Genomic DNA, 60,948 nt, shown 5'->3' with positions numbered 1-60,948 from the left:
TTAAAATCTGTGGATGCTGGGAATCCAAGCAACACATACACAAAATGCTGGCGGAACCTAGGAGGCCAGGCAGCATATATCGGAAATAGTAAACAGTCGACGTTCCGGGCCGAGACCCTTCATCAGAACTGGGAACCAAAATATGAAACCTCAGAGGAAGAAGTGTGTGGGTGAAAGGGGTGGAAGAAGTGTAGGTGATAGGTGAAACTGGGAGAGGAAGAGTAGTGAAGGAAAAAAAATCTTAGGATATAATTACCTAAACAATTCTTGAAAGACCATTGCTAATGCCTCCACATCTCTTCAGCTGCTTCTTTCAGAGCTCAGGGGTGTACACCATCTGGTCCAGGTGAAGCATTTACCTTCAGACCATCTCTGCTTCCCAAGAACCTTCTCCCAAATAACGTTACTTTACACATTCTGACCACTGACTACTTTTGAGACCAACACCATCCTGATTTTCCAAATCACCTGCATGACAACCACCCATGACTATTGTAACATTGCCTTTTGGCACGCATTTTCTATCTCCCATTGTAATTTGTGGACCACATACTTACTACTGTTTGGGTGTCTCTATACAATTCCCATCAGGGATTTTTTTTTCCATTTGCTGTTCCTTAATTCTACCCACAGATTCTACATCTTCCAACCCTATGCCACCTCTTTCTAATGATTTTATTTAATATTTTACCAACGAAGCCACACAATCCCACAAGCAGCTTGTTCTTTCAATAAGCATAGAAGTATCTGGGGAACAAGAGGACCCGCAGATGCTAGAAATCTAGAGAAATACACAAAAACTGCTGGAAGAGCTCTGCATATCAGCCAGCATCCTCGGAGATCTGAGGGGCGAAGAAGATCTCAGACAGAACTACAGTCAGCTCGACTTCTTCAGTCTGCAGGGAATTCAAGGGAAACCTCTTCGCCCACACAGTGGTGACTGTTTGGAACCCATCCCCACAGGGAGAGTGACAGGGGAACAACAGGTGAGGATTTGAAAGATCTGTTGTGGAACGGAATCACTGGCAGGGTCCAGCCGGCCTGAGTTGACTCTCTACTGTACACTCGGTCTGTTATAAATTCACCAAGTACCCGAGACTGTGCTTAAGATAGAATTGATTCATTTGTCCAGATCTGGTCCCAGTAAAGGTGAATATGCAGCAGAAGAAACTCCTCCCATGCCTGGTGAGCAGCAGCAATAATTGCAGAGTTCAGCACCTACAATCACTCTCGAAATTGCATTCAGCAACGGTGATGGACAAATATCCAGCATGCAGCTTATTGAAACTTTCTCCCCTGTGTGAACCCGGTAGTGTGTCGTAAGTGTAACACGCTGTAAGGATTCACTGCTGATGTAACGGCCTCTCTGTAGCAGCAATGTTTAGGTTACGACTAGAGATAACAGGGTGTTGGAGTGCGGGGTTATCCGGTGACAAAAATATTCGTTCTTGTGAGTCTGGAAGAGAGATTTTTGTGGTCTTTTTCTGGGAAGAGATGAGAAGAAGAGAGTGGGCCCTTTTTCTTTTTTTTTGTTTTGTTTACTTCAACAACCATACAGTCAAAATAAAAATTATAAAGCTCAATCGTTTAATCACATATTGTGTAGTGTTTGTTATTTTGGGGTGCTGATTTTAACAGGGGACACATCACACAGCATCCCAAACGAGATATCTTAAGTTTGGACAGGCTGGGGGACAATCACCCCTTTATTAAGCTGCCTGCCGAAGCAAGAGTTGCATAAGGTTAGACGACTGAGTGAATCGCTTCCCACATTCACAGCATGTGAACGGTCTCTCTACAATGTGAACTCAATGGTGCACATTAGGTTGATTTCGCTGAATCTCTTCCCAAAGTCTGAGCAGGAGTTCGGCCTCTACCCCGTGTGAGCTCGCTGGTGCCTCTGTAGTTGAGATGACCGAGTGAATCCCTTCCCACACACTGAAGTCTGAATTATGCTTCTTCGTCGATGCTATGCTGCAGGCTCCGTGTAGCCGCGTACCCGACATGGCACCTTAGGTTGTACTGGCGCCCATTCCTAAAAATGTAACTAAGCGTCGCAGCGACGCAGAACGCAAGAACTGTGATTGGCCCGCTTGGTAGCAGACAATTCCCATTTCTTTTTCAATGTTTTTATTAAGTTTCAAAATTAATAAGCATAGCAATAATAGTAATGATACAAAAAGATCGGGATTACATTAATAATGGTTAACATGTAAAAGCAGATTCCAAATGACAAATATAGTGTAACCTCCCAATCTCATAGTAACTAACCATGAAAAAGATATTTTATAAGGGGAAAACACCCTAAACAAGAAAACAAACTAAACTAAATAAAAACAAATAGAAAACGATTGGGCTATCATATCACAACGGCTGAAATTATTTGCCATTAACTCCGCTTCTCTTTACATGAACAAAAACTTATTACACAAGATTCAGAAAGGGTCAACTTACATCATATGCAAATATTGCATAAATGGCCTCCGAGTCTCTTCAAATTTAACCGAAGGATCCACAGTACCACTCGTATTTTTTTTTCCAAGTTTAGACATGCTAAGGCTTCGGAAAACTTTTACAATGTAGTAGGGGGATTGGAATCTTTCAAGTAAAATGGGTCTTCTGGCTATTAATGTAACAAATGCAATTAGACGACAAGCTGATGAGGATAGTTGACTAGAGTCTATCACTGGTAGTCCAAATATTGCAGTAACTGGTTGTGGTTGTAAATCAATACGCAGAACTGCTGAGATAATATCAAAAATATCTTTCCAATACTGTTTTTAAAAGAGGACAAGACCAGAACATATGTGTCAAAGAAGCTACTTCGGAATTACATCTATCATAAACAGGATTTATATGGCAGTAAAAACGAGCTAACTTACCCTTGGACAAATGAGCCTTATGAACCACTTTAAATTGTGTGAAGGCATGTCTGACACACACTGAAGAGGTATTTTCTAGTTGAAAAATTTTCTCCCATTTCTGTATAGGTAAGGGTATCCGATGTTCTCTTTCCCACCCATTCTTAATTTTATCAGAAATACCTAAGCGTATTTTCATAATTAAATCATGAATAAATTATACTAAAGTCTTCTGATAGGGATTTAAACTTATTTTTTCCCGTAACTTCAATTCGACGTGATATTGGAAAGGAAGGTAAAATAACATTCAAAAAGTTTCTAATCTGTAAATATCTGAAAAAGTGTGATCCAGGCAAATTATATTTAGTAGAAAACTGTTCAAAAGACATAAAACAATCATCCATAAATAAGTCACGAAAACATAATTTTCCCTTTCTTTTCCATAAAATAAAAGCTTGATCAATTCTAAATGGTTGAAATTAAAAAAAATAGATGTAATAGAACTTGGAAGGATATATTTATTCAGTCTAAAAAGTTTACAAAATTGAAACCATATTCCAATTGTATGTTTAATTATTGGATTTACCATTTGTTTATTCAATTTAGTAAGTGCAAAGGGGAGCCCAGCCCCTTAAATAGAAGCCAGTGAAAACTCCAGTACAGACCCACGCTCGAGGTTCATCCATCCTGGACATTGCATTTCATCAAACTCTTGTGTCCAAAACGTTAAATATCGAATATTAATTGCCCAAAAATAAAATCTAAGATCCGGCAAAGCCAAGCCGCCTTCCTTTTTTGATTTCTCTAAACCTTTCTTAGTTAACCTGCGATTTCTATTCTGCCATGTATATGAAATTTTAGAATTAATAATATGAAAAAAAAGATTTAGGGATAAAAATTGATACTGCCTGAAAGAGATACAGAAATTTAGGTAAAATAATCATTTTAATATCATTAATGCAACCAATCATGGATAAGGACAATGGGGACCATTTAGTAAACAATTGTTTAACATGATCAATTAAGGGTAAAAAAATTAACTTTAAAAAAATCGTTGTGCTTCTTAATAATTTTAACACCCAAATAAATAAAATAATCAGCAGCCAATCTACATGGTGATTGTCTTTAAATTGAGACTTGCATATTTAATGGAAAAGCACACTTTTATTAAGATTCAGTTTATAAGCAGAAAAACTAAAAAATGAGCAAATTGTGTTATTACTACAGGAATGGATTTCTCTGGATTAGAAATATATAGCAACAGGTCACCTGCATATAGTGATACTTTATGTGTCCCATTCCCATAAGTAACAGTGAATATGATGGGTAAATCACGAATATCGTTTGCCAAGGGCTCCAGGCCAAAATCAGATACTAAGGGGCTCAAAGGACAGTCTTGTATAGTACCTTAGAAAAGCCTAAAGAAAGCGGACCTATGTTGATTAGTGAAACAGAAGCCAAAGGTATATGATATATCAATTGGATCCAATATATAAATTTTGGGCTAAAATTGAATTTCTGAAGTCCATTCAAATGTATCAAACACCTTTTCGGGATCGAGCGAGATAACACATTCTGGAGTCTTAGATAAGATAGTGCATACAATGTTCATTAACCTCCAAACATTAAAATGTAAATAACGATTTTTAAAAAATCTTATCTGATCCTCGGAGACATTGTGGCAATGTCTTCTCCAATCTAATTGCTAATATTTTATATAGGATTTTAGATTCCACATTCAATGAAGATCTAGGTCTGTATGATGTACATTCAGTGAGATCTTTATCATTTTTAGGAATTAAAGAAATAGATGCTTCATAAAAGGATTGTGGTAATTTACTACAAATAAAGCATTTTTTTAAAAATTACCTAATCAGCGAGAAAGTAAATCAGAAAAAAGATTTTTAAAATTCAGCTGTATACATCCGGACCAGCTGCTTTATCAGAATTAATTGAATAAATTTATTCAATTTTTATTTCCCCTTCAGTAATGGGTGTGTCTAATACTAAATGTTCATCAACAGATAATTTCAGAATATTTAATTTCCTTAAAAATTCATGCATTATGGTAGAATCATCAGGAAATTCTGAGTACCATCTCGTTTATGAACCCTATTAATCTGAAGTTTCGCCAAAGCAGCTTATAATTGGTTAGCCAATAATTTACCCGAATTATCACCATATATATATATATATATATATATATATATAAATGACACTTAGTTTTAAGTAACTGATTCTCAATCGGGGATGTTAATAACAAGCGATGTTTCATCTGAAGTTCAACTCTCTCTTTATAAAGCTCCAAATTGGGAGCAATAGAATATTTTCTATCAGTTTCTTTAATCTTATCAACCAATGTACGTATTTCATTATTAATTTGTTTTCTCAATCTAGTAGAGTATGAAATAATTTGCCCTGGGATATATGTTTTGAAGGTATCGCAAAATATCCCACGGAAAATTGTTTTGCTTTATCCACAGATTTAAACCATTTGAATGATTTATCAGGCAGAGCAACCATTAGGCAAGCGGGATATAACAAAGCTGGACAAAGATTCCTCTGATATAATTCTGACATCACCATTTTAAAACACAATCTTTCTTGTATAACCACAGGACAACAAAGATTCTGATGCTCAGTAACTCCTTTCTAACGAGCAATCCGAATGAATTCCTCCTTAGTATTCACATTGTGACATCGAAGAATTACATGACACGGTTTTAACCCTTTTGATGGTTTTGTTTGCAGCGCCTGATGTGCGCGGTCGAGTGCAGGAAGAGAAGAAAAAACCTCCGAGCCAGAGACCTCCATTAAGAATTGAGAAAAAAAACTGAGTAAGATCCCGGCTCTCAATGCCCTCACTGAGTTTATTATTCGCAAATTCAGTCTGTGGCTTCGACTCTCCAAATCAATAATCTTGACTTTATTCTGCTCCAATGTATGAGTGGTCAAAGATCATTTCTTTTACAAAGAATTCAACTTGTGATCTCTCTGTTTTTCAGCTTTAATAAGCTCTGAAATTTGCCGCTGCTGTTTTTTGTTCTTCTTTTCAAGTGTTGCCAATCTACCTTTGCTCTCCTTTAACCATACCTCCAAGGCAGTAAATATTTTATCAAGTTTTTCATCCAAAAGATTTGAGATAACCTGTAAAGTAAGTTGAAACATTTTAGGCTGTTCAAAGACATCTTCTTTCTTTCCATTTCCATAACTGGTTTCCTTGCCTTCAGCTAATGCCTTTCTTCCTCTGTAAGCCATTTTAGTCGATTAAAATTCAAATTCAAACATATAAAAGTGTTATAAACACTTTGATAAAGATATTAAAGGGTGGTAAGTAACTTTAAAATGAACGGAGCAAAGCCCGAAAGCTACCTACTCCATGTAGCGCCTCCAAGAGAGTCTTTTGCCTAATGTAGCCTAACGCGCCCATTCCCAAAAATCTAGCTATGCGTCGTGGCGACACAGACTGCAAGAACTGTGATTGGTCCACATGGCAGCAGCCAGTTTCCTCCTCTGCATTTCCTGTTGCTTCAAATTTGGAAAGTGGACCACGTCGAGGAGAGATTAAGTGAGGAAGTCAGAAAATAAGTACATTTGCACGACTCTTCACCGGCACACAATAAAGACTTGAAAATGGCATCAAATTTGTGGAAGGAAATTTCCACAAACATTGGTTCGAAATAGAAAAACTTCTCTCTTTTCTGCGCTGCAGTAATTTCAATAAGAGTAACTCTTGTTCAACATCTATTAGCTCCAACTCCAACAAGATGAACTCAGCAGTCACCATCGTTCCCAACTCCACATGAGTCAATTCAACACAGTGGCCTAGAACATCAATGCCAACTAGTGTTCTGGCAGAGTGACACAGACACATAAACACAAAAGTAGAAATACTCACAACTGTGTAGACGACATGCATGGGCTACTGTGTATGCTATGCCGTAGCGCCTACTGAGAGGTATAATTCAGGCTTGAGCAGATGAATGGCTACTTCCCAGAGTGAACTGACCGGTGTGCTTGTAGGTGGGATGACTGAGTGAATCCCTTCCGAGAGGAGTAGTAAACGGCCTCTCCCCAGTGTGAACTCGCTGGTGTCTCAGTAGGTGAGATGACAGACTGAATCCCTTCCCACATTCTGAGCAGCTGAACGACCTCTCTCCAGTGTGAACTCGCTGGTGTAGCTTCAGTTTGGATGAGCAAGTGAATCCCTTCCCACAGTCTGAGCAGGTGAATGGCCACTCCCCAGTGTGAACTGACTGGTGAGCCTTAAGTTTAGTTGAGCAAGTGAATCCTTTCCCACAGTCCAAGCAGGTGAATGGCCTCTCTCCAGTGTGAACTCGTTGATGTACCTTCAGATGAGATGACTGAGTGAATCCCTTCCCACAGTCTGAGCAGGTGAACGGCTTCTCTCGAGTGTGAACTCGCTGATGTTGCTTCAGTTCAGATGAACGAGTGAATCCCTTCCCACAGTCTGAGCAGGTGAATGGCCTCTCTCCAGTGTGAACTCGCTGATGTACCTTAAATTCAGATGAGCAAATGAATCCCTTCCCACAGTCTGAGCAGGTGAACGGCCACTCCCCAGTGTGAACTGACTGGTGTCTCAGTAGCTGAGATGACAAAGTGAATCCCTCCCCACAGTATGAGCAGATAAATGGCCTCTCCCCAGTGTGAACTAACCTGTGTGCTTGTAGGTTGGATGACCGAGTGAATCGTTTCCCACAGTCCAAGCAGGTGTACGGCCGCTCCCCAGTGTGAACCCGCTGGTGAGCCATTAGGGTGGATGACTGAGTGAATCCCTTCCCACACACTGAGCAGGTGTATGGCCTCTCCACAGTGTGAGCTGACTGGTGTCTCAGCAGCTGAGTTGACAAAATGAATCCCTTTCCACAGTATGAACAGGTAAACAGCCTCTCCCCAGTGTGAACTGACCTGTGTGCTTGTAGGTGGGCTGACTGAGTGAATTGCTTCCCACAGTCTGAGCAGGTGAATGGCCTCTCCCCAGTGTGAACTCGCTGATGTACCTTCAGTTTAGATGACTGAGTGAATCTCTTCCCACAGTCTGAGCAGGTGAACGGCCGCTCCCCAGTGTGAACTCTCTGATGTACCTTCAGTTTTGATGAGAAACTGAATCCCTTCCCACAGTGCGAGCAGGTGAACGGCCGCTCCCCGGTGTGAACTCGTTGGTGAGCCATTAGGGTGGATGACTTAGTGAATCCCTTCACACAGTCTGAGCAGGTGAACGGCCGCTCCCCAGTGTGAACTGACTGGTTTGTCCACAGGTGGGAAGACCTACTGAGTCCCTTCTCACACACAGAACAGGTGAATGACCTTGTCCCAGTGTGAAATTGCTGATGTCCCTTTAGTTGAAATATCCGTCTGAATTCATTCACACCGTCTGAGCAGATGAATGGGAATCGCCTGTTTAAAATGACAGGCATGCCAGTCAGTCAGATGACCGAGTGAATCCCTTGCTCCACTTCTTAAATATCTGGACAGAGACAGCAAAACCGGCGTGGTGTGTTTTAGATTCCCGTAGAGAAATTTCTTGTCATTTGTAACCTGTAAAAAGATTTAAAAAAATGCATCAGTGGGTGTAGGACAACATTTCAGATGAGATCACTTGAGTTGTCATGGTGTGATCTGACATCACACTGTTACAGTAAGGTTCAACACAAGCTGGAGAGAGAAATGATCTTCCAACTGGGCACAGTGCTGTATCTGGAATGAGCATTGAACGCTCTGATGTTCTTCCTGTCTCTATAAGAATGGGGCATTTCTGCCATCTTCAATCTGTGACCTTGCTCAGTTTGACTCTCTCCATTGCTATTATTCCCTATTCCCACTGAGCTGCATGGATGCCTGGCCCCACAGTAACTGAAACAGTAACTGTAAAAAACTTACACTGATATACCCTCGGTATCTATTTCCAAGCACCTTAAAACTCTGCTCCCTCGTGTTAGACATTTCAGCCCTGGGAAAACAAACTCTGGCTATGCACATGAACAATGCCCCTCATCATCTTATACACCTAAAAAAGGCTTTCAACATAAACAAGGAAATTACACAAGGGCCGAAAGGTTATCGGGGACCAAATTCTCCACAACCACAAACTGTTCCTGCTGCTACCATCCAGGAAATGGTACCACAGCAAAAGGATCAACAGGCTCCAGGACATCATCTTCTACCAGGCCATCAGACTGGTTAATTAATTTCTATGCTTTCTTGACTGTCCTATGTACAAACTAATTATTATAAATTACACCTTGCACCTTTAGATGGACACATAACATAAAGATTTCTACTCATCTATATGAAGGATATAGATAATAAAGCCAATTCAATTCAATTCACCCTCTCCACTATCTATTGTCATTCTGGCTCCAATCCTCCCTGCAACTTATTTTACGTGCATCACCCACCCCGCCCACATTACCTCTAGCAAGCCTTACCACTAGGATATTAGTCACCTCTTGTTCTGTCCCCTGAACTAACGAATCCTCTCTCATCTCTTTGACTTTTCTCTGTCAGGTAATTCCCCCCAACAGCTTCTAAATTGATTTACCTGTTGTTGTGTGAGATGGCCACAGGAGTACTCTGCGATGGCTATTTAACCTCATTCCCCTTCCTGACTCTCACCCAGTTTCCTGTGTCCTGCACCTTGGGTGTAACTCACCTCTCTTCATGTCATATCCATCACTCCCCTCCAACTGCTGGATGATCTGGAATTCACCCATTTTAAGATCCAACATCTTAAAGTGCAGGGTTACAAGCTGCAGTTGGTTGCATATCTTCTAGGTGAGGACATCAGGGACACTGGAGGTCTCTCCTCCCTCCCTCCAATACCCCCTCTCACTTGTAATAACCAGTGTGCACATAAATGTTGTACTGTGCATTTTTTACCCAGTGACAACACGTGCACAGTGAATTTTACATAGAGAGATATTAATTTTAACAGCTAGCAAATCACTGTCGATAAGAACTTCGATCTCCTCTGGGTTTGATCGAGTTCATCTGCCCTCTCACTCAACCTATGCAGCAGGCCTGTAACGGGTAATGAAGGATTTTCTCACCAAAGCTTTTGCATATTGTCCATATGTGGTTTGCTTGCTAAATTACACTTTAAAAAGTCAGATTTCCAAATATCACTCCACTTCTTCCCTCTTGCAAATTCTCCAGGAACTTTTGCATCACCACAATACACACAAGTATCACCAGTTTCTGTATTCTACATAAATATTCCCCCTGAACCCTCCCCCAATGACTGAAGGTAGTGAACTCAATGATGGCAATGCCAATGAATATGAAGGGAAGGGCAGTAATCTGTCTCATTGGAGTCGGACACATTGGTGATGTGAAAGCTACTTGCTGCCCAGGGCAAAGGTGTTTGGTATCATCATGGACCCAGAGAGAATGGGTCAGAACATGTTCTCACCGGTAGCAAAGTCCAGAACGAGACGAGGTAGCTCAAGCAACACACACAAAATGCTGGAGGAACTCAGCAGGCCAGGCAGCATCTATGGAAAAGAGTACTAATGCTGAGTTCCTCCGGCATTTTGTGTGTGTTGCTTGGATTCCCAGCATCTGCAGATTTTCTCTTGTTAGTGATTGGAGATAGAACAAAGGTGATTTTCTCAACTGGTGATGTTAAAGACCCGATGTTGTTCCCTTTCTCCGAGTTCCCAATCCTTGCATTTAGATAGCTGGAGCTCATTCTGTCTGAGAGATCCATCGGTTCCAATGCCCTCATCAACCGGAAGCTCCCCGGGGCCCGTGTAAGGATCGTGGGGCTGAGAGAGAAGGACGAGAGCAGGACTGTCCGGGATTGCTGGTTACGGTGTTCGGAGTTCACAGGAATTGTCCTGAAATCGGTGTTTAAGATTAAAAAAAATGGATAATTGCTCTTACCTGCACCCGACATTTTCAAAGCCTTCTGTGTACTTCGCGCATGCGTGATACTCTGAGACGTCACAGCCCTGACGCCTGCGCATTTCATCGGTGCTTCAACGCCGGTCAAAAGTTTTTAACGCAGGGCATTATGGGTAATGAGGGTGCCATGAAACATTTCTTCAAGCAGCGGTTCAATGTCCTTACCTCATTTTTTTTCGTGTGTGTATAGAAAAATCTGCAGCTGTTTTAACGCAGAAAGCGGCTCACAGAAACAATATACTCAATATCAACGTGTATCTAATGCCAAAGTAAAATGCAGATATTTAACACAGGAGATTCTGCAGTTGCTGGAAATACAAAGACGCACACACACAAAACGCTGGAGGAACTCTGCAATTCAGAGAGCAACTAAACAGCGGAGTACACAGGCTAAGCATGCTGAAGGGGCTCTGCCTAAACGTTTTCTATTTATTCCTCTCCAAAATTTCTGCCTGATCTGTTGATTTCCAGCAGTATTTTGCAGAAATGAACCATCTTTTTTTCTCGGTCAATCAGTTTCCAAATGTTTCTGATCTTTCGTTTGTAGCCATATCCTGCTGGTTTGATTTCTCTTCCTCCTTGTAAACTCTAGACCCCATCTCTCTCTGGAGCCCCAAAGCCCTGACTCAGGCTGGCAACTCTTCGGTTTCTGACTCTGCACCATCGAAGATTCACTCGCTAGTCTGCTGTCAGACTTTAGAGGTGCATTGTGTTACGAGACCGCAGGTTCGTTTCCTGTGAGTGTCGCTTTAAGTGCCTGAGTGAGGCGGGGCTGTGACGTCAAACACAAGCTGCGGCAGCCTGAGGGAGCGGGAGCAGGAGAGGGAGAGGGAGACAAGCTGTTGGAACTTCAGCGTGTGACTGCTATAGGCTGCAACTCTTCCATGCCCAAAAGGTTGGGTTGATCTGATCATCGGCACGCAGTGCACAACGGATGTGTGACTGTCACTTCGTATCATCCATATGTGTGGATTTGCTGGAGTATCCTGTGGTATAACTTTTGTTGGCCCTTACCTGGAATCGGGGTGTTCTGTGGTAACCACTTGAAGACAATATTCCTGTCACTGTCACCTGGTGATATTTCTAAGTGGATTTCGGAACTAATCGACGGATAAGATCTTCGGCGAATGTTATTACGTTTCCCCAGCGTGGAATTCTTCGTAATTGCCTTCTCTCTACATGTTCGTGTGGATTTACAAATCTCTCCTCTCACTCACTTATTCCGTGGATTACTGAACTTTTCCACTTTACCATCTGAAGACTTTAAGCATTGTTTCCCGAGCTTGATCGTTTGGGAGCTATATATACGCATTACACTGTTAACTTCTGTTTATTTCTTTTAATCCTTTATATTTGGAGTAGATACTAATGAAGAGAGTGGTTTTCACATCCAAACCAGACTCCATTAGTGATCTATTGCTGCTGGTCCGTAACAATTGCAACAACCCAGCTGGCTGAGGCACAATCCTTTAAAATTGGTGAAAATGACCCAAAACGTTGAAAAGAGCAGGGAAGAAGGAGTTTAACCATCTTCGTCCAGAGCGCTGAAGAACGTCACAACCACAGTGAGCTCATCGTCTTAATCAGCCCGGAGAAAATCATGCAGGGAATTCATGCAGGTGTATAAGATGATGAGAGGCATTGGTCGTGTGGATAGCCAGAGGTTTTTTTCCCAGGGCTGAAATGGCTAACACGAGGGGGAATAGGTTTAAGCTGCTTGGAAGTAGGTACAGAGGAGATATCAGAGCTAAGATTTTTAAAGCAAAGAGTGGTGTTTGTGTGGAATGCACTGCCAGCGATGGTGGTAGATGCGGATACAACAGGGTCTTTTAAGAGACTCTTAGATAGGTACACGGACCTTAGGAAAATAGGGGGCTATGCGGTAGGGTAATTCTAGATAGTTTCTAGAGTAGGTTACATGGTCGGCACAACCATGTGGGCCAAAGAATCTGTAATGTGCTATAGATTTCTATGATTCTATGATAGATTTTGATATTCTGATATGGAACAGAAACATGGGCAGGGACCTGAGACACGGAATTTGATACAGAAGTGATTTATCTGTCACAGATCTACAATATTAAACACCGGTCTAGTTTAAGAACAGCAGAACAGCAGAACAGACTCCTCCAATGCTCAGTGACCAGGGTTCAGTCCTGGGTGCGATGAGCAGCCGCAAGAACTGCAGAATCTGACAGTAACAGTCCCTCATGAACCTGCAGCTGCCTTCAGTCACCGTGATGGTTAAACATTTAACACAGAGCTGGTTTGAACTTCCTCCCTGATGTGAAGTTGCTGGTGTTGCAGCAGCTGGGATGATTGAGTAAAACTCTTCGCTCACTCCGGACAGAAATGTGGCCTCTATTTATTGTGAACTCACCGGAGCATCACAAGGTGGGTTAACTAAATGAGTCTCTTCACACACATGGAGCAGGTGAACGGCCGCTTCCCAGTGCGAAGCTGTCGGTGTATCTGCGATGGCCGACTGAATCCCTTCCAAAATGAGAGCTAGTGAATGACGTCACAGTGCTATCAACGTCATCGCGATGTATCCAGACAGATCGCGGACAGGGACACGTGTTCGGGCTCTCCTTGTAGCGAGTGAGGCGCTGTCTTCTCCAGCATCTCCGCCTCCACATTCAAGGATCGGCGGCATTCAAGCGCTGGTGAACTGACAGATACAGCGGAACTAACGTGCTGTTGTGTTGTGATTCCCAAACACAAATCCTTTGAATTTTCTACACTGTTAAATGTAGAAACTACGTCAGTGGGTGAAGGACAACATTTCAACTCAGATAATTTTAGTCTCCTTGGTGCCTTCTGAGAAAAACTATGTTACAGCTCAAAACAAGTGGGAGGAATAAGACTTCATCTTCTAACTGGCTAAAGTTCCCGCATCAGGCACAATATCAAACTCTCTGCTTCCCTCTCTGTATCAAAATGGATCATTCCTCCCCTTCATCAGTCTGACTTGGCTCAGTTTGTCTGTCTCCTTCGCTTTCTGAGCATGCGCCACACACCGACTGAGGTCAAATTTTATTTACACGGCTGTGACGAGAGACTTTCCGATTAGTATGTCCCTCCCGGCATTTGACGGTGGTAAACTCAGAGTCAGCAATGGTATTGAACATCGGGAGTAGGTGATTAGGCTTTTCCGTTGGAGATCGATAAACTGCCGGTAGTGTGTGTCTGGATGAGTGGGTCGTTTTCAGACTGGAAGGAGGTAGCGTTTGGAGTACCCCAGAGATCAGTCCCTGACCACAGTTGTTCACAGTTTAATGTCCTGGCGGAGGCAGCGAGATGTGAGATGTCCCAGTCTGCTGGTGACGCAGAAAGAGTGGAGTTGGGGGAGGGGAGGCCATTCACATGCATTTTCGTAGCTTTGCAATCAGTACATAGTGCACTGTGGGGCTGCACTGACGGGTTCCAATCTGCTAATTAAATTTGCTGACAACACTACTTTGATCGGCCGAATCCCAAACAATAACGAGGCAGCATATAGAGAAGTCATCACACCGACACAGTTGTGTCAAGAAAACAACCTCTCTCTCATTTTGACGAAAACAAAGGAGCTGGTTGTGGATTATAGGAGGAATGGAGACAGGGAGCACATTCAACATTTCCAAGTCTGTTATTGACACAAAATGCACATTTTAATATTGATCTCGACACGATGTATTTTATATATTGTTAATGACACAAAACATTTTATAGATTGTTACTGACAGAGAATCGTATAATTTGTGTTCCGTGTGTTATCTGAATGTACTTGCCTGTGATGCTGCCACAAGTCAGTGTTTCTCTGCACCTGTACCTTCCCGTACTTGTGCACTTGGCAATAAATTCAACAGGACCTGAGAAATCTCAGTGAGATTTGATTAGTGATGATCATCTTGGCAGCTCGGTAGGTCGAATGTATGAGACAGTACACTGTTAAATGCAAAACCCTGAACCGTGTTGATGATCAGAGGGATCTTAGACTCCAAGTGCATCGCTCCCTGAAAGAGACTGCACAGATTGATCGGGTGGCTAAGAGGGCAAATGGCATGGTTTTCTTTATTAGTTGAAGCACTGAGTTCAAAAGTCGGGAAGTTGTGTTGCGGCTGTTACGAGCCTGCGGTCGTACTGTGACTGTTTCTTTAGGAGCGCCGGCGTGAGGAGGCGGGACTATGACGTCAGTCACAGGCTGACAGCGCTGACAGTGGACAGAACCATAAGAGAGAGAGAGCGATCTGCAGACTGGCAGTCGGTCAGTCTAAAGAGAGAGAGAGAGAGAGAGAGAGAGACTGGAAAAGCTGATAGCTTCAGTTAGTCGCAGCTGAGAACTCTCCTATGCCCACAAGAGTGGGTTGATCATCGGTACACGGAACCACAACGAATGTGAGAGGTTGTCACTTCGTATATTCCATAGGAGTGGGTTTTGGAATATCTTGTGTTAACCCTTACCTGGGTATGTTGTGTGGTAACCCCTGGAAGACGGTATTCCTGTGACAGGTCACTTCGCTGATAATTCGTCTGTGGACGGATTCAACGGATAAGAATTTCGTCGACGGTTATTTTGATGTAACGGCCTTTTCTCTACGTTTCATCCTGGATTACAAATATCTCTCTCCCGTCAGGTATTCCGTGGGTTACTGAACTCTCCTACTTTACCATCTCAAGTCTTTGAGCTTTGTTCCCTCAGTCTCGATAGTCTGGGAGTTATATTTACACATATATACACTTAACTCTGTTACTTTCCTTTATTTCGTTAAGTTACTATATTATAAGTAGGTACTAATAAAGAGAGTGGTTTTAATATCAAAACCAGACTGCAGTGTGAACTCCATTGCTGCTGGTTCGTTTCTAAAACGTTACAGTTTGTGACACAGTTTTATAAATCTAGTTAGGCCACATCTGTAGTGTTTAATACAGTTCTGGTCGCCCCCATTCTCGGAAGGATGTCGGGGCTTTGGACAGGGCGCAGAAGAGGTTTACCAGGACACTGCCTGGATTAGAGGGCATGAGCTATAACGAGAGGCTGGACAAACTTGTGTTGTTTTCTCCAGAGCGGCGCAGGCTGGGGTGAGACTGGATGGACGTTTATAAGATTACGAGAGGAATAGTTAGAGTGGACAGACGATATATTTTTCCTGGGGGTTGAAATGTCTAATACATTTAAGGTGAGAGGAGATGTGAGCGGCAAGTTTGCTTCTTTCCACAGTGTAGTGGGTAGCTGGTTCTCTGTCTGGGGATGGGAGTGGGAGATAAAACCGGTCCGCTAATCCCGTTTCCTTTTCAAGTTGTTCTGCAGATCTGCAGCATCTGCGGGTCACTGCTCTACCTGTCCGTGTAGCTTCATCTTTCGCCCGTTCAGACAAAGCAGTGAGATCCGGATCGGTCACGTCGTCTCGTTGAGGTGGACAATATGTTTTTTTTCCGGCACTATTTGAGTACATGGACTGCTTTTCCGAGGGAGGGAAAGTCCATGGAGGGGAGGCTTGTTTCTCTGATGTTCTCTGCTCTCCAAAGTTCTCTGCAGTTCCATGCAGTCATGGGAAGAGCAGTAGCCACACAAAGGCGTGAAGTATCGACAAGGAGCTCAGAGACCTCGGCCTTCACCCTGCCTTGTGTAGCTGGATCCTGGACTTCCTGTCAGATCGCCTGCAGGTGGTAACAGTGGGCTCCATCTCCTCTGTCTCTCTGACCCTCAGCACACATAACCCACAGGGTTGTCTCTCTAGCCCCCTCTTTACTCTCTGTGCACCCATGACTTGTGTTGCCACCCACAGCTCCAATCTGCTAATTAAATTTGCTGACAGCACTACATTGACTGGCCTAATCTCAAATAATAACTTTCAATCAAATGACTCCTGACAAGGCTCGGTCCAAACAAACTTTTCACCCTTCTTCAGGGGATTAGTTAGAGGAAGAGCGATAGCAGCAAAGTGCTTACAGAACTTACGATAATATACATCCATTCCCAGAAACCTTCGAAGAGCCTTCTTAGCAGTCAGAATAGGAACTGGAGAAATTGCCTGGACTTTTGCCCGAGCAGGAGCCAACTTGCTTTGACCTACAACATAGCCAAGACAGGTCACAGTGGCATGGCCAAATTCACTCTTAGCCAAGTTAACTGTAAGGCTGGCCTGGGAAAACCTGTCAAACAGCTTTTCTACTGCAGAGATATGCTCTTCCCAAGTGTCACTCCCTGTGACTAAGTCATCAATATCGGCATCTGTGTGTCCTAACCCTCGAATTACAGAATCAATCATTCTCTGGAATGTTCCTGGAGCATTTTTCCTTCCAAAAGTCAAAACACCGTATTCACACAAACCAGATAGTGTCGCAAATGCAGAAATTTCTCTACCTCTGTCCATCAATGGAACACACCAATACCCTTTCAACAGATCTATCTTTGTAAGAAAATATCTATTCCAACCTTAACGATGCAATCATCTACCCTAGGGATATGATAGGTATCTGTTATTGTTACTGCATTTACCTTCCTATAATGAGTGCAAAATCTAACACTACCATCAGGTTTGTGCACAATAACGCAGGGTGAGCTCCAATCTGATGCTGAAGGACTAATAATACTATTTTTCAGCATATATTCAATTCCTTGCTCAGCCGATTTACATCTTTCTACGTTCATGCGATATGGGTGTTGTTTAATCGGTTTGGCTTGACCGATATCTACATCATGTACTGCGACCGTGGTTTGCCTGGGAACATCGGGAAATAAATCTTTAAACTTCAGAATTAACTCCTTCAGCTGTTGTTGTTGCTTTGCCTGCAGGTGAGCCAACCTGTTATCAATGTTTTCGGGAACAACTGAGTTCATTAGCCTAACTGGGACCACGTTTGGCTTGTGAAAATTCTCAGACGAGTCGATTGTTTCATTCTCAGGGTCACCAGATTCATATGTTTTGACAACAACACTCACAGATGGTGCCTGCTTGTCAAAATAAGGCTTTATCATATTTATGTGTACCACCTGTGTTACTTTACGTCGGTCGGGTGTTTAAATAACATAATTCAGATCATTAATTTGAGACTATTTCATACGGTCTATTGAATTTCACCGGAATGCAGGTATAAACCACAGTGGGGCCACTGGGGTGACCTGATTAGGTTTAGAAACAACTTGACAAATGTGACAGGTTCTGCAAAATGTCACAACACCAGTAGAATTATTTCCTAATCCTGTTTACAGTTTTATTCACTCCAAAATGTTGACCTAAGGGCATACTGTGGGCCACATTAAAATTTCAGCCCTATAAACTATAGGAACTACAACTTGGTGAACAATTTCCATTCCTCACTCGCTGGTATAACAGGAGGCCCTCACTTCCTCATTAACACTCCATCCTTGAGATAATACCCAACTGGCACTTTCTTAATGACATCATCTGAGAGAGCTGTTTCTTTTAAAGCTTCAATCTCAAGTTCTCAGTTCCGTTCTGCTATAAACACCTTCCTAGGCAGGCATAAATCTTCCTCATCAGACTTACTACCTGAATCCTGTTGAAACAATGAAGGCAGAAAAGTCCCTGACAAGTCATTATAACCTGAATCCCGATTTTGGCTATCACGGGTATCAGAATCATGCTGCACAGTACCGTCTGTGTCGGCAGACTTTTTAGCAATACTTCGAGTTACTGCGCAGGAAGGATAAATGTTAAAATCCATCTGTGGGTCGTCAGTGGTTGGCTTAGTTGTCAACTGCACTGCAGGAACAACTTTACCATCTGCCAGGTCATTCCCTAAAAGCAATGTAACATCTTCCACCAGTAAACTGGAGCATAATCCGATCTCAACAGGTCCCGAAACCAACCCTGACTGTAAAGTTACCTTTTACAACGGCACAGAAACCATGCCGCCCCCAATGCCTTTAATAAGATTTACCTCACTAGTATCAGTCTGATCACCAAACTTTAGAACGCTGTCTAATATAAGTGACTGAGAAGCCCCGGTAACTCGAAGAATTTTCACTGGTACCGCGGTTGACCGTTCATTTACTAATACAAACCCATCTGACATAAAATGATCGAACACCTTCTTAACTCGGTCAGACCTCTCAGTCCTTAACTGAGCCTCAACAGAATGTTCAGAACCCTATGGGTTTATAGGTGCTTCAACATATTGAATGCAGGCATTCGGGACTGCCTCCTTTTCCTTTTTCTTCCCCAGGAGGCAACAATTAGCCATCACATGACCAGCTTTCTTACAATAGTAACAAGGAAGACCAGAATATTTCTCCTTCAAATGTTTCCCTTCATCCTTACTCTTGACACTAGTCCCAGCTTTAATTTCTGGTTTACCCTGGTGATCCCTGCTACTCTTTTGGAAGCTCTTACTCTGGGTAAACTTAACCTTGTGGGTTAAAGCAAACATCAGCTAATCTAGCAGACTCCTGCAAAGTGGCAGCATCTTTTTCTTTTGAATACATCTTTATGTCATCAGGGACGCACCTTTTGAATTCTTCAATTAAAACCAACTCTTTCAATCGGTTAAAATCGTCATTTATATTTTTGCATGTGCACCAGCGGGTAATACACAGAAACTTCTCATAAGCAAATTCCATATAAGTCCGGTTCACAGATTTCCTCAAATTTCTAAACTTTTGCCTGTATGATTCTGGGACCAACTCGTAAGCTTTGAGTACAGCCTGTTTCACTATGTCATAATCAGCTGCTTCATCAACTGTCAAAGCAGAATAGGATTGCTGAGCCTTCCCTTTAATCACACTTTGTAAGAGATCAGGCAAATTTTGTTTTTTTGATTTGTTAAGAGGAGTTGTGGTTTTTTAAATTATATTTATAACAGCGTAATATTATACTTCAAGTCAAGTCACTTTTATTGTCATTTCGACCATAACTGCTGGTACAGTACATAGTGAAAATGAGACGTTTTTCAGGACCAAAAAAAACTTTTAAAAAACTTATCTGATTTTCACAATATATACTTTTTTTTTGCTGTTTATACATCTTTTGTGTTATCTGTTTGCTAACACCTCCTCTGATTTGTATTTTTTAATTGGAAAATCAATAAAAAGATTGTAAAATGAATGAAATGAGAATAGGCCAACCCTCTTTTGGCCACTTTAAACTCTGAGCAACCTTCTCAAAACTCTGAAAGTATTTAACAACATCTGTCTCGTCAAACGCAGGTACCAATTTAACTTCCCGACTGGCCTCAAACTTATCACCAGAGTACCTTTCCTGCAATCTTTCTATCCTTTCCAGCTCGAGCAGCTTCTGTCTTTCTGCTTCCTCGCTGTTTTTCTGCCTCTCTACCCTCAAATTGCCTCTGTCTTACTCTAGCTCCATCTTTAATTTTTCTAACTTATACGGGAGCTCAAGCTCATGAGGTTTACTTTCAGGAAACACCTCCAACTCCTCTACTTTAAACACACCCTCAGATACATAATGTTCAGCTGTTATCCTCTGCATCTGTGCCCTCCTCATTGTCGATTTCACCTCAGCAAGTATTAACGTTTTAGCAATACTCAACAACTCAATCCGTCTGGCGTCCTCTAATGCCTCAGAGGTTGGCGCTTCCACAAACCTATCAGCATCTGCTGCTGATTTTCCATACACAAATAAATCAAAAGGGATTTCCCCAATGAAATCGATAATTAATCAATCAAAACGCCCCAAATGTGTTCATATTTCGGATGCAGGCCCCGATTTCATTACAAACCATACACTTTAGAAACAAACCAGCAGCAAGAGAGTTCACACTGGAGTCTGGCTTTTATGTAAAAACCACTCTCTTTATTAGTATCTACTTATTATATAGAAACTTGAGCAAGATAAACAAAAGTTATCAGAGTAATGTGTATATATGTGTGTAAATGTAACTCCCAAATTATCGAGTTGAGGGGAATCAAGCCTTGGAGTCTTGAGATGGTAAAGTATGAAAGTTCAGTTCATTCACGGAATAGGTGCTGTGAGAGAGATATTTGTAATCCAGGTTAAATGTCGAGAGAAGGCAATTATGTCGAATTCCATAGGTTCCACGGTGGTAAAACGAGAGAGCAGTCGCTGTAGATTTTATCCGTTGTTCCAAATCCACATACAAATGATCACCGAAATTGACTTGTCACAAGGGGTATTGCCTTCAAGTTAATTACCACACCACACCCAGGCAAGGGTTAACACATCAGTGGCCTTCACAGGATACCCCAAATCAGATCCACTCCTATGGATCAAACGAGGTGACCACCACACATTCGATGTACATTATGCTGAATCGATAATTAACACACCCTTGTGGGCATAGGAAAGTCACAAATAGTGACCCTTGGCCACTAGTTCCCTTGTGTCGACTGTTCAATTTCTCCTCCTTCGTTTCTGTCTGACACTGAGTGTCTGTGTACTCGGTTAAAACTAAACAAGCTGCGAGTCAGACAGACTCTCTCTCTCTCTCTCTCTCTCTCTCTCTCTCTCTCTCTCTCTCTCTCTCTCTCTCTCTCTCTCTCTCTCTCTCTCTCTCTCTCTCTCTCTCCCCCTCTCCCTCTCTCTCTCTCTCTCGCTCACATAAAATAACAGTCCACAGCAAACGAAGCCTAGGGATTCATAACAACGACCACTCCCTAGTGTGAACTGACTGTTGTGGCAGTAGTTGGGACGACTGAATGAATCCTTTCCCACATTCTTAGCAGCTGAACGACCTCTCCCCAGTGTGAACTCGCTGATGACTCTGTAGGTGGGATGACTGAGTGAATCCCTTCCCACAGTCTGAGCAGGTAAATGGCTTCTCACCAGTGTGAGCTCGATGATGTACCAGTAAGTTGGATGACAGAGTGAATCTCTTCCCACAGACGGTGCAGATGAACGGCTTCTCCCCAGTGTGAACTCGCTGATGACTCAGTCGGGTGGATGAGTGAGTGAATCCCTTCCCACACGGAGCAGATGAACGGCTTCTCCCCAGTGTGAACTCGCTGATGACTCTGTAGGTTGGATGACCGAGTGAATCCCTTCCCACAAACTGAGCAAGTGAATGGCCTCTCCCCAGTGTGAACTCGCTGGTGTGTCTGTAGGTTGCATGACATAGTGAATCTCTTCCCACATTCTGAGCAGGTGAACGGCTTCTCACCAGTGTGAGCTCGATGATGTACCAGTAAGTTGGATGACTTAGTGAATCCCTTCCCACAGACGGAGCAGGTGAACGGCTTATCCCCAGTGTGAACTCGCTGGTGACTTTGTAGGTTGGATGACTGAGTAAATCTCTTCCCACATTCTGAGCAGGTGAATGGCCTCTCCCCAGTGTGAACTCGCTGATGACTCAGTAGGTAGGATGAACGAGTGAATCTCTTCCCACATTCTGAGCAAGTGAACGGCCTCTCCCCACTGTGAACTCGCTGATGACTCAGTAGGTCGGATGAACGAGTGAACCTCTTCCCACATTCTGAGCAGGTGAACGGCTTCTCCCCAGTGTGAACTCGCTGATGACTCTGTAGGTTGGATGACTGAGTGAATCTCCTCCCGCAGTCCGAGCAGGTGAATGGCCTCTCCCCAGTGTGAACTCGCTGATGACTCAGTAGGTCGGATGAACGAGTGAATCTCTTCCCACATTCTGAGCAGGTGAACGGCCTCTCCCCAGTGTGAACTCGCTGATGACTCTGTAGGTTAGATGACTGAGTGAATCTCTTCCCACATTCTGAGCAGGTGAACGGCCTCTCCCTAGTGTGAACTCGCTGGTGTGTTTGTAGGTTGCATGACAGAGTGAATCTCTTCCCACATTCTGTGCAGGCGAATGGCCTCTCCCCAGTGTGAACTCGCAGATGACTCTGAAGACTGGATGACTGTGTGAATCCCTTCCCACAGTCCGAGCAGGTGAATGGCCTCTCCCCAGTGTGAACTCGCAGGTGTCTCTGTAGATGGGATGAGTGAATGAATCCCTTCCCACATTCTGAGCAGGTGAACGGCTTCTCCCCAGTGTGAACTCGCTGATGACTCTGTCGGTGGGATGACTGAGTGAATCTCTTCCCACAGTCCGAGCAGGTGAACGGCTGCTCCCCGGTGTGAACTCGCTGGAGAGCCATTAGGTGAGATGACCGAGTAAATCCTTCCCCACAAATTCAGCAGATGACCGGCCTCTGCCCAGTGGAAACTGACTGGTATGTCCACAGGTGGGATGACCGACTGAATATCCTCTCACACAGACAACAGGTGAATGGCCTTGCCCAGCGTGAGTTTGCTGATGTACCTTCAATTGAGGTGACCTATTGGATCCCACCCCACAGTCTGAGCAGGAAGGACGGTCGACTCCACTTTATAAATATCGAGATAGAGACAGCAAAATTGGCGTGCCGTGTTTGAGATTCCTGGAGACAAATGCTTTCTCGTTTTTAACCTGTAAAAAGATTTCCAAAATCCATCAATGGGTGTAGGAAAACATTTCAGATGAGATCACTTTAGTTGCCAAGGTGTGATCTGACATCACAATGTTACAGTGAGGATCAACCCAAGTTGGACGGAGAAATCATCTCCTGACTGGGCAGAGTGCTGGTATCTGGAATGACCATCAAACCGTCTGATGTGCTTCCTGTCTCTATAAGAATGGGGCATTTCTGCCGTATCCAATTCGTGACGTGGCTCAGTTTCACTCTCTCAATTGGTATTATCCCCATTTCCTACTGAGCTGCATGGGTTCCTGGCGCCACAGTAACTGAAACACTCTTCCGTAATTAGACTTTGACATGCAACTGAGATTTTCTTTTACCTACTGTCAATTAAAGTTCTAACAGTTTTAAAGCCATCTGAAGATTTCCTGCCCGGATGAATGGTTGGTCCGCACAGCTGATAAAATGAATTAAATGAATAATAGTATTATTTCATGTTCTTGTCACAGAGTCATAGAAAAGTACAACACAGAAACAGGCCCTTTGTTCCATCTAGTTAGTGTTGATCTATTTAAGATGTCTATTCCCATACCCCTACCATCCAGGTACCTGTACAATCCTCTTACATGTTGAAGTTGAGCACGCATGCACCAGTTAGGTTGTCTGCTCATTCCACACCTTGATGATCGTCTGTTTGAAGAAGTTTCCCCTCATGTTCCCCTTAATGTTTCACTTTTCACCCTTAATCCATGGCCTCTGGTTGTCGTTCCTCCCAATCTCAGTGGGAAAAGCCATTTTTGAAAAAAGAAACAGCATCCATTTACCCCATGTATAACCCTCATAATATTGGTACATCTCCATCAAATCTTCCCTCAATTTTTCTACATTCCAAGGAATAATGTCCAGCCCTGTTCAATATTTCCTAAGAACCCAAGTCCTTCAGACCTGGCAACATCCTTGTGAATTTTCTCTGAACGCTTTCAACCTCTTTTACATCTTTCATGTACGTAGGTGACCAGAACTGCACACAATACTCCAAATTAGGCCTCACCAATATCTTCTACAAGTCAACATAACATCCAGCTATTGTTGTCAGTACTTTGGTTCATGAAGGCTAATGGGCTGAATGTTTTTTCCATCACTATCTATCTGTGATACCACTTTCAGTGAATTAAGGGCTTGCATCCCAGGTCCCTTTCTTCTACAACACTCCTCTATGCCCGACCAGTCACTGTGAAAGACTTCCCTTGGTAGGTCAGACCAAAGTGCAACACCTCACACTTGTCGGCATTAAATTCAATTTTCCATTTCTCAAACCATTTTCCCAGCGGGTCCAAATCGCACTGCAAGCCATGATAATCTTCCTCGCTGTCCAATACAACACCAGTCTTGGTGTCATCTACAAATTTGCTGATCCAGTTAATCACACTATCATCCAGATTACTGATATAGATGACAAACAACAATAGATCCAGCGCTGATCCCTGTGGCAACCACTAGTCACAGGTTCCAGTCAGAGAGGCAACCATCTGCTACCACACTCTGGCTTCTCCCAAAGACAGTGTTTCATTCGAATTACTATCTCATCTTGAATGCTGAATGACTGAACCTTCTTGACCAACCTCCCATATGAGACTTTGTAAAGTGCCTTGCTAAAGTCCATGTAGACAACATCAGCTGCCTTGCCTTCATCTACTTTCCTGATAACTTCCTCGAGAGACTCTATAAGATTGGATAGACATGACCTACCATGCACAAAGACATGCTGTCTATCTTTAATCAGTCCACATCTATCCAGATACTTATATATCCTGTTCCTGAATATACATTCCGAGGACTTTCCCACTAGTGATGTCAAGCTCACCAATCTACAACTTCTTAGTTTATTTTTAGAGCTTTTCTTGAACAGCAAAACAACATTTTCTGTCCTCCACTCCTCCAGTACCTCACCTGTCACTAAGGATGATTTAAATATCTGTGCTTCGGTCACGACAATTTCTGCACTTGTCTTCCGCAGGGCCCCAGGGAACAACCTGTCAGGCCCTGGGGATTGATCCACACTAATTTGCCTTAAGACAGCAAAACCCTCCACCTCTGTAATCTGTACAGGGTCCATGAAGTTGATGCTGCTTTGCCTCACTTCCAGAGACACTTTGTCCATCTCCTGTGTAAATACGGATGCGGAAAAACTCTCCCACATCTCTTTTGTCTCCTCATATGGATTACCATTCTGATCTTCCAGAGGACTAATTCTTCCCTTGCAATCTTTTTGCTCTGAACATATCTGCAGAATCCCTGAGGATTCTCCTTCACCTTGTCTGCTGGGGCAACCTCGTGCCTTCTTTTCTTTCTTTCATAAGTGTTCACTTGAATTTCCTGTATTTCATAAGTACAACATTTGTTCCTATCTGCCTGTACCTGGTATGCACCTCCTTTTATTGATTTGGGAGAGGAAAGCCAATGGGGTGACAGATCTGCATGCTGGGAGGTAGGGGTAAGTGGGGGTAAACTAAAGTTGCAGGGGAATGGGAGTCTGAATAACAGAACAGATAGTGGAGAATTTGTGGAGACAGTTGTTGTTCAGTCCTCAGACAATGTCAGGAATGAAAACGTTGAGCATGGTGCAGTGAATATGCTGAGCCCTGTATATTTCAATACAAGGAGCAGCGTAGGAAAGGTGGTTGTGTTCAGGACCTGGAACAACACCTGGAATCAACACTAGGATCTGGCAACTGTGGACTGGGACAGTCTGCTTTATGGCAAAGGTGTGCTTGATAAATGGGAGACCTTCAAAGTAAAATCTTGAAAGTACAAAGCGGGTATGTTATTGTCAGAATAAAAGGTAAAGATAGAGACTGTAGGGCAACTTGGATTTCAAGAGATATTGAGACCCTGGTGACGCACAAAATGAATAGAGTTGCATAACAGGTATAGGCAGGCAGTTTCGTATGGAGCATAGGAAATGCAAGAGAACCCATAAGAAGTAAATCAGGATGTCTAAAATGTGTGGGAGTGCCACACATTGATTGGGACTCCCATACTGTTAAAGGTCTAGATGGGTTAGAGTTGGTGAAATGTGTTCAGCAAAGTTTTCTAAATCAATATATAGATATACCAACTAGGGAGGATGTAATATTAGATCTCCTATTAGGAGATGAGTTAGGGCAGGCGACGGACGTGTGTGTTGGGGAACACTTTGGTTCCATTGATGATAACGTCATTAGTTTCAACTTGATCGTGGATAAAGATAGATCTGGTCCTCGGGGTAAAGCTGTAAAATGGAAAAAAAAGCCAAATTTGAAGAAATGAGAAAGGATCTAAAACGCGTAGATTGGGACGTTGTTCTCTGGCAAGGATGTGATTGGTAAGTGGGAGGCCTTCAAAGGAGAAATTTTGAGAGGGCAGAGTCTGTATCTTCCTGTTAGGGTTAAAGGCAAAAAGAATAACAATAAGGAACCTTGGTTCTCGAGGGATATTAGAACTCTGATAAAGAAGAAGAGAGAGATGTATAACATGTATAGGCAACAGGGAGGAAATAAGATGCTTGAGGAGTATAAAAACAGTAAGAAAATACTTAAGAAAGAAATCAGGAGGGTAAAAGAAGAGATGAGGTTGCTTTGGCAGTCAGGGTGAAGGATAATCCTAAGAGCTTCCAGAGGTATGTTAAGAGCAAAGGAATAGTAAGGGATAAAATTGGTCTCTTGAAGATCAGAGTCGTCGGCTATGTATGGAGCGATAAGAAATGGGAGAGATATTAAATGTTTCTTTTTGCATCTGTATTTACTACGGAAACTGGAATGGAGTCTATGGAAACAAGGCAAACAAGTAGGGAGGTCATAGAACATAAAGATTGAAGAGGAGGAGGTGCTTGCTATCTTGAGGCAAATCAGAGTAGATAAACCCCCAGGACCTGACAGAGTATTCCCTCAGACCCTGAAGGAGACTGGTGTTGAAATTGCAGGGGCCCTGGCAGAAATGTTTTAAATGTCGATATCCATGAGTCAGATGCCGAAGGGGTGGTGGATAGCTCATGTAGTTCCATTGTTTAATAGTGGCTCAAAAAGTAAACCGGGAAATTATAGGCTGCTAAGTTTGACATCAGTAGTAGGCACATTATTGGAAGAAATATTAAGAGATAGGGTCATCAAGTATTTGGATAGACAGGGACTTATTAGGAAAAGTCAATATGGCTAGGTGCGTGGTAGTTCATGTTTAACCAAACTATTTGAGTTTTTCGAGGAAGTTACCAGGAAAGTGGATGAAGGGAAGACAGTGGATGTTGTATACATGGTCTTCAGTAAGGCCTTTGACAAGGTCCCGCGTGGGAGGTTAGTTAGGAAGATTCAGTCGCTAGGTGGAGAGGTAATAAATTGGATTAGACATTGGCTCAATGGAAGAAGCCAGACAGTGGTAGTGGAGGATTGCTACTCTGAATGGAGGCCTGTGACTAGTGGTGTGCCACAGGGTTCAGTGCTGGGTCCATTGTTATTTGTCATCTATATCAATGATCTGGATGATAATGTGGCAAATTGGATCAGTAAATTTGCTGATGATACAAAGATTGGAGGTGTTGTGGACAGTGATGAAGGTTTTCAAAGCTTGCAGAGGGTTGGAGGATTGGGCTGCAAAAATGGCAGATGGAGTTTAATGACGACAAGTGTGAGGTATTGTACTTCGGAAGGTCAAACCAAGGTAGAACATACAAGGTAAGTGGTAGGACACTGAGGAGTGCAGTAGAACAGAGGGATCTGGAAGTACAGATTCATAATTCCCTAAAAGTTGCGTCACAAGTAGATAGGGTTGTAAAGAGAGCTTTTGGTACATTGGCCTTTATGAATCAAAGTATTGAGTATAAGAGTTGGCATGTAATGGTGAAGTTGTATAAGACATTGGTGAGAGTGATTTTGGAGTATTGTGTGCAGTTTTGGTCACCTAATTACAGGAAGGATATTAATAAGTTTGAAAGAGTGCAGAGAAGGTTTACAAGGATGTTGCCGGGACTTGAGAAACTGAGTTACAGCGAAAGGTTGAATAGGTTAGCACTTTGTTCCCTGGAGGGTAGAAGCATGAGGGGTGATTTGATAGAGGTATATAAAATTATGATGGGGATAGATAGGATGAATGCAAACAGGCTTTTTCCACTGAGGCCAGGGGAGAAAAATAAAAACAGCTGTCATGGCTAAAGGGTGAAGGGGGAAAAGTTTAAAAGGAACATGGGGGGTGGGCTTCTTCACACAGAGAGTGTTGGGAGTGTGGAATAAGCTGCCAGATGAAGTGGTGAATGCGGGTTAACTTTTAACATTTAAGAAATACTTGGACAGGTACATGGATGAGAGGGGTATGTAGGGATATGGTCCAGTTGCAGGTCAGTGGTACTAGGCAGAAAAATGATTCGGCACAGCCAAGAAAAGCCAAAAGGCCTGTTTCTGTGTTGTAGTGTTCTTTGGTTCTACGGATCTAGCCATCCAGGAGTATCTTAAAAAGACCCTATCGTTTCCACCTCCATCAGCGCCAACGACAGCCCATTCCACGCACACCACTCTGCGAAAAAAAAAACAACTTACCCTTGACATCTCCTCTGTACTTGTATACATCTATCAGGTCACCTCTCCTACTCGGTCGCTCCAAGGAGAAAACGCCGAGTTCACTCAACCAATTCTCATAAGGCCTGCTCTCCAATCCAGGCAACATCCTTGTAAATCTCCTCTGCACCGTTTCTATGGTTGCCACATCCTTCCTATAGTGAGACGACCAGAATTGAAAACAGTACTCCAAGTTGGGTCGGACCAGGGTCCTATATAGCTGCAACAGTACCTCTTGGCTCTCAAACTGAATCCCATGATTGATGAAGGCTGTATGACTTTTTAACCACCGAGTCAACCTGCGTAACAACATTGAGTGCCTTATGGACTCGGACTCCAGGATCCTGCTGATCCTCATATACAAAGACCATAACCGAGGATCTGGAACCCAGAAAGATCCCAGTTACAAACGGCACTTGGCATTTCAGTACTGTTGATGTATGTACAGTATGGGATGAGGTGGAGAGCGCGGGGTGTGACGGGAGAGAGGGAGGGAGGGAGAGGAGGGAGAGGGCTCGGTTGAGAAAGAGTGAGAGAGTGCGAAGAGGGGGAACCCTTAGGATGAGCGGTGCATTTAGAGGGTGAGAGAGAGAGGAAGACAGTGTAGGATACGAGTGCCAGCAAGGAGATTGTTTGGGAGAACGAGGGGGAGAGGGTGGGGCATTGGGAGAGAGATAGACAGGGAGAGGGTTAGAAACGGAGGAGGTTACAGAGAGGCAGGGGTGAGTGAGTGAGAGAGACGAGTTTGAGTGAGGTGAGAGGGTGCGTCAGAGACGAGGAGGTGGAGAGGGGAAGGCAGAGGGTGACTGAGATTGAGAGTGAGGTGGCGGGTGATAGGGGTAGGGACAGGGATTGTGGGATGGGCGAGAGAATGGAAGAGTAAGAGAAACAGATGGATAGAGGGGAGAGGGTGTGAGAGAAATGAAGAGAGGCATGAGAGAGTGAAGAGATGAAGGGAGACAAGAGAGAGGAGTACGATTTGATAAGAGGAGTAGAGACAGTGGTGAGAGGAGAAAGCGAGGAAAGGGGTGATAGAGAGTGGGAGACTGGTCGAATAGGGGTGTAACAGAGGGGTAGAGGAGAGGGAGAAAGGCGATGAGGAAGCAAGGATGATTGAGAGAGGCGATGATAAGGAAGGGGTGAGGGAGAGAGGGAGAAAGAAGGAAGGGCTGGACTAGAGGGCCGGATGATGAAGAGGGACTGTAAGGAGGGAGTGGTGAGGGAGATGTGGTAAGTAGCCAGGGGTGAGGGAGAAAGGCGAGGAGATGGTGTGCCTGATTAGAATTGTTGGACTATTATTTATTCAGTCCCCAGATGCAGGGTCGTTAATTACGTATGTTCACAAGTCACCGGACAAATCCACCGTGGGAATACGGTTGCACGCCTGGAGTTTTACCGCGTTCGGTTCGGGTCTCCATTACCGACAGCGGGGAGTTTGACCACGTACGGTTCCGGTCTCCATTACCGACAGCGGGGAGTTTGACCACGTACGGTTCCGGTCTCCATTTCCGACAGCGGGGAGTTTGACCACGTACGGTTCCGGTCTCCATTACCGACAGCGGGGAGTTTGACCACGTACGGTTCCGGTCTCCATTTCCGACAGCGGGGAGTTTGACCGCATAAGGGGACCTACTGCAAGTCGCAGCAGAATGTCAACCGCAGCTATTGCCGGGGTGTTTTCTGTTCAGGGGGCGGTGCGGAAGGTGTTAATCTCGGGTTTGTGTAAATCGAGGACCGGTTGCAGTGGGAAAGGGCCGGGACCGAGCCGGACAGCTGGAGGCTCCGGGCTCTCCAGTCTTGCATCCCTAGTTTTAGTTTTGCACTGAGTCAGGATCACGGGATCAGTTTGTTGTGGTTCCCCAAGCTGGGAGGGTGGATGTGGGTGAAGGGGGCCTGTCCATGTGTCGGTGTGGGGTGAATGGTCAGAAGGGTGTGGGGCCACTGGCGGGATGGAGGGTGGTTGGGGTACTGTGGGTGATCAGAAGTAACATGACCTGGGTGGGTGGGAAAGGGGTAAATTACGTTGTGAATGAGGGTGGATCTGGTCCACTGGATCAGACAGCTCAGCTCTCGTGTCCTTTCAGCAGGCCACAATTCCCTCTTCATCTTAATTACTGACTAATCTTCCTTTTCACAATGAGTTTGTTACAGAGACTCAGGGTCTGCAAACAGATGATTGGTAGGAAGCAGAGGGTGAGAGGCTTTTTCTTGAACTCGAGTCCCGAACTTAGTGACGTTCCCTGGGGTTACGCCCATTGCTACTCCTCAACTATGTCAATAATCTGGTTGAGAAAGTATAGGGTATGGGTAGAGAGTTTGCAGCAAGTTCAAACAATTACTCTTTTTGAAAGTCAGTCAGTATAAACACTCCCCTCTCTTTCCCTCTCCCCACTCAGAACTGACCAAAAGTTACTTCAGGAGATGCAAGATCTTGAACTGAGTAACCACTGTGAGGGAATGGGAGTGATTTCAAAGGGCTGGGCTGCTGGAAGCACATTACCAGACCTGGAGTGATTGTAACTGGTCTGACAGAGGCATAACTGTTACTTCTGGGAACATTCAGTCTCACTCCCAACTATTTCCTACCTTCCTTTGTACAGGTATGTAATGTCTAAAGGACCAGTGTTTGAGTAAATGAGACTCACCAAACTTTCTCCTGACTGAATCACTGGAATCTCCGAGTCAGATGAGTCCTCTCCAGTTGATGCTCTCAGTCCTCGGGCTGGTTCACTTGTTGCTGTTCCCTTGTCTTTAGTCGTGGTTTTAGTCCAGTTGGGGTTTTTCTTCAAAGAAATCTCTCACCGCAGGTCTAACTTTAACATGAAAGATAATGAAGCACATTATCAATAAAAAGGAGGACCAAACTTTTCTACTAAATGTTACTAAGAACAAAACTGACTGATATTTAAACTTTGAAGGCAGATATAATTATCTCAGTGAACAGCCTTTTATTGACCCTCACACATCACAAAATGATATGGGATAAGAAGGAGCCATCATTCAGTCATGGTAAGACATAAGACGCAGGAACAGAAGTAGGTGATTTCATCCATCTGGTCTGCCCCACCACTCAAACATGGCTGATATTTATTCCAACACCATATTCCTGTCTTCTTTCTGTAAACCTGAAGTGACTTAGCAATCATGAATATATTAATCTATTTCATAAATACTCTCAATGACGGCCTCAACCTACCTCTGCGGCAACAAATTCTACAGATCAGACATCTTTTGGCCATTTTGTTTCTCATCTCAGTTTTAATGGGAAGCATTTTTATTCTGAGATTGTACTGTAAGATTACAGATGCTCCATCTAATAGAAACATCCTCTCCATGTCCACTGCATCCAGGCTTTTCAGCATTCGGTCGGTTTACTTAACCACACTTCCCCCCGCCCCCCACTACCCCCATCGTCCCTCTGAACTCCATTGAGCACACGTCCAGAACCATCAAATGCTCCTCATACATAAAGCCGATTATTCCTGAGATTATTCTTGTAAACCTTCTTAGCAATAACTGTACTGAACACATTTCCTGGAATAACAGACAAATTGGTACCAGGTTAATTCACAGGGAAAAGTTGTGCTTTCTTCACTGTTGTACCAGCACAGATAAGTCATTTCCATTTCCAGGTTAAATCAGGTCCATTTCAGGAAATATAAACCAGTCCAGGGTGAATGTAATAAAAAGAAATTACATTCTGGAATTACCAGAAACTCTCAGCAGGTAAGGAACAGCTGTGGGGAGAGGAACAAACTTTACAATTCAGGTTAATAATGTTTCGTCAGAGTGACTTCAAACGTTTACAGTTTTTAGTGCAGATCTCCAGCAAGTTGAAATTCTGCTTGATTTCCACCGAGTGACAGACAGGTGACAGTAAGGTGGGGGGTGGGGGGTGGGGGTATTTCCAAACACAGATTGAACACCAAAACTCACGAGTCTATTTCTACTGTTGTAAACACGGATCAGCACATTTACTCATAGCCTCTCCCTGTGAGGATGGACTGGTAACCCATCTTCTCCTCAGTAGCAGTCTTTGCTTCTAAAGGAACTCCAGAAAAAATCAAACATCTGATCCCAGACCAGGAATACTCTCTCAACACCTCATAAGTCCAGGCAGCTCGATCACCGGGTCCTTTTTACCTGGATCAGAAACTGTGATATCCAGATCCCAAACTCACAGGGTCAAACAGCTGAACCTGTCATTTAACAACCCTGACAGTCTCACACATCGTCCCCCCCTCCCATCTCACAATCCCGGATTTCCCCACAACCAATGTCCAGCTGCTCGAAATTTCTGCTTCATTGCAGAAGGACGACCATCCAGCCCCAGCTGTAGAAGCAGTAACCAAAGTCAAAGCCAAAACACCAACAGTTCCATATGCCGGGAATGCCGATCAGAGGATTATAGCCCAAGCACCAACTCTCCCAGTACTCTTTGCTGCCAGTAAAATGCTGCAGTGTGTCAGCCCGTCACTGTTCATAAACTAGCACCTCCACACCAATACACAACAGAACTGGGACCTGATGTTACTCTGGCATTCCAGCTAACAAAGAATGATTCTAGAAGTGACTCAGCGAGGCCAAAGGTTCAAAAGAACACTTCACAATGAAGACAAGGGTTGGAGGAAAAATTGCTGATGTATAATATTGAGGTGTGGGATAAAGGGTGGACAGAAGTTGACCCAGATGGTTGATGTATATCACTGAGGCGGTCGGGGGGTTAGGGATAGGAGACTGGGCAGAGGTTGAACAAGATGGGCAGGGATGAGCAGATGGAACCAAGTGGGAGAAGGGATCAAGGACAATCACTGATGGTCCTCCAGCAACACACAGATACTGAATTAATAGTACATACTACTGTATAAAAGATTCTAAAATGACAAAGTTAGAGCAAACAATAAGAACGTTGCCATATATACTTTGACGCTCACCAATTTTTATATCAACACACCATAGAAAATTCCCCATCCAGATACTTCACGCGTTGCATGGTAACTCCTCTGCCCGTGACTGTGAGGAACTGCAGAGACCTTTGGATCCAGATCAGCACATCACAGAAACCATTCTTCCCCCTAGACTTCCCAGTCCCTCGGTAAAGCAGGCAGTGAAATCAAAGATCCCCACAACGTGGGACGTTCTCCTTTCTCACCCACCCCAGTTCGGGAGAAGACACAACAGCCATAAAGCTCCAGGACAAATGTGAGGAGCCTCAGGAAACGAGGCGAGTTGGGGAAAGTTAACGCGACTCAGGGGCCAAGATCAGATTTCTCCAGCACAACATGGTGGAAACATCACCACCCATCCAGGAACTTTCAACACACCACGTGATCTTGCGTCGCAAAGCCGAGGGCGGGTCAGATCTGCGGCTCACAGCCTCACGTGACCTGTTGGCGGGAGTACCACTTCAATTCTGCGGAAATAGACTGCCTGGGCTCCTGGTTTGTATCATTCAATGCAGATTAAGTGAAGTCGACACATTTTTGACGAGGCCATATAACTGGGTACTAAAGGAGTAATTGGCCCTCAGTTCGGGGCTCACGACCAACATCGGATCTCCCCGCTCGGGATCGGTCTCAATACTCACCGATGGGAAAGTGATATTTGCCGGCCCGCAGAGAGTGATCCCGACCCCGGCTCCTCCCAGTGGCCACATATGTTAATTCCATGTCCCATTCCCATTCTGATATGTCTGTCAATGGCCTCCTCTACTGTAAAGATGAATCCACACTCAGGTTGGAGGAACAACACCTTATATACCGGCTGGGTAGCCTCCAACCTGATGGCATGAACATTGATTTCTCTAACTTCCGTTAATGCCCCTCCTCCCCTTCTTACCCCATCCCCGACATACTTAGATGTTTGTTCTTTTTTTCTCCCTCTGCCCATCACCCTGCCTGTTCCCCATCTCCTTCTGGTGCTCCCCTCCCCCTTTCTTTCTCCTGAGCCCTCCCGTCCCATGATCCTTTCCCTTCTCCAGCTCTGTATCACTTTCGCCAATCACCTTTTCAGCTCTTGGCTTCATCCCATCCCCTCCGGCCTTCTATCATTTCGCATTCCCCCCTCCCCTCACTACTTTCAAATCTCTTAGTATCTCTTCTTTCAATTAGTCCTGAAGAAGGGTCTCGGCCGGAATCGTCGACAGTGCTTCTCCTTATAGATGTTGCCTGGCCTGCTGTGTTCTACCAGCATTTTGTGTGTATTGTTTGAATTTCCAACATCTGCAGATTACGTCGTGTTTGCTCTTGGAAATGTTGAATTTTGTTCCTCAGTCAAATAGTTGACTCACTTTGGGGACAAGTGGGCTCCAAGCACCGGTCCCTACAACACCCACTGGGACATCCCTCAGTGAGCAAATCTGTAACTGTCCCTCACACGTAATGAAACCTGATATGGTAAGAGTCATCGTCCAGTCATGGAAATACACAAGACAAAGGAACAGAATTAAGAAATTCGGTTCATCGAGTCTGCTCCACCACTCAACCATGGCTGATATTTATTTCAACACCATATTCCCACCTTTTCAATTTTGTAACGTTTAAGCTAAGATTGTAATGGCTGCCTTTACAATTCCTTGTGCTGCATTCAACAAATTCTCTGGTATTTCCTGGTAACAAAAAAAGATTTCAGAAATAACTCAGTAAGGCAAAATACTTCACAATGAAGACAACGGTAGGAGAAAGATTGTTGATGAATAATCATTGGTGGGATACAGGCCGGACAGAGGTTGAACAAGATGGTTGATATATATCATTGAGATGGTGGTATACAGGCCGGACAGAGGTTGAACAAGATGGTTGATATTTCACATTGAGATGGTGAGATAAAGGCTGGACAGAGGTTGACCAAGATGGTTGATATATATCATTGAGGTGGTGGGATACAGGCTGGACAGAGGTTGAACAAGATGGTTGATATTTCTCACTGATGTGGTGGGATACAGGCTGGACAGAGATTGAACAAGATGGTTGATATTTCTCATTGAGGTGGTGGGATACAGGCCGGGCAGAGGTTGAACCAGATCGGCAGGGAATGAGCAAATGGAGCCAGATGGGAGAATGGGATGAAGGGCGATCTCTGATGTTCCTCCCGCAATACACAGACCCTGAAATAATAGTACGCACGAGTAGATATCAGATTCCAATATAACAAAGCCCGAACAAACAATAAGTACTTTGGTATATGTCCTTTTCTACTCTACACACTTTATCAATGCACCGCAGAAAATATCCCATCCCGATTCTTCACATATTCGTATGGCTACTGCTCTTTCTTTGACTGAATGAAATAGCGGAGAACTGTGGACACAGCTGAGCACATCATAGAAACCAACCTCCCCTCCATGGAGTCTGTCTACACTTCTCACTACCACAGTAAAGCAAGCAACATAATGAAAGATCCTCACAACCTTGGACATTCTCATTTCTAATGCCCCATAGGGGCGAAGAGAAAATAAAACAGAAACATTCCACCAGGCTCAAGGACGGTGTCCATTCTGCTGTTAGAAGCGAACAGCGTGTTGAGTGGACTCCTGAACTCGCAGTCTAAATCGATGTGACCTTGCACCACATATCTACCTGCACTGCACTTTCTCTGTAACCAGAATGCTTTATTTTACCTCAATGTACTGCTGCAATGTATTGATCTGTGTGGACAATAACGGAGACACGAATTTCACTCAACCTCTGTACATGGAAAACAAAACAAAGATTCCCCATTTCAATCGTGTGGAAATATTAGACAGCCTGGGTTGCTTCTTTGGAAATTCCGGAGGGAGTGTGCACAATTCAGAGAAACTCAGACAAATGAAAAAAATACTTAATTCTCGCATTAATAGGGCCAGATATCGGGAAACACTGTCAGCATGTCGGCAAGTCGTAGTCATGGAAAGAAGATGGATGTAAACTTCCCAGCACCCCGGGAGGACGTGAGAGATCTGGATCTCACTGTCCTGTCTGAACGGGGGAAAGATGAACTTCTCATACACGTGGAGCAGTGTCCCGAGGGGCGATTACTCTGTTTAACCCTCGGGTCTGCAAGAACACAACAGGCCGAACGGCCGCTTCCAGCGAGCTGGAAATATGTAAAGCAATTATCGACCCCAGGCGTCGATCCAGGTGAAGTTTGGATCCGATACCAGGCCGGGTGATGGAGGTAAAGTTCACCAGGTACATCTTAATGGATGGGTTCAGTCTCCGCATCACCACCTCATCCCACTCCTGGGACCAGAACACCAGGGGCTGAGCGGCGGCTCATCCCAGGCGGTTCGGTGTGAAGGTCCCATAACCCGGACCGACCACGACAGGTTGTGTCCAGGAAGCGGGACGAGGCCGCCAGTTCAAGGAAGTTGACGGGACTCTCTGCCCAACATCAGGTTTCCCTCCCCCGGGATCGGCTTCAGTACTCACCGATGTGAAATTGTCAGTTGCGTTCAACCCCTAGTGACCGGCCTCAATACTCACCAATGAGAACTTGATCAATTTGTCCCGGAGACAAATCGGTCCACCCGCTCCCAGCAGACGATCCGCTTCAACAGAGAACGGAAAGAAAACCCCGCCCATCCGGAGTCTGTGAGAGCGGGGGCGGGGCCTCGGAAGCGAAAACCTCAGATACTGCAGATCTGCGTTTGGAATGGGAGCTAGAACCTGGGTCACGTGACGAGTGGAGGGTCTCCCACCTGAACCGGTGATTCAGCTCCTCGCCCCTCATACGCTGCCCGAACTACCTGCCGCATCTTACACCAGCTACATTTTTGATTTTTCCTGCTGTATCTTCCCGTCCTCATCTCCCCATCTCAGAGTTACGGGTTCGATTCATATCCCGGTCCGATCCACAATTCCCAGCCGATTTGTGTAGGTTTCATTGAAGTCGCTTCTATATTTATAAACACTAATTTCTACTCACATTCCTCCGGAGCCTCACTGGACAGGAACACGGAAACATCAAGTGAGAAACGGCAGCACCAAAACCGTCAGCAAGATGGCGGCTGCTCTCCCATCTCAGCCACGTATTTCTATCCAATTCTTACTTCCTCGATCCCGTTCGGTCTCCACGCATCTGCTGTCCTCCGTCAATATTTCCACCTTCCCACTTCCCAGTCACCTGGATTCACTGACACCCCAGTTCCTGCCCCGTCCCCACCCCTCACCTCTTTTCTCTGACTATTTCCCGTCCATTCTGAGTCCAGAGGGAGGGTCTCGGCCCGAAATGTTGACGGTCCATTTCCCTCCACAGATGCCGCCCGACCCACTTAGTTCCTCTGGCGGTTTGTTTTTTGGTCTATATAATCCGTGTTAGTATGGGGAGAGGGATTTTACTCCATGATGAAGCCAAAAATCAGGCTGGAGGAGCAAAACCTCATATACCGACTGGGTAGTCTCCAGCCCCTTGGCATGAACGTTGAATCCAAAGCAACACACACAAAATGCTGGAGGATCTCAGCACAACAGGCAGTGTGTATGGAAAAGAGTAAACTTTCGACATTTTTGACAACTAGCCTTTTTCATTCCCGAGGACGAGGGGAAGTGATCTGAATGAAAAGGTCGGGATGGAGAAAGAGGGGGAGGTGCAAGGTGATTGGTGAAGTCAAGTGATGGACAGGTTAAGGGCTGGAGAATAAAGAATCGGAGAGTTGTCAATAGGAGAAAGGCAAGGAGTGGACCCGGTGGGAACTAATAGGGTGGTCAGCAGAAATGGAAGTTCAGAGTGGGGAATAGAGAAATGGGTGGGGGTCGGAATTTGTTTACTGGAAGGAGAATTCAATATTCATACAGTCAGGTTGGAGGGTACCCAGATGGAATACAAAGTGTTGCTCCTCCACCCTGAGGGCGGTCTCATCTTGGCACAAGAGGAGGCCATTGATCGAGACGTCGGAATGGGAATCAGAATTAAAATGTTTGGCCGCTGCAAAGTACCCCTTGTGGCAGATGATAGAGAGATTCTCGACATAACGGTCTCCCAATTGATGGCGGGTCTCACCAATGTGAAGGAGGCTGCATCAGGAGCACCGGACACAATAGATGACCCCAGCAGATTCGCAGGTGAAGTGTTGCCTCACCTGGAAGGACTGCTTTGTGTCTGAATGGAGGTGAGGGAGGAGGTGTACGGGTAGGTGTAGCCCTTAGGCCGTATGCAGGGATAAGTATCTGGAGGAAGATTAATGAGGAGGGATGAATGAACAAGGGGATTGTGGAGGGAGTGATCCCTGTTGACCCCTGTTTGTGACATCCTAAACAGATTTGCATGAATGCAATCCCTACATTCATTAGTTATCTTTTTATTGCAACATAAACATCATATATTCCATGCAGTGAATGCTCATAGCATCCGGGCCTCCACACCAGCTCCTGAGGCCACTGAGGGGCGGTGACCAGAGAGTGATAACAATGTTCAACACTCTGCAGCTCTGCTGGGCTGTTACCCTGGTGATGGAGGAAGTGGCTGAGCAGAACTAACTAAAAATAGGAAATAAGGAACAACCTCACACGCTTTGAGTTTCATTGTGACAAAGATGAATACTGAGCTCTCAGCCATTTTGTAATGTGGAAGCTCAAATTCTAATGGCAGTTTTAACCCTGTCATGAGATGCCTCCAGTAAATCTGTTGGTAGTTTCATCTCTACAGAACTTCCAGCAGTGCAGAAGGTATTCCAAAATCAAAACACATTGTTGGATGCGGCCTGCCTGTTCCAAATGTCAACTATAGGATATTTACAAAGGACATCACACAATGCATTGTGGTGTTTATCGTTAAGTGTCCTTCTTTGTTCAATTAAGTGGTTAAAAATTACATTATATTCCTGTGTCTGCGAATAAACTATAACTACGATCAATCCCCGGCATTGATATAGGTGATATTCAGAACCTGCTCCCGGACAGAAGGATGGAAGAGAAGGTTCCCAGATACAACTGAATATATTGCGATTGTGATCTCAGATCCTGTACTCCGATCCTGTTGAAAAGATCGTGTCCATATCACTCTATCCACTCCTCTGGATTTCATTGACATTTCTAGTTCCAGAGTCACAACCCCTCTATTGAGAACAGCCTCAGAGACACCAACCTTCCCTCATACTTAAAACTTTTCATTCCAGAATCTCTCTTGTGAGATTTGTAAACAACTGTAATGAGCACATTTCTACGCATAACAGACAAGTTGGTGGCAGAATAATTTACTGCGGGAAGCTGTGTTTTCTGTGCACAAATACTGTGCAACTTAATGTGAAAAAGACTGAGGAGCTGAGGAGGGCTAAGGCACCGGTGACCCCTGTTTCCATCCAAAGGGTCAGTGTGGACATGGTGGAGGATTACCAATACCTGAGGATACGAATTGGCAATACACTGGACTGGTCAAAGAACACTGAGGCTGTCTACAAGAAGGGTCAGAGCTGTCTCTATTTCCTGAGGAGACTGAGGTCCTTTAACATCTGCCGGACGATGCTGAGGATGTTCGACGAGTCTGTGGTGGCCAGTGTTATCATGTTTGCTGTTGTGTGCTGGGGCAGCAGGCTGAGGGTAGCAGACACCAACGGAATCAACAAACTCATTCGTAAGGCCAGTGTTGTTGTTGGGGGTGGAACTGGACTCTCTGACAGTGGTGTCTGAAAAGAGGATGCTGTCCAAGTTGCATGCCATCTTGGACAATGTCTCCCATCCACTCTATAATGTACTGGTTAGGCACAGGAGTACATTCAGCCAGAGACTCATTCCACCGAGATGTAACACGGAGCGTCATAGGAAGTCATTCCTACCTGTGGCCATCAAACTTTACAACTCCTCCCTCGGAGTGTCAGAAACCCTTAGCCAATAGGCTGGTCCTGGACTAATTTCCACTTGACATTATTAACATTATTATTTAATTATTTATGGCTTTATATTGCTATATTTCTAGACTACTCTTGGTTGGTGCGACTGCAACGAAACCCATTTTCCCTCGGGATCAATAAAGTATATCTGTCTGTCTGTCTGTCTGTCTGTTTCCTTACTGCCTTTTTAACAGTCACAAAATATCTCCCAATGTTCAATGTGCCTATCTATGCATGGAGTCGAAAGAGATGGGAGAGATTTGCAACAAATTCTCTGTGCCTGTGTTTCCTTGGGAGACAGGAAGAGGCAGTAGAAATGACGAAAGCCAGTCAAGCCGTGGATTGTGCAAGGATTACACAACAGGTGCTTGCTGTCTTGAGGTGAATTAGGATGGATAAATCCCCACGAATAAGGTAGAGGCTGCAGGAGCCCTGTCGGACACGGATGTTGCTGGTATTTAAGGAGTAGAGTCACAGGGTAGGATGAACAGGTTCGAAATTGTTTCCCTGAAGCAGAGGAGAATGTGGGGAGATGCTAGCAGGGGTTCCCAGTCTTTTATTTGTCATAGACACCTACCAGTGACGGGAGGGTCTGTGGACCCCCGGTTTGGAAAACCTGCTAGAGGTATACAAAACTAAGATGGTAGAAATAGGATGAATGCCGGTAGGCTTTTGTCCGCTATGTCCGGTGTGGTGATGGGTTTGGGGCAAAAAGTGAAATATTTAAGGGGAATCGGAGTAGGAATTATTTCACTCAGAGGGTGGCATGAATGCGGATGCAGGTTTCAAATGCAGTATATAGGAGAAGTTTGTATGGATGAGGGAGGTATTGGGGGATATGGTCTGGGTGCATGTGGATGGGTCCAGGCAGAGAATGGCACAGACTAGATGGGCCGAAATGCCTGTTTCTGTGCTGTAAGAGAATGGATTACATTGTGCGTTCTACGCAAGTCTATTTCCCAGGAGCCTTAAAGCATTTCAAAGCAATGTTCGAAAACGCAGCAAACACAAGAAACACTCTGGAGATAAAGGATATCTGTGGAGAGGAACAAAGTTAATGCTTCAGCTCCAGCCCCCTGTGTCGGAATGGCTTCAAGCAATTTCTGACCTGATTTCAGGTCTCTGATAACTCGAGTGTTCCTTTAATTTCCAGCTGCTCACAAACAGGCGACAGGTGAGAATACTGAACCCGAGGTAGATAACCAACGATGCAATCAGTACACAGCTCGTTCCAGGTGCTCACTAGCTCTGTGTATTGAGATTTCCTCTCTGGTCTCTCTGATCTCTCTGCTCCATTGAATCTGTGCCCTTTGGGGTTGGACTCACCAACCCTGGGGAACAATCCTTGGTATATTTGACTGGCATCAACGGCATTGCAGACTACGTTAGGGAAAATAGCTCTGACTGTAGCAGTGAAGCCCTCACAGCGCCTCCCCCCCGTGCTCTAAACAATGCTTCGAGGCAAACAACACAAACCAGCCACGAAAGCTACACCTTCCTACGTTTGAACGGATTTCAACCGGTACATTTAATGTCAGGGAATTGTATACGATATTTATCCTGAAACTATTTTCTTCCCGGAAAAATCCATCAAAACAGAGGAGTGCCCTAAGGAATGAATGACAGTTAGATGTTAGCACCCCAAAGCCGCCCCCCAAGCTCCCCCTCCCATGCATGAGCAGCAGCAAAGCAGCAACGTCACCCCCCCAACAGCAAAAAAAGCATCGGCAACCCCCACCGAACACTCAAGCGTGCAGCAAAGCATCAATAAAAACACAGATTTGCAGTACCCCAAAGACAAATTTTACCTGGTAATTCGACATACCACAGGCTTCCCCCGCTCACTTCTCTCTCTCCCCTCTCTCTCTCTCTCCTCTCTCTCTCTCTCTCTCTCTCCTCTCTCTCTCTCTCTCTCTCTCTCTCTCTCTCTCTCTCTCTCTCTCCTCTCTCTCTCTCTCTCTCTCTCTCTCTCTCCCCCTCTCCGCCTCCCTTCCTCCCTCTCTCCCGTTCTGTCTCTCTGTCTCACTCTCTCTCCCCCACCTAATTAGGGAGAAAGAGGTGAGAGCCACTCTCTGTAACAACAATGAAAGGACCCTGCAGAGATCCAACCCCTGTGAGGCTGCCGGGCCGGTAAACATCCCAGGACGAGTGCTCCGGCCGTGTGCACACCAGCTCACTGATGGCTTCACGGCCATTGTTAACACTTCATTTATGCAGGCTTCAAATCAGCCAGCGTCATCTCTGCACCAGGAACTCTACACCTTCAGAATGAAACAACTACCACCCGGTGGAACTGCCGCCAATCATCACAAAGATCGTGAAGCGGCCGGTAATGGCACATAGCAAAAACTCCAATCCTGCCACACTGGTTACTCACCCAGTGTGAGTCTTACTGACAGAACCGCCCTGTAACAAACTCCAACTCTACCATCTAAATACAGCCCTGTGCAACTGGGTGTTGGACTACGGACTCAACCGGCTTCAGAAAGTCAGAATATACAGCTGCTCCTCATTTTTGTACCTGCATGAGATCCACAGCAACAATTATTTCGTTCCCTTTTACAACAGTTCACTGGATTGACATTAAACAATCCTGAATCTTGAACCTTGGGGGAAATACTACGACCAACCACATTATCTATACACCCTCCTGATTTTATAAACTCCTGCAATGTTACCCCCATTGGCCTGTGGAATAAAGATCCAGATCGGCCAACCACTCCCTATAACTCGGCACTCTAGTCCAGGCATCATCGTAACCAAACTCGTCTGCGCCCTGATAATGGCTTTCCTACGATAGTATGAAAAGAAAACACGTATTTTTCGATGGCAACACGAGTGAATCTGCAGATGCTGGAAATAAATAAAAACACAAAATGTTGGCAGAACTCAATAGGCAATACAGCATCTATGGGAGGAGGTAGTGACGACGTTTCGGGCCGAAACCCTTCATCAACCCTACTGAAGATGAAGAGAACTCCTGATCAAGGGTTTCGGCCCGAAACGCCGTCACTACCTCCTCCCATAGATGCTGTCTGGCCTGCTGAGTTCTGCCAACATTTTGTGTTTTTACGTAATTTTCGATGTAGTCTTACCAACAATTTATATAACTATAATATAATGTCGATAATCGAGAACTCAATGCCCCAACTGATGAAGGCCGGCATGATTAAAGCCTTCTTCTTCACCCCCGGTACTGCACATCCACTTTCAGTGAACCGTACACTTGTACTCCCAGATCGCTCTGTTCCACAACACTCCATGACCTCCCATTCACTATACCAGTCCCACCCTGGTTTGAATGCCAAAAATCACCATCTCTCACTTGTCCAAGTCGAAAGCATTTGCCATTTCTCAGCCCATCTCTATAACTGACTCAAGGGCCCCTTGAAATTATTTGTAACCTGTTGCAATATGAAAAAAGACTCGCAAATTTAGTATCAAACTTGCTAAAGGTGCCAGGTACATTCATGCCAAATCAACGGCATGAATAATGAATTACAGAGGTCCCAATACTGACACGCATATCCCACTCTTCACAGGCCTCCATTCGCTAAATCCAATTTCAGTCATCTCCCTCTGATTCCTGTCATTGAACCCGGTGTGAATCCACCTCGCAAGCTCCCCGTGAATCTCACGTGACCGAACCGTCCAGATGAGCTGCCACGCAGAATCTTGTTAGAGGCTTCACCAAAGTTCGCTTAGACAAAATCTCTGCCCTACGTCATCTATCTCCATCGTTACCATTTCGGACATCTCCAGAATATTTGAGAGGCATGATGCCCCACTGGGAATTGCAGTCGGTATTTACCCCATAACCACTGTCTAACCACCCGAGACCTCAGCTTCACTGCAGACTGATGAAATTCCAATCCGTGCTGTAGAATTACCATCCCGGATTGAAGTCCATATACTGTGAGTTGCATATTCATAGAGACTTCATCCCTACATTATAACCCAGTCACAGATGCTTTGTTGCCGGCGATTTGCCGTTGTGCTCCTGCCAGTTTCGATTCACAATCTAAGGTGAGAGAGGATCCTAAGGACCTTCTGCCTGTGTTGTTGTTCAGGCTGGTTTACCGGGCTGTAGATTGTGAGAGGATACAGATACACTTCAGCTTGTCTCAGCGGCTAAACTATCTTTGATCACTGTCTTCTTGCACTGTGGGATCTTACCCAGCACAGTTGGCTGCGATGTTTCCCTCAGGGTAGCAGAAACACAATTTAAAATTATAAAATAGAAAATGCTGGGAACTCAGAGCCTTGCTTCAGAGTTTAGTAAATTGGTCGGGAAGATCCTGAGAGACAGGATTCATGGACATTTAGATAGTAATAATATGATAAGGAATAGTCCGCTTGGGTTAGTCAAAGGCAGGTCGTGCCTTACGAACCTGATTAAATTTTTTGAGGATGTGACTAAACACATTGATGAAGGAAGAGCAGTAGATGTAGTGTACATGCATTTGAGCAAGGCATTTGATAAGGTACCCCATGCAAGGCTTATTAAGCAAGTAAGGAGGCATGGGATCTAATGGGAGATTGCTTTGTGGATCCAGAACTGGTTTGCCAATAGAAAGCAAAGAGTGGTTATAGACGGGTCACATTCTGCATGGAGAACGGTGACCAGTGCTGCGCTTCCAGGATCTGTTCTGGCACCACTTCTCTTCGTAATTGTTGTAAATGACCTGGATGAGGAAGTGAAGGGATGGGTTAGTAAATTTGCTGATAACACAAAGTTTGGTGTGTTGTGGATAGTGTGGAAGGCTGTCGGAGGTTACAGCGGGACATTGATAGGATTCAAAACTGGGCTGAGTAGTGACAGATGGAGTTCAACCAAGATAATTGTGAGGTGGTTCACATTGTTAGGTCAAATATAATGGAAGAATATAGTATTAATGGCAAGAGTCTTGGCAGTGTGGTGGATCAGAGGGATCTTGGGATCCGAGTCCATAGGACACTCAAAGCTGCTGCGCAGGTTGACTCTGTGGTTCAGAAGGCGTACGGTGTATTGACCTTCTTCAATCGTGGGATTGAGTTTAAAACCCAAGAGGTAATGTTACAACTATAAAGGATCCTACTGTACTGTGCTCACTTCTGGTCGCCTCACTGCAGGAAAGATGTGGAAAACATAGAAAGGGTGCAAAAGAGATTTACAAGGATTTTTCTGGATTGAGAGCAACCCTTATGGGAATAGGTTGGGTGAACTTGGTCTTTTCTTCTTGAAATGGAAGATGAGAGGTGACCTGAGAGAGATGTATTAGATGATGAGAGGGATTGATCGTGTGGATTGTCAGAAGCTTTTTCTCAGGGCAGACTTTTAAAATACTTCGAAGTAGGTACAGAGGCGATGTCAGGGCTCAGTTTCTATTACGCAGACAGTGGTGAGTGCGAGGAATGGGCTGCCGGCGGCGGTGGTGGAGGCGGATACAGTACGGTCTTTTAAGAGACTTCTGGATAGTAATGTGAAGCTTAGAAGAATAGAGGGCTGATGGGTAACCCTAGGAAATCTCTAAAGTAAGTTCATGTTTGGGACAGCACTGTTGGCCGAAAGGCCTGTGCACTATGCTCTAGGTTCCCTATGTTTCTATGCTTCTGTGTTCTCAGTTCATTCCATACAGTCAGTGCTCACAGCATCCATTCCTCCCACTATCACTCTGTTGCATTTACTCCCGAGGCCACTCTCCCTGCCCTGAGCGGCGGTGACCACAAAGCGATAAAAATGTGGAACTCTTCTTGCAGCTCTGGTGGGCTGTTACCCTGGAAATGGAGGAAGTGGCTCACCAAAAATAACCGAAAAGGGAATTAACATCGTATGCTGTGAGTTTAGTTATGACAAAATTTAACACTGCAGCCATTTTGAAATGAAGAATCTAAAAATTGTGAAGTCTGCCTTTAACGTGCTACATTCAATTAATCGTCTAGTAGCTCTGGCTAACAAAAATGATCAATACTTAGCGATCAATAATATATTAACCACTGCCGTGAATACACCTAGTGACAGCCTCAATCACCATCTGTTGCAACAAACTCCACAGATCGACAAATAAAGGGGAACATAAATCATTGTTGCTGTGGATCTCATGCAGGAACAAAAATCACAAAGAGATAAATATCAGCAGTATATAAAAACATCTCATAGCTTAAAACATTGGTGATATGTCCATAAACTGACGTTAGGGACAGGAGTATCTGTACATATGGTGAGTGCCAGGAAATGTTAAACTCGTGGTAATGAGGGTGTGGTGGGGTGAGTTTGTGGGTTGAGGTGTACCCGGCCTTGAGCCCTTCTCTCTCTATGTCATCTCATTGATATGTGATGGACCCCACACTGTCATGTCGTTGGCGAACTTGACAATGTGATTCCCCGGGTGTTTGGCCGTGCGGTCATGTGTGAACAGAGTGTACAGCAATGGGCTCAGCACACAGCCTGTGTTGAGGATGACTGGGAGTGAGGAGCAGTTCTACATCCTGACTTTCTGAAGCCGGTTGTTTCAGTAGACCAACACCCATTTGAACAGGGCTGTATTCACATGGTACTGCAAATCTGTAATTTTATTGATGCATTGCTGCACGCCAAAGTGTTCGGTGGGGGTTCCAGATGTTTTTTGTTTGGTGGGGGGGTTGTTGCTTTGGTTATTCGGAGACACAAGAATTTAACGGAATTTTTAACCATTTAATTGAACAAAGAAGGGCACTTAACGATAATCACCACAATGTATTGTGTGATGTCCTTTGTAAATATCCTATAGTTGACATTTGAAACAGACAGGCCGCATCCAACAATGTGTTTTGATTTTGGACCAGCTTCTGCACTGCTGGAAGTTCTGCCGAGATGAAACTACCAACAGATTTACTGGAGGCATCTCATGACAGGGTTAAAACAGCCATTAGAATTTCAGCTCCACATTAGAAAATGGCTGAGAGCTCAGTATTCATCTTTGTCATAACGAAACTCAGAGTATGCGAGGATGTTCCTTATTTCCTATTTTTAGTTAGTTCTGCTCAGCCACTTCCTCCATCACCAGGGTAACAGCCCAGAAGAGCTACCGAGTGTTGAACAGTTTTATCGCTCTCTGGTCACTGCCCCTCAGTGGCCTCAGGAGCTGGTGTGGAGGCCCGGATGCCGTGAGCATCCACTGTATGGAATATATGATGTTTATGTTGCAATAAAAAGATAACTAATAAATGTAGGGAATGTAGGGAACTGTTCGCTGCTATCCCAATAATAAGCCCTGGATCACTAGTCACATCAAAGGCCTCCTAAACCAGAAGAAGAGGGCCTTTAAAGATGGTGATCGGTTGGAGCTTAAAAGAGTTCAGAAGGAACTCAGAGTACAGATAAGGGGGGCAAAGGAGCAGTATAGGAGAAAGTTAGAACAAAAGCTGCAGGAAAAAAGCATGAAGGAGGTGTGGGATGGGATGAAGATCATCACCGGATGTGGTGCAAAGCGGGGGGCAAACATAAGTGGAGATGTGGAGAAAGCGAACCAGCTGAACAACTTCTTCAATAGGTTCGACAGCACAATCTCACCCTCACTGCAGAACTCCACACCAGGCTTACTTCCCTCACAGGATAATATCCACTCACAGGAGACCTGGCCCACGTCCAGGTTTACGGCTGCACAGGTGGAAGGTCAACTGAGGAAGATCTGTACCAGCAAGGCGGCTGGACCGGATGGAGTTTCCCCACGATTACTAAGGGCCTGTGCGACTGAACTGGGAGAACCACTACAGCGCATCTTCAACATGAGTCTAGATCAGAGAAGAGTACCCAGACAGTGGAAAACATCTTGTATTGTCCCGGTACCGAAGAAACCACAACCAAAGGAGTTGAATGACTTCAGACCTGTTGCCTTGACGTCGCACGTGATGAAGACCATGGAGCGGCTGATAATACAGAATCTGAGGCCACAAACCAGGCACGCCCGGGATCCGCTTCAGTTTGCGTATAAGGAGAAGGTGGGAGTGGAGGATGCTATCACGTATTTGCTGCACAAATCACTCTCTCACCTAGATGGGGTCAGTTGTGCTGTGAGGATTACATTCCTTGACTTCTCTAGTGCCTTTAACACCATCCAGCCCAAGATCTTAAAGCACAAACTAACGGAGATGGGAGTAGACTCTTACATGGTGGATTGGATAGTGGACTACTTGACAGATAGACCTCAGTATGTGCGGTTGGGAGACTGTAGGTCTGACACAGTGGTCAGCAGCACAGGAGCGCCACAGGGAACCGTACTCTCTCCGGTCCTGTTCACCCTGTACACATCTGACTTCCAATATAACTCGGAGTCCTGCCATGTGCAGAAGTTCGCTGATGACACGGCCATAGTGGGGTGTGTCAGGAATGGACAGGAGGAGGAGTATAGGAAACTGATACAGGACTTTGTGATATGGTGCAACTCAAACTACCTGCGTCTCAATGTCACCAAGACCAAGGAGATGGTGGTGGACTTTAGGAGATCTAGGACTCATATGGAGCCAGTGATCATTAATGGAGAATGTGTGGAGCAGGTTAAGACCTACAAGTATATGGGAGTACAGTTGGACGAGAAGCTAGACTGGACTGCCAACACAGATGCCTTGTGCAGGAAGGCACAGAGTCGACTGTACTTCCTTAGAAGGTTGGCGTCATTCAACGTCTGCAGTGAGATGCTGAAGATGTTCTATAGGTCAGTTGTTGAGAGCGCCCTCTTCTTTGTGGTGGCGTGTTGGGGAGGAAGCATTAAGAAGAAGGACGCCTCACGTCTTAATAAGCTGATAAGGAAGGCGGGCTCTGTCGTGGGCAAAGTACTGGAGAGTTTAACATCGGTAGCTGAGCGAAGGGCGCTGAGTAGGCTACGGTCAATTATGGAAAACCCTGAACATCCTCTACATAGCACCATCCAGAGACAGAGAAGCAGTTTCAGCGACAGGTTACTGTCGATGCAATGCTCCTCAGACAGGATGAAGAGGTCAATACTCCCCAATGCCATTAGGCTTTACAATTCAACTGCCAGGACTTAAGAACTTTTTAAAGCTATTATTAATGCTTTTTGAGCTAGTGATTTAGATGCATATCATATTATTACTGAGTTAAGTATTGTATTGTATGTAATGAGTTTTTGCTACAACAAGTGTATGGGACATTGGAAAAAAATGTTGAATTTCCCCATGGGGATGAATAAAGTATCTATCTATCTATCTATCTATCTATTTATGCAAATCTGTTTATGATGTCACAAACAGGGGTCAACAGGGATCACTCCCTCCACAATCCCCTTGTTCATACATTCCTCCTCACTAATCTTCCTCCAGATACTTATCCCTGCATACGGCCTAAGTGCTACACCTACCCGTACACCCCCTCCCACACCTCCATTCAGACACAAAACAGTCCTTCCAGGTGAGGCAACACTTCACCTGGGAATCGGCTGGGGTCATCTATTGTGTCCGGTGCTCCCGATGCGGCCTCCTTCACACTGGTGAGACCCGCAATAAATTGGGAGGTCGTTTTGTCGAGCATCTCTGTATCATCTGCCACAAGGGAGACTTTGCAGTGGCCAAACACTGATTATTTCTGATTCCCATTCCGACGCTTGATCTATGGCCTCCTCTTGTACCAAGATGAGACCGGCCTCAGGGTGGAGGAACAACACTTTATATTCCATCTGGGTACCCTCCAACCTGTTTGTATGAATACTGAATTCTCCTTCCAGTAAACAGATCAGTGCACCCACTTCTCTATTCCCCACTCTGAACTTTCATTTCTGCTGACCACCCTATTAATTCCCACCGGGTCCCCTCCTCCCTTTCTCCTATTGACAATTCTCCGATTCTTTATTCTCCAGCCCTTAACCTGGCCATAACGACTTCACCAATCACCTTCCACCTCCCCTCTTTCTCCATCCCGACCTTTTCATTCAGATCACATCCCCTCCTCCTCAGGAATGAAAAAGGCTGGTGTTCCAAAATGTCGACTGTTTACTCTTTTCCATACACACTGCCTGTTGTGCTGAGATCCTGCAGCATTTTGTGCGTGTTGCTTTGGATTGAACGTTCATGCCAAGGGGCTGGAGACTACCCAGTCGGTGTATGAGGTGTTGCTCCTCCAGCCTGAGTTTGGCCTCATCGTGGCGGTAGAGGAAGCTATGCATGAGCGTGTCCGAATGGGAATGTGAAGCAGAGTTGAAGTGAGTGGGAACCGGCAGATCCTGTCTCGAAGAAGCGGTCCCCCAATCTGCGTCGGGTCTCGCCGATGTGGAGGAGCCGCACCGGGAGCACCGGGTGCAATAGATGACCCCAACTGACTCACCAGTGAAGTGTTGTCTCAACTGGAAGGACTGTTTGGGGCCCTGAATGGTGGTAAGAGAGGAGGTGTAGGGATAGGTGTAGCACTTACGCTTGCAAGGATAAGTACCAGGTGGGAGATCTGTGGGGAGGGACGTGGGGACCAGGCAGTCGCGGAGGGAACGATCCCTGCGAAAAGTAGAGAGGGGTAGAGAGGGAAAGATGTGCTTAGTTGTGGGGTCCTGTTGAAAGTGGTGGAAGTTGCGGAGTATAATATGCTGGATCCGGAGGTTGGTGGGGTGGTATGTCAGGACAAGGGGAACTCAGTCCCTGTTCCGGTGAAGGGAGGATGGGGTGAGGGCCGAAGTGCCGGAAATGGAGGAGGTGCGAGTGAGAGCATCATTGATGACGGCAGAAGGGAAACCACGATTCTTAAATAAAGAGGAAATTAGAGATGTCCTGGAACGGAAAGCCTCATCCTGGAAGCAGATGCAGCGGAGACCGAGGAACTGGGAATAGGGAATAACATTTTTGCATGTGGCTCCATCCCAGTTTCACTCTGCCTCCTCCCCTAGCTGCCTATCACCTCTCTCATTGTTCTGCCTTCTTCTACTACGCATAGTGCTTTACCTTCTTTACCTTTCCTCCCTATCACCTCTCTGCTTCCCCATCCCCGCCCCTCAATCTTTCCCTTTACTAATTTTTCACCTGGCACCTACCAGCCATCTCCTTCCCAACCTACCCTACCTTCTTTATAGGGCCCCGGCACCCTCCCTCTCAGTCCTGCCGAAGGGTCTCGGCCCGAAACGTTGACTGCTCGGTTCCACGGCTGCTGCCCGACCTGCCGAGTTCCTCCAGCGTGTTGTGCGTGTTTCTTTGACCCCAGCATCTGCAGAGTATTTGGTGTAAAATCCCGCTCCCCATACTAACACGGATTATATAGACCAAAGAACAAACCGCCAGAGGAACTAAGTGGGTCGGGCGGCATCTGTGGAAGGAAATGGACCGTCAACATGTCGGGCCGAGACCCTCCCTCTGGACTGAGAGTGGACGGGAAATAGTCAGAGAAAAGAGGTGAGTGGTGGGGATGGGGCAAGAGCTGGGGCGTGAGAGGTGTATCCAGGTGAGGGGGAGGTGGGAAGGTGGAAATAGTGACAGAGGACAGCAGATGCGTGGAGACGGAACGGGATCGAGGATTGGATAGAAATACGTGGCTGGGATGGGATAGCAGCCGCCATCTTGCTGACGGTGTTGGTGCTGCTGTTGCTCACTTGGTGTTTCAGTGTTCCTGTCCAGTGAGGCTCCGAAGGAATGTGAGTAGAAATTAGTGTTTATAAATATAGAAGCGACTTCAATGAAACCTGCACAAATCGGCAGGGAATTGTGGAACGGACAGGGATATGAATCGAACTCGTAACTCTGAGAACCGGGAGTTGGAGAGATGGGGATGGGAAGGTACAGCAGGAAAAATCAAAAATGTAGCTGGTGTAAAATGTGGCGGATGGGTCGGGCAGCGTGTGAGGGGCGAGGAGCAGAGTCACCGGTTCAGACGGGAGACCCTCAACCCGTCACGTGACCCAGGTTCTCGCTCCCATTTCAAACGCAGATCTGCAGAATCTCAGGTTTTCGCTTCCGAGGCCCCGCCCCCGCTCTCGCAGTCTCCGGATGGGCGGGGTTTTCTTTCCGTTCTCTGTTGAAGCGGATCGTCTGCTGGGAGCGGGTGGACCGATTTTTATCCGGGACAAATTGATCAAGTTCTCATCGGTCAGTATTGAGGCCGGTTACTAGGGTTGAACGCGACCGACAATTTCCCAACGGTGAGTACTGAAGCCGATCCCGGGGGAGGGAAACCTGATGTTGGGCAGAGAGTCCCGTTAACTTCCCTGAACTGGCGGCCTCGTCCGGCTTCCTTGACCACAACCTGTCGTGGTCGGTCCGGGTTATGGGGCCTTCACACCGAACCGCCTGAGATGTGCTGCCGCTCAACCCCTGGTGTTCTGGTCCCAGGAGTGGGATGAGGTGGTGATGCGGAGACTGAACCCATCCATTAAGATGTACCCGGTGAACTTTACCTCCATCACCCGGCCCGGTATCGGATACAAACTTCACCTGGATCGACGCCTGGCGTCGGTAATATTTTAAATATTTCCAGCACATTGGAAGCAGCTGTTCGGCCTGTTGTGTTCTTGCAGACAAAGGGTTAAACAGAGTAATCGCACCCTCGGGAGACTCCTCCACGTGTATGAGAAGTTCCATCTTTCCCAGTTCAGACAGGACAGTGAGATCCAGATCTCTCACGTCCTCTCAGGGGACTGGGAAGCTTATTTCCATCTTCTTTCCATTGCTACGACTTGCCGAAATGCTGACAGGGTTTCCCGATATCTGGCCCTATTAATGCGAGAATTAAGTCTTCTTCATTTATCTGGGTTTCTCGGAAATGTGTACACTCTCTCCGGAATTTCCAAAGGAGCAACCCAGGCTGTCTGATATTCCCACACGATTGGAACGGGGAATCTTTATTTTGTTTTCCATGTACAGAGGTAGAGTGAAAATCGTGTCTCCGGTATTCTCCACACAGATCAATACATTGCAGCAGTGCATTGAGGTAAAACAAATCATTCTGGTTACAGAGAAAGTGCAGTGCAGGTAGATATGTGGTGCAAGGTCACATCGATTTAGACTGTGAGGTCAGGAGTCCACTCATCCCGCTGTTCGCTTCTAACAGCAGAATGGACACCGTCCTTGTGTCCGGTGGCATGTTTCTGTTCTATTTTAACTTCGCCCCTATGGAGCATTAGAAGTGAGAATGTTCAGGGTTGTGGGGATCTTTCATTATGTTGGCTGCTTTACTGAGGCAGTGGGAAGAATAGACAGAGTCCATGGGGGGGAGGTTGGTTTCTATTACGTACTCAGCTCTATCTCTGTACTCCACTATTTCATTCAATTAAAGGAAGAGCAGTAGCTATATGAAGATGTGAAGTTTCGGATGTGATACTTACTGCGGTGAATTGATAAAGTGTATCGAGTAGAAAATGGCATATACCAAAATTCTTATTGTTTGTTCTGGTTTTGTAGAATTGGAATCTGTCATCTACTCGTGCGTACTATTATTTCAGGGTCTGTGTATTGCGGGAGGAACATCAGAGATCGCCCTTCATCCCCTTCCCCCTTCAGGCTCCATCTGCTCATTCCCTGCCGATCTGGTTCAACCTCTGTCCAGCCTCTGTCCCACCAACTCAGTGATATATATCAACCATCTTATCCAATCTTTGTCCAATCTGTATCCCACCAACTCAGTGATATATATCAACCATATTGTTCAAACCCTGTCCAACCTGTATCCCATCAGTATATATCAACCATCTTGTTAATCCTCGATCCAGTCTGTATCCCACCACCTCAATGATATATATCAACCATCTTGTTCAACCTCTGCCCAGACTGCTCCCATTGCTGCAATGATATATTTCAGCAATCTCTCCTTCAAACTTTGTCTTCATGTGAAGTTTTGCTTTGCATCTTTTCCAGAATTGTTCTTTTGACAGTTAGGACTACCAGAGGTTTAATTGAACACAGCACGTGGCAGGGTAAAAGCAGCCATTTCAATTTTAGTTTCACCGTTACAAAATGGCTACAGTGTTAACCTTTGCCATAATGTAACCCATAGCATCTGAAGTTGAGTTTGTTATTTCATTTTTTGTTTATTTTCGGTGAGACATTTCCTCTGTTTCCAGGGTAACGGCCCCTCAGAGCTGCAGCAAGTGTTGCAGTTTGTATCGCTCTGTGGTCACCGCCTCTCAGCGTAGAGACAGTGGCCTCGGGAGCAAATGTAACAGAGTGATAGTGGGAGGAAAGGATGCTGTGAGCATTGACTGTGTGGGATGTATTACACCAGGGTCAGAATGAACTCAGATCTAACAGAGTGGTTGGGGTGGGGTGGCATTTACAGTTCAGGGTGGCAATCAGTTTACTATCTGTGCATTAAAATGAAGAGGGAGAAAATACTACAGTTGCAGGAAATTTAAAGTGAAGAGCAGAAAATAATGGAAACGCTCAGCAGATCGGCAGCATCTTGGACAGTCTCAGTTACGGAACTGGGCCTTCCACCATTTGTTCATTCAGAGATGTAGTCTGATGTACTGAGTTCCCAGCATTTTCTACTTTATAATTTTATATTTTGTTCCTGCTACACTGCAGGAAACATGGCAGCCAGCTGTGCTGGGCAAGATCCCACACAGCAGGAAGATTGTGATCAAATGTGCTCGGTTTAGCTGCTGGGATCAGGCTGAAGTGTATCCGTATCCTCTATACAGACCGTGGAACCACCCTGAGCACCGGCTCCGGCAGGGGGTCATTTGGCTCCAATTCCACCTTAGTCTGTGAATCGGAAATCGCAGGAACACCACGGAAAATCGCCGGCATCAAATCGTCTTTGTATGGGTCATAATATTGGGCTGGTGATTCTGAGGATATGGAACTGGCAGTTTACGGGCTTCAGTCCAGGTTGGTAATTCTGCAGCTGGGATCGGAATTTTCTCAGTCCGCAGTGAAGCTGAAGTCTCGGGATGTTGGACATTGGTTATCGGATAATCACCATCTACACTGCCTAATAGGACATCATATCTGTCAAGTATTTTGGAGATTATTTAAGAGTTAACTGGGGAGTTGGGTTGTTGTTGGTTTGCAGTGATGTTGTTCATCTGAACTTTGGTAAAGTCTGTAACAAGATCCCGCATGGCAGCTGATCGGGAAGGTTCGGTCACGTGGGTTTCACGGGGACCTGGCGAGGTGGAATCACACAGGGCTCGAGAACAAGAAACAGAGGGAGATGATTAAAGATGATTTTAGCGAATTGAGCCCTGTGATGAGTGGGATGTGTGTGTCAGTATCGAGACCTCTGTAATTCACTGTTCATGCCATTGATTTGTATATGAATGTACATGGCACGGTGAGCAAGTTTGAATTAAATTGAATTGAATTGATTTCTTAAATCCTTCACATACATGTGGAATAAATTTTTTTACGTTACGTCTCGGTCAAAATGTGCAATGAAAGTAATGTATAATAACTTATAATATATTGAACAGTCCATATACTATAGTGTACACTCAATTGAGCGTGAGTTAACTAGTCTGATGGCCTGGTGGAAGAAGCTGTTCCGGAGCCTGTTGGTCCTGGCTTTTATGCTGCTGTACCATTTCTCGGATGGTAACAGCTGGAATAGATTGTGGTTGGGATGACTCTAGTCCCCAATGATCCTTCGGGCCCTTTTTACACACCTGTCCTTGTAAATGTCCTGAATAGTGGGAAGCTCACAACTACAGATACGCTGGGCTGTCCGCACCACTCTCTGCAGAGTCCTGCAATTGAAGGAAGTAAAGTTCCCATACCAGATAGAGATGCAGTCAGTCAGGATGCTCTCAGTTGTGTCCCTGTAGAAAGTTCTTAGGATTTGGGGGCCGATACCGAACTTCCTCAACCGTCTGAAGTGAAAGACGTGCTTTTGTGCCTTTGTCACCGCACAGCTGGTGTGAACAGACCAGGTGAGATCCTCGGTGATGTGGATGCCGAGGAACTTAAAGCTGTTCACCCCCTCAACCCCCAGATCGATTGATGTCAATAGGGGTTAGCCCGTCTCCTTTCCTCCTGTCGTCCACAGCCAGCTCCTTTGTTTTTGCGACATTGAGAGGAAGGTTGTTACTTTGCCGCCACTGTGTCAGAGAGATGACCTCTTCCCTGTAGGCCACCTCCTTATTGCTTGAGAGGAGGCCAATCTATGTGGTGTCGTCGACAAACTTAATTAGCAGATTAGAGCTGTGGGTGGCGACACAGTCATGTGCATACAGGGAGACTAAATTCGGGAGACTGGCTTATAAGGCAACAGGTGACACTGAATTTCAAAGACATCTTGGTCAGTTACGGAGATGGGCTGAGTAATGCCAAATGGTTTTCAACTTGGACAAGTGAGCGATGGTGCATCTTGGACAGTCAAACTAAGCGGGGCTGGTATAGTGAATGGGAGGGCACCAAGAGTTGTGGAATAGAGCGACCTGGGAGTACAAGAGTACAGTAACTGAAAGTGTACGTGCAAGTATAGAGGGTGGAAAAGAAGGATTTAATCATGCTGGCCTTCATCAGTTAGGGCATTGAGTTCTGGATGATGGGCATTATATTGTTGGTGTGGCTACACAGAGTATTCTGTACAGTTGTGTTGACCCTGCTGTAGGAAATATACTATCAAGTTGGATCGGGAGCAGGCGAGATTGCTGAAGATGTTGCCTGGACTAGAGGGCCGAGTCATTGGAAGAGGTTGGCCGAGTTGGATCTTTATTCGAGAGGAGAATGAGGGTGACATTGTAGCAGTTTATGAAATCAAGTGGCATAGATAATGTGGTGGACCGTGGTATTATCCCCAGGGTTCAAGATTCAAGATTGTTTACAAGTGTGAAGGAGAACAAAATAATTGTTATTCTGAATCCAAAGCAAGTCCTTGTAAATCTCCTCTGTGCTCCCTCTATAGCAGCCATATCGTTTCCTGTAGTGAGGTGACCAGAACTGAAAACTGTACTCCCAAACGGGGTCTAATCAAGGTCTTATATATCTGTAACATTACCTCATGCTCTTGAACTCAATTCCATGGCTGATAAATGTCAACTGATATGCTTTCTTATCAACACTGTCAACGTGGGCAGCAGCTTTGAGTGTTCTATCGATACTAACCCCAAGATCTCACTGATCCTCCAGATTGACAAGAGTATTACCATTAATATTATATTATCTTGAAATTTGACCGAAATGAACCGCTTCACGCTTATCAGTATTGAACTCCATCTGCCACTTCTCTGCCCAGTTCTGCATCCTATCGATGTTGCACTGTAACATGTGCCAACCCTGCTGACGATCCACAACACTCCCAACTTTTGTGTCGTCAGCAAACCTACTAACCCATCCTTCAACTTCCTCATCCGGGTCAGTTGTAAAAATCACAAAGAGAAGGGTTCCCAGAACAGACCCAATGGAACACTATCGGTCATCATCATCCATGCAGAATACAAAATATCGACAACCGCCCTTTGCCTTCTGTCGGCTTGCCAATTCTGGATCCACAAAGCAAGGTCTCCTTGTATCCCATCCCTCATTATTTTCTGAATGAGCTTTCCATGGGGAACCGTAGCTAACCTCTTACTGAAATCCATATACAGTACTTCCACTGCTCTACCTTCATCAATGTGTTTTGTTACATCCTCAAAGAATCAATTCAATCAGGTTCATGCTAACTATCCCTAATCAGATTATGTCTCTCCAAATGCTTACTGGTCTATAATTTCCTCAGTTATCTACTCTCTTTCTTAAACAAGGGAACAACATTTGCAAACTTCCAATTCTCTGGTACATCTCCCCACCTCATTGATGATGTGAAGATCATCGTCAGGGGATTAGCAATCTCCTCCCTCGATTCATATAGTAGCATGGGGTATATCTCGTTCAGTCCCGGCGACTTATCTAACTTAAAAGCACTCAAAAGATCCAGCGCATGCTCTTTCTTAAAGTCCATACACTCATGTGTTTCAGTCTGCGGTAAGTCATCCCCACAATTGCCAAGGTCCTTTTCACTGGTGAAAACGGAAGCAAAATACTCAGTATCTCAGAATATTCAAATGATCGGCAGGTTGAGAAATATCTGTTGAGAATGTAGCGGTGAAATGTAACCAAGCTAATTGCCATTGCTGGCGACCCCCCCACAGGTTTGTTCTACTTACATGATGTGCCCTCAAATCCAATAATGATTGTTACAAATGTCAGTGATAAGTATTCGATCCTTTATTAGCAATCAGTAAACATACAATCTTGAAGCGATGAAACTGATCTGTACCCAAGTTTAAGTTCAGCGTATCTGAGTGGATAATAACAAAATATATGACATCCGTCAGTCCCCAGCTGGGTAATGTAGTAGGCCTCCGTTAGTCTCGATAGACATGGATTTGCACCTTGGAAATTTTCCAGGGCGCAAGCCTGGGCAAGGTTTTTTTTCTTATGGAAGATCTTTCTTACGCCACCAATGTTGTCTGAAGGAAGGGCATTAGATAGATAGATACTTTATTCATCCCCAAGGGGAAATTCAATGTTCCTCCAGTATGATATCACATAAACACAAGACAGACCAAGACTAACTGACCAAAAAAACCACATAATTATAACATACAGTTACAACAGTGCAAAGCAATACCATAATTTGATAAGAGCAGACCATGGGCACGGTAAAAAAAAGTCTCAAAGTCCCAGATAGCCCATCATCTCACGCAGATGGCAGAAGGAAGAAACCTCCAACGTGGCAAAACTTCCCGATGCAGCCTCTGGAAGCACCCGAGCACAGCCAACTGTGAGTCCGTCCGAAAACTTCCGACAACTTCGTGTCTCCGACCAGCCCTCCGACACCGAGCACCGAGCACCATCTCTGCCGAGTGCTTCAACCCCGGCTCCGGCCACCAAGTAACAGGCAAAGCCGAGGATTCGGGGCCTCCCTCTCTGGAGATCTCTCCGATCGCTCAGTAGCAGCGTCAGCAGCACAGGCATGTCAGAAGTTTCGCCAGATGTTCCTCCGTGCTTCACACATCCGTCTCAATCAAATCAGGATTGTGCACGGCCCCTACTTACAGATAACGGATATTCCTTACTGGAGTGGCCGCTGCGCCCTGCGTCGTCGCGCCGCCATCTTGATGTTTACTGTGTACTGCATGGAACAAAGCACAAATATATAACTGACTCCCTTTGCGTGTACCACACCCCCACTGATGCAACTAGTTACCATAAAAAAACATCATAAATACACAACGCAGGATGCAATGCTGATAGAGAACCGATACACGGCTCCTACACACAGACTCAGCTCTGATACAGGGTCTGCCACCTGAAATATTAACATTTTCTCTGTCTTGTTGAATAATTCCAGCATCTTATTTATGTTAATGATTTTTCCCAACTTGTTGTTTTGGATGTATGGCATGTTGACATTGTGTTTAACAAGGTGTCATATAACTAACTATCTGATAATAGCCAGGTGATAGGCTCAAAGAAATCTTAACCAAATTTTGGTGCTGATAATGGTCTTAAAGTCCTGCTGGAAAAAAAAACTATAGTGGTTCAGGACAAGATGTCAGGATGTTATAGGTGATATTGCATTGTTCAGGATGTCAGAGTGTCTCTCTATAGACTCAAATCCTATATTGCCGTAGGTGTCAATGCCAGGCGATGTTAAACTGAAAGGAGACGGTGAGAATCAGGTGTGGCTGAGAAATCTGTATAATGCAGTGACGAGAGGAATCGTCAGCATCGTCTCATCGTCAGCAGAAATGTTTCAGCCCACACTGCTGAAACACTTGTCCATTACTCACCACAGCGCCACCAGTGGTAGGAGGACCAAAGCAGTGGGCGCTGTCTGCTCAACTGCCTTGCCATTCCGTAGACGCAACACTCCTGGTCTAGGACAAAAGATTGGTTCCAAAAAGGGAATTGCCTGCAATACAGAGAGTAGATACCCTGGAGAATCCTGGTCGAGTGTACAATCCATGGAGAGATCGAAAATGGACATTGTGTGACTGTGGGTGGATGGGCGCAGGTGGATCAGGTGGACCCTACCCTCAAGTGTTCAGTGGATCGGCCCAAGATTTTTGGAAGAGTTTGCCTCCGTTTAAAAACAAAACAGTATTCTCCTTTAATTAATGGCTGACCCTCCTGTTATTGTTTTGTTTTGTTACAGAACAGTAAAAACTGATCACGCCTGTCCCCAAAATGCGTCAAGGTTCGAGCAGTGGAGGAGTTCCAGTGACGTCAACATCAGGAAAGGACACGGGTATGTTGGCGAATTATTTAAATTTATAAATACTCTGCGGATTCTGCGTCTGGATTTAATGCAATATAGGCAATTCACAAAATATTTGTGAAAACTGAGCAGGGAGATGAGAGAGAGAGAGAGAGTTGACATCTCTGGGGAAATACAGTCACACGTGGAAGGAGTACATTTATCATCTGCTCCTGCTCCTCTAACAGATTGCGATGCACATTAAAATAGCGAGTTACTCCAGAAGACAAGACATTCTGCAGATGCTGAAAGTTTCTGGCAACAAAAAGACACACAAAATATTCGCAGAATTCAGCAGGTCAGGCAGCATCCAT

General features: G+C 45.0%; 2 protein-coding genes and 1 long non-coding RNA gene across 5 annotated transcripts in view; 1 reads left to right on the top strand and 2 right to left on the bottom strand.

Moving 5' to 3' along the window:
• Positions 1-2,160: 2,160 nt before the first annotated feature.
• On the bottom strand, positions 2,161-28,789 carry LOC140722894 (uncharacterized). Of its 2 annotated transcripts, none has more exons than XM_073037526.1 (2): positions 28,686-28,789; positions 2,161-8,420 (listed from the first exon to the last, which is right to left on the bottom strand). In XM_073037526.1, the coding sequence occupies exon 2, from the start codon at positions 8,297-8,299 to the stop codon at positions 6,827-6,829; it is 1,473 nt and encodes a 490-aa protein (XP_072893627.1). In that variant the 5' UTR covers positions 8,300-8,420; positions 28,686-28,789; the 3' UTR covers positions 2,161-6,826. The 2 variants fall into 2 exon arrangements, with proteins under 2 accessions (XP_072893627.1, XP_072893628.1); XM_073037527.1 differs by lacking the exon at positions 28,686-28,789 and adding an exon at positions 10,767-10,813.
• LOC140722872 (uncharacterized) lies at positions 8,410-28,814 on the bottom strand. The gene is given in 4 exon segments (XM_073037509.1): positions 8,410-8,420; positions 21,512-21,681; positions 21,683-23,132; positions 28,686-28,814. Coding segments are annotated over 3 exon segments (1,320 nt in total). The 5' UTR covers positions 22,822-23,132; positions 28,686-28,814.
• A 23,591-nt stretch (positions 28,815-52,405) lies between these two features.
• LOC140722905 (uncharacterized) overlaps positions 52,406-60,948 on the top strand; it is a 17,793-nt gene continuing 9,250 nt past the window's right edge. The window contains exons 1-2 of one of the 2 annotated variants that reach the window (XR_012097769.1): positions 52,406-52,592; positions 60,538-60,625. This is a non-coding gene — a long non-coding RNA (uncharacterized lncRNA). Of the gene's footprint in view, positions 52,593-60,532; positions 60,626-60,948 lie in introns of both variants that reach the window. The other variant, XR_012097768.1, reaches the window with a different exon arrangement.

The sequence above is a fragment of the Hemitrygon akajei genome, unplaced genomic scaffold, assembly GCF_048418815.1.
Source record: "Hemitrygon akajei unplaced genomic scaffold, sHemAka1.3 Scf000092, whole genome shotgun sequence".
NCBI classification, from domain to species: Eukaryota; Metazoa; Chordata; class Chondrichthyes; order Myliobatiformes; family Dasyatidae; genus Hemitrygon; species Hemitrygon akajei.
This window is presented reverse-complemented; position numbering and strand designations above follow the sequence as displayed.

What these genes read in the sequence shown, in the direction of transcription:
- LOC140722894 (XM_073037526.1), bottom strand. Translation starts at nt 8,299, where the DNA reads ATGCCTGTCATTTTAAACAGGCGATTCCCATTCATCTGCTCAGACGGT.